Source organism: Fundulus heteroclitus, chromosome 11 (assembly GCF_011125445.2).
Source record: "Fundulus heteroclitus isolate FHET01 chromosome 11, MU-UCD_Fhet_4.1, whole genome shotgun sequence".
Taxonomy (NCBI): Eukaryota; Metazoa; Chordata; class Actinopteri; order Cyprinodontiformes; family Fundulidae; genus Fundulus; species Fundulus heteroclitus.
Window position 1 is genome coordinate 24062617 of NC_046371.1, and position 55923 is coordinate 24118539.

Here is a 55923-nt window from a genome sequence, read left to right on the forward strand (position 1 = left end):
ACACAAACGTAAATGTGCGTGTGCACACACAAATATCGGTTATGGAGCATAACAGCAATATTAAGATCGGATATCGATATCAGCCCAAATTTTCATATCGGTGCGTTCCTACCTTGAGCCCGTTTGCGAAGAGGAATGAGCAGAAAACCTCAGTCTCCTGTAGCTGTAAATACGGTGGAACTGGCTCCACGCTACAAACGACTGAATCACTGGAACTGAATACTACAAATACACGCTACATTCTTTTTTTTTCCCTTTTTTTTGGTGAACCATTTTACAAAATCATGTGTTGTTTTCCTTCAAATTCAGAACCGTTTTCTGCTTACTTTGGTCCATCACATAAAAACCAACAAAATACAAAAGAAGTTTGTTCGGGACAAACTGTGCAAAAAAATGTCACGGTGTATGAATATTACATACCTCTTCGTGCTTATTACACTAAGCACGGTAACTTCAGTCAGTACAAAATCATCCATGACCTTTACAGCCATTTACAGACGCTGAAAACAGAAATTCAGCTGTTGCGATCACCTGTCTACAGAACAGCACCAAATCAAACTGTAGCTTATGCTTGATCCCATAAGAAGAAGAAGAAAAAATTTGACTCTTTAACGCAATTCGTGGCAGCTATTTGCTTGACTCTGGGGTCAAGAGGAGAAAACGTAGCATAAAAGACCAAGAAATCCAGCAAGATACTTCATAAAAAAAAAAAAAACTGAAATGTCTTCTTCAGTGAAAGAGCGAATCATGTCTGTTTTTTCTTTGTCATGCTGTGAAATAACAGCACGGATTTCCAATCTGAACTGGCACTTGAAGAGTCTGTAGTTTTAGCTGAGAGGGATGCAAAAGTGGTCTCATGATGAACCCGTGGTCGCATCCGTCGTTTCATCAGGGTTAACAGCGGAGCTGAGGAATCACGCTGTCACGTTACGAGTCCACACACAGTCCAGGAACGGACTACGAGATGTATGAGACAATGCGATTGGACATGAACCGGTTGCTGACTGACATCATCTAAGGAGGAACTTTCTAATCCTGTCTCCTATTTCAGTCAGTCAGAGGCAGATCGTCATAGAGCAACGAGTCACCAAGTCCTCGCCCCGGGTAGAGGGGGGTCCTTAGTCCCTGGCAGTGCGGGTCCAGATATGGGCTGGGATGGAGAAATGGGCCGACGACTGCAGGCCGTCGTCAGCGTTTACTCCCCGTGTCAAAATGATGACATGTGTGTGGCCTTCAACGGGGGCAGGTCCAGCAGAGCCTGGACGGTCACGCCAACCTTTACCAGACCTCGCTCCTCTAAGATGTGATGCGGCAGACACAATTTGTCCTGAATTAAACAAGAGATCATTCATCGGTGTCACTAGGAATCTGGTTTTCTGTCGCTCTACAGTAGTAGTAATTTGTCTGACACATTTGTTAGAAAGACTTCCTTAAATGACATAATGTACAACGGGGGGAAGTACAAGTAGAGACTCGGCTACATGCAGCAGAACAAGTGCATCAAATAACTTCTAGGCCTCTGAAGTTATTTCAGCATCAGTCAACAGCATCATAATGTTGTAATTTATCTTCTACCGTCAATGACTAGTAATAACAATCAGTAAAAACATTTAAAAGTGGGAAAAAGTGGAAGTGTTTTACCTGTGGAACTCCAAGCTTCTTGCAAGCTTCCAGGAAGTTTTCAACATTTCTGCGGCACTTTGCCATGCTTAGCTTTGGCTGAAAGCCACAACATCAGTCATGTTAGTGTGTTCAACTAAGCATACAAGGATTTACAGAAGTGATGAGGCAAGACTTTTTAAATCAAAGAATGCATTTAAACCCCGTTTGAGAGTCAGTATACTTACTACTGCAGGAGACGGAACGTGTATGCTAGCGACGGATCGGGGACAAATGTGATTGGCCAAATGGCAAAGGACCACTCCGTCCATCAAAGCAGCTCCAACATCATCTGGGAGCAGGACCTTCAGTCGGGATTCGATGTTCTGCGCACACATTGAAAATAACACGATCGTGTCATTTCACATCCTAATGAGACTGTCGTCATCCATCCGTCTTGCTCGTTCATCGCCAGTGATTTTGGGAATGGCGAACTGGTCCCAAGATTTAAGGTTACGGCGTGTGAATGTCAGGTTTTCCTTTTTCTATTCAGGCCAGTGGTCCCATACTCCAGTCCTTTCAGGGCCGGTGTCCTGCAACATTCAGATGCATCTCTGCGTCAACAGACCTGACTCAGTATGAGTTCATCAGCAGGACTCTGCAGAGCTTGACTGCATGCTCGTGTGGTTGTTTAGCCATTTGATTCAGGTTTGTAGGGCCAGGGACACATCTGAAAGTTCCAGGACAACGACCCTCAAGGATATGAGTTTGAGACCTCTGGCTAATCTGATTACCCGTCAATTATCCGAAAATCTTTACAATGCCACCAAGAGCACATCCTTAGATAAAGGTCCACTGGTTCATATTTGAGAATGAAAGGAGTCTAAAAGTATAGACTAGAAGCAGGTTAGTCCTGTTATTCATCCTAATGGAGGAGCAGGAGGAAGTTAAGCGTGAACACCATGCAGTTTCCACAGAAAGCTTAACATTCAGCCTCAGTCCCTGCTAAGGAGAAGCCACTTTCACCAAATACCTTTTGTACCACTGAAGCGATCCAGGATGCTAAATTTCAAATACAAAACCTGGACACCCAGTCGGTCAAGGCAGCCTGGTTCTGCTGGAGGTTTTTCCTTCCCGTTAAAGGGGAGTTTTTCTTTCCACTGTCGCTTCATGCTTGCTTAGTATGAGGGATTGCTGCAAAGCCATGGACAATGCAAACGACTCTCCCTGTGGCTCTACGCTTCTTCAGGAGGAGTGAATGCTGCTTGGAGAGACTTGATGCAATCTGCTGGGTTTCCTTACATCGGAAACCTTTTTACCAATCTGTATAATCTGATTGAATTTGACTTTGGAAAGTGCCTTGAGATGACATGTTTCATGAATTGGCACTATATAAATAAAATAAAATTTAATTGAACTTTGAGTTATTTCTAATATTTTCATTGGCTAAATAATTCAATGTACTAGCACACCGCTTCAGCTGCTTCAGCTAGGAACCACTGATCAGGTCCGATAACCGGGTGTAGTGATGGACTCAGACCTGAACCTCCAAAAGCATTTAAAGACAATTACAAGGTCAGCTTTTTATCATCTGAAGAACATTTCCAGGATTAAAGGACTAATGTCTAGCGTCTTCACTAAGACCTCACTAAGACAAAGAAAGTAGAGCACATAACCCCAGTTCTAAAGTCATTACACTGGCTACCTATATCTCAGAGAATAGACTTTAAAATACTTCTGTTAGTCTATAAAACCCTTAATGGCTTAGCACCTAAATACATCACAGACTTGTTATCAGTGTATCAACCTTCCAGACCACTCAGGTCTTCTGGCTCCAGCCTGCTCTGCATACCTAGAACCAGAACCAAACACGGCATTTAGTTCCTATGCCCTAGTTCCTAAACTTCCAGAAAATTGTAAAAGTGCAGAAAGCCTGAGTTCCTTTAAATCAAGATTAAAAACACATCTGTTTAAAATTGCCTTTGAATGTTCTCGTTAAACTGTTTTACTGTTTTTAATGTTCTTCTTTGTTTCTACATTCTATCCCTACTTGCTTTTATTCCTATATTTTAATCATGTAAAGCACTTTGAATTGTCTCTGTACTGAATTGTGCTACATAAATAAATTAGCCTTGCCTTACTATATTGTAGAGTTATAATTGTCTTCAACATGCATCCACAATGTAGAAAGGAATAAAATATAAGGAAAGCCATTGAATGACAAAGGTGTTTCTACACGTTTGACTGGCAGTGTATATCTATGCAGTTTTCCTGATGATTTCCAACTAGCCCAAGACTGTGAAAGAGGTAAAACTTTGCAGCAAAGAAAATCCAAACAAAAATGATGTCAACACATTCATCTATTGTGATTTGGGGCCTTTTCAGAGAGGACTCATAGGCCAGATGAGGGTGGGGTGGCTTAAAAAGATTTTCTCCGAAAACACTCCTCTAACAGAACAAAATGTCCATGTAGACATATTGAGCAAGACCACTTTCAAAGAAAACAAGAAGCTCTGGGTCATTAACGGCCGCATTGGCAGAAACAACATCTCTAATTTTTCCTGTTGCCTACAATGCAACTAAAACTGAGAAAAATTCTTTCAAAGGGGCATTGTTGTGCTTATCGGACCAACAATGAAACAATTCATGCATGGTCCCATTTTTGAACTGCTTAGTGAGTCTGGACAATGTACTCTGCAGAAATCAACTGTTGTAAAAATGTAAAACTGTGGCTCGTGGTGCCTGCTTTCACTCTGAAGTCTGTCTGCGGCTGTTTGACCTCCAGTTCCCGGCAGCAACCTAACTTTTTCCCCTGGCACAAGAGTACAACGACATATCTTGGAAGCAATGACCATGATTTGATACAAAATGAAAAGCTTTGGAAAGAGAAACGATGAATCATCAGTGAGTAATACGCCAGACACTTTCAGGACTACTCTATATGGTCAACAACGTTTTCAAATACCAAAATTGGAGCATTTTCCTTGTTCTACTCATGGTATGCCACAGATTCTAAAGCAATAGGGGGCCGGTTGTGTGTACCATTTTTTCTGTCTTTTAATGTCATCGCTGCTGTGGTGAATGGCATGTTGGCTCCCGTATCTTCTTAGACGTCGTTATCTGTCATCATCTTATATCAGTGCAAAGCACAGCATGCAATTCTGGGTCCTTTCCCATGGCATAGATTCAAAAGTTTAAAAATATTCCTCAGAAACGTTGGTCCATTATGACATGATGATAGCATCACGCTGTTGCTGCAGTGTTGCCAGCTGCTCATCCATGATGTGAATCCCCCGTTCCACCATATCTCATCTGTTTGGTGGATGTGCAACAAGAGCCGCCCTGAGGCGATACAGGGGACAAGATGGCGGATGGTGCGGAGTCCGGCACGGGAGCTCCCTTCTGCAGTCGCACCCAAACTAAACCGCAGATCTACAAGACTACTGATGGAAAGCTTATAGTAGAGGATCAGTTTTTAAACTTTCTTGTGGTCAAAATCAAGACTGCATCAAACACATTTGATTTTGAGTGGATTGAGTCCTCTATAAAAGTCCTGTTTAAACTGTGTCCCAATTCTAAGCAGCGGTATGTGGCCTTCAAAGGAAATCAGAAAGCTGCAAATGTCATTAAAAGCTGTTTAAAAGTTCTGAATGAGTGCGGGGAAGCTATACCACACTTTGTCTCCCACTTCCTGGACAAGCGGCCGCGTGTGACGTTCAACAGCCTGGATGTCTCCAACTTGCGTAGCGAGGTTTGTGCCCTAAAGCATACAGTGTCACGCCAAGTGGACGTTGAGGAGAAGTTGCGTGAGGTTACCACTACCATTGACCGCAGGGTTGCGGCAATGGAACGACATTTGGTGCCCGTCGGAGGAGGATCCAGCAGTTCGGACACGCCTGCTCCAGGAATAGCCGACGGCAGTGACATGACATTGGCTGTGAACGTCTCTGAGGAGGTGGCGGCATGCATGGATTCTGTTCCAACAAACTGTGTTACCGCTGATAATGCGGCTTTGCCCATGAATGGGACCTACACCGACTATTCCAAGACCGTCGGCGAGTCTGTCGCGGCGAGTGATAACCGAAACTGTACTGTAGATGTGCCCACGGGTACACCCACATGGCACTTGGTGGTGAAACAAGGGCGGCGTATGAGAACCAAGAGCCATCCAGCTCCGTTAAAACGGCAAGCTAAACCGGAGCGTAAAAGACCAGCCCCTATTATTGGTACTGGCCCTCAAAGCACCATAAACGTGGTAAGAAGCTTGTAACTGTCTTTGCAACTAGATTTCTTCCAGATCTTGATGATGAGACACTAACGAACTATCTTAAAGGAAAACTTGGGTGTGCTGTTGAGTGCCGACGTATTGTCACTGGGAACACCAGATATAGTTCTTTTAAAGTCCATGTGGAGTGTGAGAACGTTGCAGAAGTGTATAACCCAGACGTCTGGTTGTGGATAGACTGTTGCAAAAATGTGATATCCTTTGTGCGCAAGAAACTTTTCTATCGAAACAGGATTTGGGAATTTTGAACTGTATTAATGATTGTTTCTGTGGAGCTGGTGAATCTACTGTGGATCTTTCTATGGGTATAGTGAGGGGTCGAATCGCAGAAGGAGTAACCATTCTATGGTCGCATGTTGTACGCCCAGGCAAACATTCTGGGGAGGAAATTTTAAATGTGCACTGATGAGGTAAAAATAAGCCTGTTTAAAGCTTCTTGTACATCCTTGCATACGGCTCCTTTGTGGTGTAACTTAAAAAAAAAACTAGCATGCAGAAGCTTAAGGTTGCTTATAATGACTCTTTGAGGATTTTGCTTAAGAAACCCAGGTTCAGCGGTGCAAGTGAAATGTTTTGTAATGCACATGTCAGAACATTCCAGGCACTCTGATATACAAGTTTATGTGTCGTTTGGGCAGCTCACTGAACAGTCTTATTGTAATGTTTTCACATCCCTCTAACAGTCGACTCTGTGGAAACATTGGTATGCAAGTCTTTTATAAGATTTATTTTGGTTTTTTTTTTCTTGTTTTTATGTCGTGTTGTTGTGTATCATCTCTTTCTGGACCACGAGTCTGTTGAATAAAGCAATCATTTTAAAGTCGCAATGTTGAATCAAGATCCGGTGACTGCGGCAGCCATTGAAGTACAGAAACTTTATTCTCACGATCAAAAAAACAGTTTCGGAGGATTCGAGCTTTGAAACGTTGAAATTATCCAGCTGGAATTAGCCATCAAAGGACGGGTACATTTTGGTCACATAACAATGATACAAATAAATACTAAATCAGACTGTGGCTTCTAAACATTCCTGAACTGGTATTAACGAGTCAAAGGTGTCAAGAAAATGTCTCCCAAATCATTGCCCCACCATCACCAGTACTTTACAAGGCAGGATGGATCCATGCTTTCATGTTTACATCAAAGTCTGACTCTACCATCTGAATGTCGCTGCTGAAATTGAGAGTCATCAGACCAGGCAACGTTTTTGTTATCTGGTTCTGTCCAGTTCTGGTGAGCTTGTGTGAACGGTAGCCTCAGATTCTTGTCTCTGAATGTCAGACATGCAGATTTTCCTTGTAAGGCTTAAGGTTTGACATGGTGTGCATTCAGACATGGCAGGAAGCATACCTTGTGGGCCTTCAACCATTTCAAACCTCTGAAATAAATAAAAAAAGGCATTCTTATCTACCCAGCTATTGCTCACTCAAATGTTTTCACACAACTGTGTATGAAAACCCCAGTAGATGAGCAGTTTCTGAACAAATCAGATCTGCCCAATGGGAACGATCATCTATCCTACTTTAAAAGTCCTGTCAAACCCTCTTTCCTCCTCATTCTGATGTTCAGTTTAATTTTCAGCAGGTTGTCCTGAAGCCTTTTTAACTACAACCTATAACTTCTAACATAGAAGTTCTTTCACATCCAAAAAAACTGTTCATTAGGGCACAATACTGTGACAGCTTTTTTACTTATTTGTCATAATTAAATTAGGGCTGGGCAACGATTAAAATAATTAATCGCGATTAATCGCCCTGATTAATCGCGATTAATCGCGATTAATCGCATTGTATTTACAAACTCCAAGAATGAATTCAAAAGTAGTGTAAAGAGCACTTTTATTTTAATGTTCTGCTGCCATATGAACAAAAGTGTTGTAACATTTGTAGCACTTATTTTATACTGGATATTTTCAACCCATCTATTGAATTTAGTGCACTAGTTGATCTTTTCTTCATAAGAGAACAGCAAGCACTGCAGCCAAAATATGGCCTTTTTTGACCTGCTGTATATTAGCCAGTCCCTAAGCTTGATGTATCATGAAACTGTTGACCTTTTGGGTTTTGTGGTTTTTATTTTATTATTACAATTAAATAATAATAATAATAATAATAATAATAATAATAATAATAATAATAATAATAATAATAATAATAATAATGTTCAGTGTTTTTTCGCTAATCCACCTCATATATTTCAATCCTTATGTAATTTTGTCTGTGTTGTGTGCACCTGCCTGTTGCTTTAATCCTATAAATTTCCCCGTCGTGGGATAAAAAAAGGATTAGCTAATGTTATCTTATCTTAAATAACACTTTTTAATATATGTACTGGGTTCTTTCAAGGTCTTAATTACATGTTATGTGTGGGCTCCAGTAACATCCATCCATCCATTCATCCACTGATCTACCTGGATGTTCCCTGGAGGACTGAAACGCCTCAGTCAGAGACATCAGTCTGTGGGTCTGTCGGGGCAGTGAGAGAAGTTTCGTCTCCTCTCTCCGTTTCTGTGGCTCGACGTTTTCATGTTTTTTCACGTGCTTAGAGAAATTTGTTGTGTTTCCACGGAAATGAACCGGCTTTTTACAAAACATACAGCTTGATTTCATTTACGGTATTAAAATAAAGCCAAACGGTGCTACTTCCTCTGTTCATGTTTTTTCGCTGCTGCGGTCTCTCTCAGCTGTTTCTTTGCTAAGTTTGTGTGAGAGCTGAGCGGGCGGGCCAGGCTGAGCCTGCGTGCTGATTGGCTGGCGCCGCTGAGCCATGTACGAGAGGGGAGGGGGAGCGGGAGAGTGCTGCTGCAGTCAGCGCGCTGCAGTCAGCACGCGCGCTGCAGTCAGCGCGTTAATGCGCGATAAAATAAATATCGCCGTTAATAGTCTAATGAATTAACGCGAAATTAACGCGTTAACTTGCCCAGCCCTAAATTAAATATTTCAGATCATTGAATCAATTTTAATATGATAGAAACATAATGTGAGTGAATACACTGCTCACAAAACAGGAAAGGAACACTTTTCAATCAGAGTATAACATCAAGTCGATTAAACTTCTGGATCATTGATCGGGTCAGGTCAATAGAGGGGGTTGTTGTTCAGTGTTGACCATTTTAGTGTTTATGAAATTTACGATAGGTCCACCAAAGGGGCGACAATGAGATGACCCCAAAAACAGGAGGTTTTGCAGGTTGAGGCCACAGACTTGTTTCTCCTCCTTTGTTTTCTATGTCTGCCAGTAGTTTTGCATCTGATCAGGGTCAGCATCACTACTGGTAGATTGAGGCGATATCTGGACCCTACAGAGGTTGCAGAAGCAGTCCAACGTCCTCTATCAGGCCCTCTGCTCACTCCCCGGCAGCGTGAAGCCATTTGCCAGAGAAGACCGGAACTGGCAGGTTTAACACTGTCGTCCTGTTTTTCCCACATATGAGATCAGGTTCATTCTGAGCTCGTGTGACAGACGGTGAAAGGCTCTGGAGAAGCTGTGGCGAACGTTATGCTGCCTGCAACATTGTTCTGCACGATTAGTTTAGTAGTAGGTCGGTGTTGGTCTGGGGAGGCATCTCCATGGAGGAACCCACAGACCTGTACAGGATAAACAACGTCACCCTGACTACCATTAGGTGATGGGATGAAGTCCATAGACCCAATGTTAGACCCTCCGCTGGTGCAGTGGGTACTGGATTCATCCTCGTCCATGAAAATGTTGGGCTTCATGTGGCAAGGGTATGCAGGCGGTTCCTGGAGGATGAAGGGAGCATTGACCGGCCTCCATACTCCCCTGAACTAAAACCAACAGAACATCTCTGGGACATCGTAGATCCATCCAACGCCACCAAGTTGCTCCTCCAACTATCCAGGAGCTCAGTGATGCCCTAGTCAATGTCGCCACAGAGGGAAACCATCCGTCATCTCATAAGGAGCATGTCCCGACATTTTCAGGATTTTTAAAAATATTTTTGATCATACTCACATTTAATTACTTTTAAACCTCATTCAATATTTCAATTATTTGTTCTACCGAGACTTATGAAATCAATTAAGTGCTGTTTGAATGCTAATTTTATCAAGTCAAATGAGGAAAGAAAACCAGGTTATATGCATTCGAACCACATGCGAGGAATGCTGGTCGATTCGGGTGTTTTTTCATTTAAGAACCGTTGCAAAATTTAAGGCTGTAATTTTAATGTTGACTTGCAAATGTTGACTCACACTTTTATCTCCTCTTACACGGATGACTTGAGTTCCTTTTTTATGTGCCTCATTAGAAGTGTTATGGTCTGATAATCCAGAATGTAATTAAAGCATTTTGAAAAGGTTCCTGCAGGCACTCCAGTGAAACACACCTTTGTTGATTCCTTGCCACTGACTACCTGTTCACCAGAGGACCCAGTTCAAGGTTCTGGTGGGGACTTTTAAGGCTCTTGACAGTAATGCTCGTGCTTACATAACGCAGCTTTCAAAGTCATTTGTTTCTACCAGCACTCTCCGGTCGACTGATCTGGGATTGCTAACGGTCCCTGATAGATGTAAAGTCCTGATATCATATATTCCTCTTGGAGATAACCACTGATAACTTTAGAAAATGATTTCAGCACATGTCTGCTTATGACATGACAAAAGCAATTTGCTTTATCACATAAAATCCAAATAAAATACCCGTAGTTCATGCTTGTGGTGTGTGGGCTGGTATTACATTTCCATAGTACCTGTAGTAAAAATACCATAGTTTAACAGCATCTGCGGTATTAACACAAACAATTAAAAAGAAAATGCAAAACGGGATCTAATTACGTTTAAAACAAAAAAATAAATTCACTGTGACACCGCTGCTGATAAACTTATACTGAATATTACACACAAAATAATAATAGGGCAGTTATTTGTGGTTGGGAACACAGCTGAAGTTATTGACAGTTGTGTCATATACCCAAAGTTAAAAGTAGCTGTCTTGCTATCACAATGTTGTGGGTTCGTTTCCAGCTTCCTCGTTTGTCATATGCTGATGTGCCCCTGGGCAAGACACCTAACCACAAGCTGCAGACGAATCTGTGTAACGATGTATGAATCTGTACACGTTTGTGCGTGCGACTGGGTGAATGTAGTTCTACTACGGGGGTCTGCAACCTTCACAATACAAAGAGCAACGCCCTCAGTCCAGCTAAATAAAACTTGTAGTTTTGTACCGAAAAAATATCCTGAAAACCGTTTAATAACTTCGAGAACAAGGTACACTGCAAAAACGGAACTTAAAATAAGTAAATGTTCTTAAAATGTGTGTATTTGTCCTTGATTTGAGCAGGTAAATAAGATGATTTGCCAATGGAGCAAGATTTTTGCACTTAAAACAGGAACAACTCATCTCCATCATCTTATTTCAAGTGCAGGATGTCTAATTATCTTATTTTAGGGGTCAAAATTCTCATTCCATTGGCAGATAATCTTATTTACCTGCTCAAATCAAGGACAAATACACTAACTTTAAGAACATTTTACTTATTTTTAGATCAGTTTTTGCAATATAAACTTTGAATATTCATGTATCAAAAGTGTTCAAATTAAGTTTAAATATGAAATATCGCGCATTTTTCCACCGATTATGGTATTTCGCGTTTGAGTGCTGCCTCCATTTACGATCGGCCAGTGTGACGTAAGTTCAAGAACACCGAGAACGCGCGAATCGAACTTGCATAGAAACACACATTGTTTACATTGTACAACCGGTACGGCGAACCAGGATATATATGCATGTTTTCATCTTCTTTCACACACCAAATCTGCTGATCCACGTCTACTTTGAGCAAGCGCTTAGAAAAAATATCGCCAAACTAATTACAAGATAAAATGCCTTCTAGGTGCGCAGTTGGTGGCTGTAGTGCAGACCGCGGTGAAGTTGGTTTGATATTGAACAGCGGGATCTAGCTCACGGTTGAAAGACTTTGGCCAGCGTCTCTCAGCTTCTCCCTTCTCCCATACGCGGTGGGACCGTCAACAAATCTGATTTGATTTTTGTTTATCAAGAGTGCTCCGCTGACTCCGTGAAGCTTGAATGGCCAATGTGAAACCAACTTCACCGCGGTTTAGTGCAGGCCAGAAAGTAGCGCTACATACTTGGCCGGTGGATCAAAAGGTCCGCGAAAGAAATGGGATAAATTCATAAAAGAAACGCGAAAGGACTGGATTGCCGGCAGTGACAAAAGTGTTTTATGCAATTCACACTTCACGAGCGAGGAAAGTCGTAGTGTTAGCAGACAGTGTTATTGCCAGATGTGCGGTACTCGTCCTGTGTGTGACGTCACATACCGGATCGGTCAATTGAGGAATGTTCGGGCTCATTCGCATATACAGCAAGTTTTACCGAAATTACTTCCAAACGGCGCACATAATTTACATATAATATACATTTCTTTACTCTGGTGACTATTTGAATGCATCTGCGTTAAAATACATTTTACGTGCGACTTAGACTTTAAAACCCCATATGTTACAAGATCTTTGGGGAAAAGGGCAACTTATAATAAATAGAAAATCTACTATAGGAAGCTTGTTGATATTTTTTAAAGAAACGCCAAAATAAAGAAATTAGCTACATATATTTTTAGGTAACTTCAAAAATCAGGATGCATACACTTTCCTCTATGGGATATTGATATTTGTGGAAGATGTAAAAAGGAAATGCTATGGATACTTTTACTGTCATTTTGTTTGAAATTCAGTGGAACGTTAGAACATACACAGGACCTGGCAGGCTTAACTGTTTGTATGAGTCATTGACTGGGTGAGAATAGAGAGGCATAATAAACCAGACATGAAGCCGAGGCGTCTAACCTGTCGTAAAAGTCCGATCTGCTCCAGCTCCTCTCGCAAATGTTCCATCTTCCTCCTCATGGTGAAACTGGGATCTGTCGAGCTGATGTCCTGACGGGCTCCTCGAGTGAAAGCTGAGACAAGACATAAGGAGTGCCACTCTGAGTGAGATGAACGCAGATACAGTAAGCTGCAGCAGGCCATGCCCTCCAACTCAATGTTTGCATTCGCACTTCATACATGTGAAAATGCTTGCAAACAGATGGACGATGGTACAACAATACTTGAGTCAGATCCAAATGGACACAGGGCTGTCAGTAGTCTATTCAACATCAGGGACCATAACTATGCAGACGACACACAGCTCTACATCCACATGTCACCAGGTGACTATGAGCCATTCAAGCGTTGAGTAAATGCTGAGAAGAAATCAATGCATGGATGTGCCAAATTTTTATTTCATTGAATAAAACCAAAACATAAGTCAATATTTTTGGACCAATAGACGAGCGATGAAAAGTTAGTGCAAAGCTTCATTTGCTTCAGCTAGGAACCACTGATCAGGCCCGAAATCTGGGTGTAGTGATGGACTCAGACCCGAACCTCCAAAAGCATCTAAACATAATTATTAAGTCAGCCTTCTATCACTTAAAGATAATTTCCAGGATTAAAGCACTACTGTCTCAGCAGGATCTTGAAAAACTAATCGATGCATTTATTTTTAGTAGAATTGATTTCTGCATCGGTGTTTTTGCAGGTCTGCCAAAACAATCGTTCAGACAGCTGCAGCTGATCCAGAACGCTGCTGCCTGTGTCCTCACTATGACTAAAGTCATTACACTGGCTCCCTGTATCTCAGAGAATAGACTTTAAAATACTTCTGTTAGTCTATAAATCCCTGAATGGCTTAGCACCTAAATACATCACAGACTTGTTATCAGCGTATAAATCCTCCAGACCATTAAGGTCTTCTGGCTCCAACCTACTCTGCATACCTAGAGCCAGAACCAAACATGGAGAAGCAGCATTTAGTTTCTGTGCTCCACTTATCTGGAACAAACTCTCAGAAGGCTGTAAAAGTGTTAAAACCACGAGTTCCTTTAAATCTATGATAAAAACATATTAACATCACCTGTTTGTTTAGAGTTGCCTTTAAACGTTAATGTTGAAGTTTATAGTTCAACTTGTCTTATACTGTATCTAACCTACTGCTTTTATTCCAATGCAATGTGCTTGCCTCTGTAATATTATCCCTCTGTTTTTTTGTTTTGTTCATGTACAGCACTTTGATTCCTCTTGTTACTAAAGAGTGCTCTGTAAATAAACTTGCCTTGCCTGTTGTTAGTGTTAGCTTGTGCTAAATGACGGATCATGATTATGCCCGACAATAGGGCTGGGCAAAATATCGAGATTTTAAATATATTGGAAAAAAAAACTTTTAAAAGAAATATAAGATGTGACAGAATTACTTATATTGAGATGGAATATGTTGTGTTAGAATTATACTTAAGAATTATACTTAAGTTATTTTTCAGCCCTTTTTCATACAGCTGTTTTTTTTAAATGTGCATGTGAGACGTTTATAAAATGTCTTTAATTCATCTTTGATTCATTAGATGCCTTTTTATAAGTACTTAATGAAAACATATCAAGAAAAATATTGTATATTAGCATTCAGCCTAAAAATATTGAGATATTATTTTTGGTCCATATCACCTGGGGTGGCCAGGTAATGTAATAATCACCTCAAACTTGCCAGATTGTGCCTGATAAGACCACCGGAGCTGCCTGGGAAATGAATCATCTCTGACTGCACAACTCTTTGAAAGCAAGTTAAACTGCTTGTTATGTTATGGATGCCTCATGGTTTTAGATAACAAACAAGATAGTCTAGGTGTGTTTGGTTACTCATCAAAGGACACTGCGAATAAGATAACACCTTTAATGTTTTCCTTCAAACTGCTTTCCACTAAAAGAAAATACTTGACAGCATTAGTGTTATGTTAGACTAAGACCCAGACCCAGAAAAGGTCTCTTAGAAGCATTTCAGAAACACTTACATTTGCGTACGATCATGAACCAGACCAGGTTGGGACAGTATGGAAGCCATTCTTTACAGACGGATAAAACTCAAAAACTTTTTATCTTCAGCTGCAGCTGGCTCCGAAACCATTGCATCATGCTCGCATGTAAAAGGTTGATAAAGGGACACAGGAGAGAAAAGAGTTTAGAAAAGGTTTGGCTCGGAGGAAATCTTATCCTCACTATGTTGGTATATAACAGATGACTTGTGTTCCAGATAACAGATAAAACGAAGCATTTGCGTCATTATCTGTAACAAGTACAGAAGCATGACTGCAGGGGATAGATAATCAGATGGTGAAGTTTTACAGAAATATGACCTGTACAGACATGTGATCGCAGGAAGAATGTGTCACCTTCGGAAACACTTCCTCCGCCGGTATCAACACAGGAACGTGTTTTTAAAACGGACATGGACTTTGACATTTCTTAAGTTGTATCAATACAATGTTCGAAACCAAGAGAGCCGAAACCTGTTGGTCAGCAAATAAAGTTTCCTAGTGCCTCAAGCCTGGCTGGAGTCTTCAGATACCACTTATAAAGTTGGTAAATTGTTTTTATTTTTATTTTGGAAATTTGTCCAATAGTTGTAGATGCACTGATCAGGCCTATCCTGGCCGATATTGTTTTCAGGTTTTATTTGAGGCCTGACTTACTGATTAAAAGTTTTTTATTCGTTTTTCTCAAGGCTAAAACACAAGTAAAAACAAAATCTTGTGCAGACTCTTTAAATACGACATAAAGTGAAGGAATTTCAAGACAAACCCAATTTAAGCACTCTTGAAATATTTTATACCCCCAGCAGATTTATATTTAACACAATAAGTTATTTTTTCTGACAGGCAATCAGACAGGCACCTCTCAAATGATAATAAGACTGTGTAAAAAAGCATCAAATTAGTATTTGTATACATTTTATTACAAAATGGTATACTAAAAATCATCTACATGTATCCCGAACAATCAATGGAGAAATCCATATTAGCAGTAGAGCAATCAAACCTTTCTTATTGCTGACCAGACTTTTTCAAGCTTAATCTTCAACCCTAATCTTTAGCTCCTTCAACAGATCCTCCATCAGATTGAAGACCCTGGCTGGGCCATTTCAAAATGTTGATGTAACACCCAGTCAGAAACATGCTGGTAAAATTAAAAGATCACTTTAAACCTCAATATGCCCGGCCTGTCACCAATTTTGAGTTTAACCGTTGAGATATATATTACTGGATAGGACGTTTTGTAACTACGGCATGACACACAGGTGTCATTGCTGAGTCAGGACCGCTGCCAAGGCAGGAGCAGCATGAAGTACAAAAAAAACTGTTTCCTTTTTACAGGCGAATAAACTTTTACGAGCGGAGTGACACGCTGCTTTGACAGTCTGACTCCAATGTTACATAATTTAAATTGACATAAAATGTAAATTGCGAGAAATTACAGGGAACACAGGTATGCTATGAAAAGTGGCACAGCGTTGAAAACACTAAAACGAAACGTGTTAGCTGGTTAAATAAAGGTTGAATAAAACAATACAATACAAGGATGTCACCATTCATTTAGAGGAATGTACTAATGGAGTATATGAAGGGTAACCTGAATGGGAATTTCTGGACATTTTTGCATCACACAAATATGTTTTAAGCTAGCGGCGCAGGACAGGCTATGCTAGCTTTCCGACTTAACGACACTGGTGCTTATGTCATACTTGCTCCATTACGAACAAATCTAAATTTACAGCTGACCAGAGATTTTTTTTTTATCCTCTCCTTCTCTGCTCCTCCTTTTTGTTTGCTTATTTTGTTTTTGTTCAAATCGAGCAGAATCTGATCCGAGCATTTTTGGTTTCACCCCTAGCAATAGCTTAGCGGGCTAGGTCATCGAGGGCACCGGGAAAACATCGAGAAACGTCCCAATGGCCAGCCCATCCCTTTTATTTATCTTTTATTAGTCTATATCAGTTCAGAAATTTAAGCTTCGAGGCCAGAAACCAACAAACTGCGATACAATAACGAAGATTGAGCAGTTAGAAAATAAATTGACAGCATGGTAGTCTTTATAGTACAGTAGGTTTATTTGTCTATACTACAATCGCACAGTCCCTGCACTGCTTGTGGGTTTGTGTTAAGGGAGAATATACAGTTCTATATAGGGCAACATTGACAAATTTCTTAACTTTAATTTGAGCCTTATATGAGTGCTGCAACCGTTTTGTTTTTTTTCGACATACAGTATGTGCTCTTTCCGCATCAGAGCAACATGGTTTTGTTGATTAGACTCAATGCATAGCAGACGTCACTGTCTATAGAGGTGAATAGGGGATGTCCTGTCCAGTAATACATATCAATGGGTGGATCAGAATACCTGCTGTTGGTTGATGTGTTTATAGACAAAACATTAAAATTGATTGGAAGTTCTTAGTTTTGATCAATTTAATGAACAGGGAGGGGAATGAAAAAAAAAATTTTTTCAGTATTCAATCAGCTGATTACTGATCTGAGACGATCAAGAGGAAAATGAGCCAATTCCAGTCTCTGGCTGGTTTGGTGGTTAATTTTTACCAATCCTTAGACAAGACACGGCATTTGATGATATAAAATATCAGTGTCACTGAGGGAACTGTGATGAATATGACAGCTCACTTTACGGCCAGAAGCTAATTTTATGGAGAGCGCTTTGCCCCTCTTGTATACTCAGATGATACGTAGCATCTCTTGTGAGTTGCATGATCAACACCTCCTGTCTGTTTTCTCATGCTGCCAAAAGATCTGTGGACTTTTGATTTGTGTACAATCATGATTCATGCGCTGTATGTGCTTGTTCCACCATCTAGTGAATGTCAAATCGACATCAGTGACATTAAGCCCTTTCACAGCAGTAAATTAAAATGAAATGACGCAATGACTAGATTCACCTGTCATCAGTTTATTTATGTCTCTGAGCTGTGGTTTTCTGCAGAGGTCTGAGTTGTGATTTAGGAGTTTTTGAGCTTTTGTGGTAGCAAATTTGCTCGTACAAATAAGAGGAACAAATATTTTGATAGCAGACATGTATGACTCATCGCAGCACTTCAGATGGGAACTGATTTGCTGTCTGATATTCAAAGCATGACTAAAATGCAGCTAATCGGGCGCTATTCCTCAGAAAAACTTTCCCAACTTCCAGAGAAAAAAAAAAAAAATCTGGCGTCAGGTACAGATCAAATTAAGCCGAGTCTTCGCTCGAACAACTCCACCCTGCACTTATCGTTTAGCTGAGGGGGGAAAAAAAAAAAGTCTCTTTTACATTCGTTCTCATTCCTTGCCAGGTATGATGGCTGAAAAATGAAAAAGTGTGGATATGTACAGACAAGCTTTGATACAAACCATTCGTTCGCAGCTCTGTCTGTATGTTTAAGGATTTTTTTTTTTTTTGCTAGTATTTATTCATAATTTTTTTCTAGTATTTAACTTGAATCCCTTGAACTCTGACCAGTCTCCCTGGCACTGTGAAGGAGCAGCTTCCACACATGGTCTGTAGCTTGGGTTGAAAGCTTGGGAAGTTGTGACCTAACCCCTACATTGACTTCTACACAACTTTCTCCCTGGCCTGTCTGCTGTTCCTTGATGTTCATGGTGCTGTTTGTTCACTAATGTTCTTCAACAAACCTCTGAGGCCTTCATGGAGTGGCTGGATGTGTTCTGAGATTAATTTTTGCTGAGATTCATTTTACAGAGGTGAGCTCTATGCACTGATTGGGATGATTTTGAAGTTTGTGTGTGGTTTCATTTGTAAGAAAAAAAAAAGGTTGAAAACCAGGTGACATCTTCGTCTACCTCACAGTTATGCATGACTTTGTGTTGGTCTATCACTTAAAATCCTAATAAAACACACAGAAGTTGGTGGTTGTAACGTATCTAAAGCCTGGACCTAGCTATGAGCTCCTATTCTTATATTTACATGACTATATTTACATTAAACTTTCTAAACCCTTTCTACGTCTAATTATAAACTACACAGAGTCCCAAGTGCAGTAAAAAAAAAAAGACCCACAAGCTAAACCCAAGACTGTGACGCTTGTGTCTTACCTGATCGTGGTTTGAGTCCAAACACTGTCAACGTGGTGCTGAAATCAACGTTGCGCAGTGATGTCTCCTAAGGACACAAACATTCGTTATTCTCTGCATAGGGAAGCTTTAAGTTGGATGTTCAGATTCTCAAACCCACCTCGCAGTCTTCGGCCCCGCTGGAACTTTTACGAGCACTCTGACACTTGTGCTGTTAGGAAAAGAAAAAGGGTTTTTTTTTTTACTATTCTCTTTATGGTGTTTTTTTCCACTGCTGGATTTGCCTGTGCCCACATTAGTTATTGGAACCACGGGGGGAAATGTGTCGTATAAGACTTCAAATAAATTCAGCTTGTATTGCAGTAACATCATCCCAGGCTGTAAAATGTAGAAAACGATCACCTTTACTTTGGGTTCACAAATTGAATCTAGCCCCTGCCGTCCTGTCTCGCTCCCACCTCTTTTGTGCTCCCCTGTTCTCACCACAGACGTGTAAAAATCCAGTAGTACACCATTCCCTTCAAATCTGGTCTCAGTTCTGAAAACATTATGGACTAGTCTTCATGTCAATTTACTCCTCTGTCACAGACAACCACTTGTTTTCAACTTCTCTTCTAGATAATGCCTTCACTCAAAAGACTAATGGGGTTCTTAATATTAAGATGTTATACAGGGATGTCATTTTCATGCGTTTTGATCAGGTCAGAGAAGAATTGTCTTTACCCCCACATAACTTTTTTTCAGATATTTACAAGTAAGGCATTTCATAAAGAATCGGTTTGTTTAGTTTCCCCTGATACCATCAAAGTCACCACTTGATTTTATTCTTGAATCTCCACCTGTGGCGAAAGGAACACTATAACAGCTGCATACTAAAATATTTTAAATGGAGGGCCCCTCATTATCGACAATGAAAGATCACTGGGAAAAAGATATTGATATAAATATAGCTGACGAACAATGGTCTGACAAACTTCAAAGGATTCACTCTTCCTCCGTCTGTGCCAAGCCAAGCATAAGCTTCATCAATTTAGGTTTGTACATCTTAAAAACTGTCAAAAGTCTTTTCTGATTTTCTGATTTGTGATAAGAATAAACAAGCACTTGTTACTACCACACAGTTTGGTTGCATCATAGCCTAACAGCATTCTGGTCTTCAATTTTTAAAGTTTATTCATCAGTTTCTGGGCTGCACAGTGGTGCAGTGGGTAGCACTGTTGCCTTGCAGCAAGAAGGTCCTGGGTTCAAATTCAAACATGGGTCTTTCTGCATGGAGTTTGCATGTTCTCCCTGTGCATTTGTGGGTTCTCTCCAGGTACTCCGGCTTCCTCCCACAGTCCAAAAACATGACTGTTAGGTTGATTGGCTTCTCTAAATTGTCCTTAGATGTGAGTGTGTGCGTTAATGGTTGTCCTGTCTGTCTCTGTGTTGCCCTGCGACAGACTGGGCAACCTGTCCAGGGTGTACCCTGCCTCTCACCGATTGAATGCTGGAGATAGACACCAGCACCCCTCGTGACCCCAACAGGGATAGACGTGATGGAAAACGGATGGATGGGCCTACTCCTCCATTCTGGTACGTCGGCTTGTTCTTTGTAATTGGAAAAAAAACGACCGCCTCCTTCATTTGGAAGATGGATATGTGATGTGATGTTATGTTTGAAACATCAAACATAACATCTTATGTTTGATTTGACATGGCGTCCATTTATCTCCCATGTAGAACAACCAACTATGCATTTTGACTCTGAATAAGATTTATTTTCTTCTTGAAGGTCTTTTGGATAACCACTGTGGACTTTTGTGGTTTTGTTTCCCTTTTATTTAGCTTTGTGTGACTATAAGTATGTTTTTGCCTTGTCACCCCGATAATTTGTTTTTTTGTTTTCCTCTTTGTGTTATTTCCTGTTTTTGAGGGTTTGCTGTCTTGTTTCTGTTAACAAAAAAAAAAAAAAAAACTCAATAAATAGCCTATACTGTGCCGAAAAATAGAAGGGAATAAAGACTGGAAATAGAAACATTTAGACTCTTATTTTCTTTTCCATACGTATCCAGAACTGGATAATATTGAAATCAAGACTGCAATGTCCAATGCAATGTACGGTCTACTACAACTAAAGGTAGGATCTTATTTTTTTTATTTTCAGTTTGACGTTGTGCTAACTGCAATAAAAAAAAAATAAACAACTTTAAGGCTTCTTACACATCTTTACACGTTTCTGGAAACTGATTGTGAAGATGTGCAGTGCATGCCACATGGCAGCGAACGGTTGAAAAAAAAATGCAACTGAACATGAACGGTAGCAGTAATTAAACTGATACAATTACAAACCATTAATAAATACTTCAAACATCTTTTGCTATCAGCACTCATAGAAAAAGTACACATAATTACAGGATGCTGTTACGCCCGTACCTTTAGGTAGTCCTTTCTCAGATACTTGTTCCGCCTGCGATCCTCGTTCTGGTTGAGAACAGGAGGAACTTCGGGCCACTTTGGGTCGCAGTCTGATTGTTCTGACTTCAAGCTTCCATCGAAAGAGCAGGACGAGGAAGGCTACAAACCCAGAAAGTTAACATTAAAACAAGTCCGGTCTTTAGAATGGGGAGGCAAAAGACAGGCAGTTTTGGTATAATTGAGTATAAAATGCCTCTGTACCTGCCCACTCAGCACTGATGCTCCACTGCTTCCTTCATCCAGAGACGCACTGGAAACGAGACAAAAATGACATAAGAAAACTTAATCACTCCTGGAATGAGGACCCCATTCAACAGAGCAGACAATGCTGTCATAGAGACAGGCCATGACTGATGTTACCGTCAGAGGATTCACAACAGATTGCTACAGACCTGATAGACCAGTGATTAATTCAATCAAAGCTTCGATAGACAATTAAAACATGAATACAGTAGCTTATAAATTAGCCCTGCAAGTAGCCTTGAATGGTAATTCACGGGAATTTCAGCTTGTAAATACAAGTATGGCACTTTTTATGCAAGCTATTTTTGGCTTTTCTTAGTTTTTGCTGTAATATTTCGTCTCCTTTATATCTGCGTTTGGCAACGGGACTAACTTCTGGAGCTGCTTGCGATGGAACAAAACGCCACCACACCTGTTTCCTTTTATCTCAGTGAACTTCATTCTGCAGGATTGCATCATGCATTAGTTGCTTTTATGATCGATTAGCATCCGTACCTTCGAGCAGCCTGAGGCGGCGGCCTCGGCTTGCTGCTGGAGCTCCCCGAGTGACTCAGAAATCTGCGGAGAAAAACAGGAGCACCCATACTTATACCTTACTTAACAAATAAACTGGTAAAACAGCCACACCTCTTCTGGAGTGCTGCGTACACACGGTTTGGCAACGGTACAGCACCTTTTCCCAGTGGCCTAATGGAAACTGACAGATATTCTTTGGAAAATTGAGCAACATCACCTAGACTGACAGCAATAATGCTCCTTTGTGGAAATTTCCCTTTAACAATGGCCCTGACTCCCGGTTGACAGGTTGACAAACTCGCCTGTGTCTACAGCATTTGTGTCCGTTCAAAAACAATCTGTACACAAATGACAGTCCCTCCAAATCAACTACAAAAGCTTAGAGAAAATACAAGCAGTTAAGCTCCTCCTGCTGCTGCTGTCTCCATATTTTACCCACACTTTTTATTAAGAAGGTTTTCCCTGCCACAGCCTCTGATTTGATTCTAATAGATCGTCGTTATTGCAAAATTACAGCCCCATTTCAAATCATCCATTTATCAGTAAGGCAGGCATGTCCAAAGTGCGGCCCGGGGGCCATTTGTGGCCCCTGGACTGATTCTGTGTGGCCCCCCCAACTGCATTTGGTCTACTGGAAAAATTTGGCTGATGGAGATGGAAACATTTTATTTCTATTAGGCTAAAATTAATGCAGACAGATTTTCATCTTACAACTGAAAACATCTGGTACAACACAATATATTCATGTTTTAATAACCACACTTTTTACATTCTATTTAATTTAAATATTAAATATTTAAATAGTAAATATGACCTCATCTGTCTGAGGACTTTAACTCAGAGGCAAATTTTTGTCCATTTAACGCTTTTTTTCCATCAATTTTTTATTAAAATTAGCTAAATACAGTGTTTTAAAATAAATACCGACCCAAATCCAGTTCTCATATTGCGAGACCAAAAATAATTCAGGTTTCTTTTATTTTCAGTTGAGTCTAACATAATTAGCAAACTGCTTGACCATCTTTTAATAAAGCAAATGTGCAAAACCCGTTTTTAGCTTTGGATCTACAGTGATTTAACATCCTTTTCCTTCAGAAACTCAGAATAATTTGTTTAATTGAAATCATCATATTTTGTGAAGCAGGTAAAATAATAACATAATTTCTGGGTTATTTTTATCGTTATTATTATCCATTTTTTGGCCCTCGAGTACTTTTGACTTCAGAATTTCGGCCCACATGCCAAAAAGTTTGGACACCTCTGCAGTAAGGTTATTGGAAAAAGTTGTGCTTTAACAGTGAAGTGCCGTCTTAACAATGAGCGTCCGCTGTGACGCTTTCCAGTCAGGTTTCCATATTCACAACAGTACTGAGACTGCCCTGGTCAAGATGATCGATGACATACATATAAATGCAGCCTTTAGAAGAACCACAGTGCTGCTATTATTGGACCCCCAGCAGAGTAGCCGATACTTTAGACCACGGTATATTACAGGAGCGGCTGGAGAACTGAGCTGGACCTTCTGGTACAGAGCTTGAGTGCTTTGAGTCGTACTTGAAGGGCAGGGACGTCTTCAACTTTACGTCGAAGTTAACAAAAATCACAAACGGGGTTCCCCAAGGTTCCCTTCATATTTAGTATATGCACGCTCCCAGTAGCTCAGATTAGAAAAGCAACATAAGTTACGACAACTGTAAAGATTGCACACAGCTCTACATTACAGTGTCACCAGGTGACTATGAACCCTTTCAAGTCTTGAGTAGATGCATAAAATCAAGGCGTGGATGAGCCATAACAACAACTGAGGTAATTGTTTGTTGGAACAAAGGAGGAGAAATCAGGAATCAGCACACAGCTTCAGATGTTACGGCTAGAAACGACTGTTTAGGTCAGTAGGTTGGGTGTAGCGATGGACTCAGACCTAAACCTTCAGAGGCGCATAAAGACAAGTTCTAAGTCGGCCTTCTGTCACATTAATAACATTTCCTGAATTAACAGACTAATGTTTCAGCATTATTACTTATTACTGTTACATTTATTACTGCAACGGTGTTTTCACAGGCCTGCCAAAAAAGTCGATCAGACAACAGCAGCTGATCCAGAATGCTACTGCCTGCGTCCTCACTAAGACTAAGAACGTAGAGAACATCACCCCCGTTGTAAAGTCCTGACACCTACTTCCTGTATCTCAGAGGACAAGCTCTAAAATACTTCTGTTAGTCTATAAATCCCTGAATAGCTTAGCACCAAAATACATCAAAGACTCGATATTGCTCTATCAAGCTTCCAGACCTCTCAGATCTTCTGGTATGAGTCTACTCCGCATCCCCAGAATCAGAACCAAACACAGAGAAGCAGTATACAATTTTTATGCTGCTCTTCTGGAGCAAACATGCAGAAAAAATGGCAAAAATGCTGAAACTCTTAGCTCCTTTAAATCAGAGTCGAACCCCTACTTGTTTAGCGTTTGCTCTCACGGTTCTAACAAACAACTAACTGAAATTATTCATTTCGGATCAACGTTCCTTTCCATTATCATGCGTCTGTAATATACTTGTGTTTTCATCGTGTGAACAACCTTCATTTGTCTTAGTTATTGTCTCGTTTTATCTGTCTGTGAATGTTTCAGAGTAAAAACCTGGGTACCTGTGCGCCCTGCCGGTCACTCTCCGTCGGTGGATTAGACTCTCTGCTCTGCAAATTAAGGACCGTCGTCTAAATGGCACATCAGACAAGCCGAGGCAGAGAGGGAGGAGAGAGGCAGAGAATCATCAGGAGTAAGCAGAGAGCAACTACAGCACAGCTGAAAACAATTTGAAGAGACAAAGGAAGAAGAAAGGAGCAATGCAGCAATATTTGGGAAAACAAGGATAAATATCGGCCAGAATGATTAGAAACAGAACACCACCATACTACATGAGCTTTGCCCTATTTCGGCATGTTCAAGCCACAAACTTCAATGTATTTTATTGCTATTTTATGCTATACATACCAATACAAAGTATTGCATTATTTTTTGAAGGGGAAGGGCTATGAAGCGTGGTTTAGAATATTTTAGAGGGTATCTCTCTAAACATCTGAATACAGAGATCCTTTTTTTAATTATTATTTAAAAGAATTGGAGATCCCTTTGGATCTGGCTTTTGACTGGACCCATCTAACACATTGATTGTCTGTACGTTTATAGAGTACTTCTCCTGCTGGAAGCTCAACCTCTCCGTTTCAAGCATTCTGAAGCTGCTAACGGGGTTTCTTTCCACCCTACAAGGAGTTTTGCATGAAAGCTGAAAAGATCAGTTTGGGTCTCAACAGAGAACCTTTTTTTTATACATGTGAATGTGAACAGGACTTCTTATTCTTTTTTTCCAACATTGGCTTTCCTCGTGCTTCTAATGCATTACGGTCAGATTTGTAGAGTGCACCACTAATAGCTGTCGTGTTAAAGGTATACTATGCAACCGGGGTTGATTTTCCAGCGAGGCTCCCCCCAGAGGGCGAAAGTAAAAGTGCACTGTCGTAAAGATGCTCAGCTGTTCTGGATTCTCCGTCAAGCCAGGCGCGGTTGTTTTGAGCTTAGCAGACAGGCGAATGCAATGAAAAGTCAAAAAAACGGCAGTACAAACAATGACTAACACAGTGAAAGTATGAACATCAGGGTTTCCCGCAGCGCTATCTTGGCGAGGCGGCCGCCAAACTCACGCTACCGCCTCGGCAACATTCAAAAAAAAAAATTTAATAATAATAATAATAATAAAACTCGATATGCTTGCAAGTTTATTTGACGTTAACACGCGGTTCTTTGTTGTTGCTTTCGCGCGTGCATATAGTGAATAGCAGGGCAAAAACACATGGAGTTCTCACTGTGTAAAGCGAGACCGACTCTCGCGGTCTTGCACGAGACTTCTGAGCCTGTGGGTGCGGGCAGTGGTGTCAAAAGTACACACATTTGTTACTTAAGTAGAAGTATAGATACTGCAGTTTAAAAACACTCTGGTAAAAGTTGAAGTATCAACTTGACTTTTTTACTCAAGTAAAAGTGAAAAAGTATGTGCTCCAAAAACTACTTAAAGTATAAAAGTATAAAGTAACCTTTAAAAAAATGCCACTATATGAACTGAAAGCTTAATTTAAACACTGATTAGTTCTACATGTGGCCCAAGACACAACATAATCATTAACCCATTAGTCAAAGACACTCAAGGAGCATGTTCTCTCTCAAATCTTATTGGAATTCAATTCCAAACAGAGGTAATATTCAAGCCTGCAGAACTGCCAGAACATAAATGTGTGAGTTCCATCAAATACCTAAGGTAAACTATACCCTTTGGTGCAAAAACATTCTATGTAGTTTGTGTGTGGAGGGAGGGAGAGAGAGAGAGAGAGAGAGAGAGAGAGAGAGAGAGAGAGAGAGAGAGAGAGAGAGAGAGAGAGAGAGAGAAAGAGAAAGAAAGAGAGAGAGAGATAAAAAGAGAATAGACCAGTTCATTGTTATTGTTTTGATCCGGGTTTTTCGCGCATGCGCGCCGGACTGGTTGGCAAAAGGCGAACACAATGGCGGACGCAAACAGAGAAACTGACGAGTTCTCCACGTATTTTTCTTCTTTAGATAACGTACTACAAGATCGTTTTAAGAATAAGTTGATGGTTGATGGTATCAGATTGCCAGATCCACACAGCAAAAGCCTGAATGGACGGAGCGAGTCTGTGAAATGCTGACCAAGGGTTTCGTACCGCGACATATGCAGCTGCCTTATAAACACGGCAGGCCAGTACACACGAGAGAGCACGACATGAAACCACTGGACGGCTACAATTATTTTATATCGGGAAAAAGGCTCCAGCAACGCCCGCGACGCCATGAGGGATTAAGCGGTCAGAAAATGGATGGATGGATGGATGTTGTTCACACGTTTGTGCAACAGCAGAAAGTGGCGTCGGACACAGGCCGCGTCTCAGCAGAGGAAGACCCGCCCGGTAGGATTAAAAAAACATTGTTTACTACGGATTATTTTGGTGTTTTTGTCTTGTTAAAATGGGTGGAGGTGTCGGCTACATTGCAGCGTAAACACAGAAGTACTAGCGCCCGTGAACGGGGGCGTAATGGAGTAGCAGCAGCCGCCGCCGCGCGCTGTCTGCTGCTTCAGACAGCGGCGGCTGCTGCGGCGGCTGCTGTAACGATCGCTACACGGGCCGCTTCTCCGGCCCGTGTAGCGATCTGTGTACCCTCCGCCGCTATTTAAGCAAAACAATGACTAGAGCAGAATTAAGTTGTATTTACCGGAGATGAAGGGTAGACTGCAAATTCTGTTGTAGAATGATGGCTCCCACAGTCCATTGGGAGTGTCTGCCTGCGCCCTTTTCATTGAAAATATCCATTTCTTTCTTCGTCCTTCCTCCTTCGGTAAACAACAGAAACGTACATCCAACGATTTGGAATGCCTCTGTGTGCAACCGGGAGCGCAACAAGTCGTAGGCATTGTTTAGATTCCAAAAATAAACTAACTAAAAGTACGCTCTAAATCTACCCGTTTTGTCATGTAGGAGACGAGAGCAGCTTTGTTTTTTGCCAACCACCGTGCCCGGATGTAGCGCTGACGTCACGTGTGAACTACTAACCAATGAGTGTTTGCATTACATGACTCATCCCCTAGACTCTCCGGCCAGTGTAACGATCACCACCTCCCCTCCGCCCGTTCACGGGCGCTAGTACTTCTGTGTTTACGCTGCAATGTCGCCGACACCTCCACCCATTTTAAAAAGACAAAAACACCAAAATAATCCGTAGTGAGTGATGTTTTTTTAACCTACCGGGCGGGTCTTCCTCTCTGCTTTGTGCTGTTACACAAACATGTCTGAACATCCATCCATCCATTTTCTGACCCTCTTAATCCCTCATGGCGTCGCGGGCGTTTGCTGGAGCCTTTTTCCTGATATAAAATAATTGCAGCCGTCCAGTGGTTTCATGGCTTTCATGCTCTCTTGTCCGTACTGGCCTGCGTGTTTATAAAGCAGCTGTGTCGCGGTATGAAACCATTGGCCAGCATTTCACAGACTCGCTCCGTCCCTTCAGGCTTTTGCTGTGTGGATCTGGCAATCTGATACCATCAACCATCAACTTACTCTTAAAACGATCTTGTGATACGTTATCTAAAGAAGAAAAATACCTGGAGAACTCGTCATTTTGTCAAATGGCGTGCCAACCAATATGGCCGCCACGCAAGGGGTTCTGGGTAACGGAGTCACGTGGTTGCAAGGGGTCTAGTTCTCACTAGGTGTGGATGGCGCCAATGATCTGCATTGGATGGCGCACATTACGTGAAATAAATATTTATAAATTTTAAACTGAAGCCAAGAGTAACGAGTAACGTTTGTTTTAAAAATGTAAGGAATAGAAAGTACAGATACTTGTGTGAAAATGTAATGAGTAGAAGTCAGAAGTAGGAAGAAAAATAAGTAATGGAGTAAAGTATAGATACCTAAAAAGTGTACTTAAGTACAGTAACGAAGTATTTGTACTTCGTTACTTGACACCTCTGGGTGCGGGCCGAGGGCTCTTGCAATTGCAAGTACGATATTTCCCCCACAGACCACCAGGGCGGCCGAGAAAACCTTTGTTCGACCTGAAATGACTCATTTAATCATCCAAAACGGTATGGAACACATTAATTAACTGAAAAATGTTGCATAGTATGCCTTTAACTGATTCTACCAGCTGAGCTGGGGAGGTCTACAGCTCCTCCAGAGGTACCATTGGCCTTTTGACTTCTGAAGGAAATTGGTTACACTTCATTTCATTTAGAGGTATCACAGTAAAGGAGGCTGGAAACCAATAACAGACAACAAGTTTCACATTTTGTTTTTGCAGAAAACGTTATTAACCATGTATAATTTTCCTTCAACTCCACAATTATACACTACTACTTTATGGCTTTATTACATAAAATCCTAATAAAAAGTGTGGTTGTGACATGCCAATATGTTAAAAGGCTATTACTCTGACCTCATCCAGAAAGCATAGGCTGGCAACATGAAGTAGGGCAGAGAGCAAGGAAGGCAATAGAACATATAGGTTTAAGAAGTTTCCATGCAAGGCTTATCAGCTATGTACGTCGCTGCGGTGCCCGGCCATGTGAGATGTGAGCCGCACCGACCTGTTCTGCTGTTCCTGCTGCAGAAGCTGCACGGCAATCTTCCTCAGATCCAGCACTTCTTTCAGTTCATCATCCTCTTCCTCAGCAAGCTGGTCCTTATCAGAACTGTAAGAAGATGAGGATCAAGTGTACATTTAAGTCTTAATTTATCACAAACATTTTATGTCACACATGATATGGGCCCGAATGAAACAAACTACTCTAGCACTGAGCCTATATTATATGTATATACTCAGTGACATGTATCATAAGACAGAAATCCACATGACCGTCTAGCTATGCACTCTATAGGTTAATCTCAACAACAGATGTGCCTGTGTTTACATAAAGGGCGCCAAACCCACAACGCAATTAAACTGCCAGCCATTGATATCCATCAGCACGCAGTCTATATTTCAATCCATCAAATGAATAGGCACTTATTTTTTTCTGATTAACTGACCTCGCCGGGGTGGTCACCACCCACCTTGTGAACTAGAGGATCATTGCTCATATATTTCAGATTGCTAAAGGGCTTAGAAACATCATGATATAGAATGAGAATTTAAACTTTTGAAAAACAAATCACGACTACCTACAACTGCACTGTGTCTCTGTTTAATCTCATTACCACAGTCCTGTTGCCACAGAAGTTAGGCAAAAATATTTAAAAAATCCAGATTGTGCTGCTTCAAAGATAATTTAACTAGATCATTATATATATATATATATATATATATATATATATATATATATATATATATATATATATTTGTATTTTATTTTATTTTTTTTACATTTATGTGGAGGTAAGCTGTGTGCTAGTACTCCGTTCTTTCAGGAGCAAAAGGTTAAGAGCTTCCAATGTGGAATTTACTGTTTATGAAGGCTCTTACCGAACATGGGTAATGTGGTACCATTTTTTTGAGAAAAGGGACCAGAGAGTTTGCTCCAGTTAGCGAGGGTTCATTCATCTCAGCCTCCCTTGGAAAGCTTACTCCGGGGTGCTGGAGAGAAAGGCTCCGGCACTTTACCTTTAAGGAATTGCTGAGGAGGTCATCTCCAGTCTACGTGTGTTTGTGAATACTTTTTTTTGGATTGCGTCCAAAAAATTGGGTTCATTAAAAGGCTAGACCTGCATTAAAACTGCTAGACCATCAACACCCATGCCAGGAAAAGAAAACCGCCAGTACCTCCCTGGAGAGACAAACCTTGAAGCCCCTCTCAGAACGTGTTGGACGGTGAAAGTCAGATATTAAAAAAAAAAATAATAATAATAATCAAAAACGATTTGTGTAGATTGTGAGTTTAATTTTCCTCATCTGCCCAGGGAATTTTCCACCACCATCATCACCGCTGTTTACATTCCCCCAGTGCTAACACCAGAGAAGCGCTGAGTGAGCTCTACCACTCCATCAGTGAGGGTGCTTTCATTACAGAGGGACTTTAATCAGGCCAACATGAAGACAGTTCTCCCACATTTTTATCAGCATGTAAACGTTGCAACCAGAGGCTCAAACACACTAGACAGGGCCTAAACAAACCATAAGGCAAAACTGGCTCAGCAGACCATCTCTCAACAAAGGAGAAGGTTTTCTGCTTGCAAATATTAAGTGCTCAGCAGATATCCGCACCACATGCCTTATTATTATTATTATTATTATTATTATTATTATTCAGATCCATGACAATATCACTGACTTCTTGTGTCGAAACCGTCACATCTTCATGTTTATCTATGTTGTCCATCACAAATGAATTGCTTTTAGCACAACTAAACAGTTCACAATAATGTTTCTGCCACGCCCGAGTAATTTCATCTGGTCCGTTTGCACAATCAATATTAGTTGGCAAAGATGTTTTTACAGTGTTCACTTTTTTTCTGTCTTTACAAAATTCAGTAGGACCATTCTGTTGTAATTTCCTTGCACGTGACTCAGATTTCAAATTATTTCCATTGCTCTTAATCAATGGTAGAGCATATTTATAAAATTAGCATTTGCTCGTTTCTTATAGTCAAATACGGGGCTGTGTTTAGGTTTGCCTGCTTCAGCCCAGAGTTTAAAAGCCCTTCTGGCCTCGGCATGAAGCTCTTCTGCATACTCACTCCACCCTGGCTTGGCTTTGAACTTATTTGGTTTTATACAAAAACCTACTGGAGATAATAAGGGATTCTGTAGTTTTCTCATACAGTGAGCACAGCTCTGCACCATGTTAAACATTTTTACTATATTATGTCAAAACTGCGCTTTTTGGCAACTCAGTATTACTCAACAACGTTTCAGACTGAATCCAGTACAGATTAAAATCCTGCTCAGTCAGACCGTCCCAATTTATTTCCCAACTTATATTTATAAAATGTCATTTTTTTGTCCTCTGTTTTTATATGTGGAGCCTTGCAACAACATGTAGCTCAAATGTACACTGTGAATGTGCGGCTTGATGACAATAACGTCTGTCTAAGGCTCGGTAGATTTCATGTTTGTATCCTTGCTTGTTCATTATCTAACAATTGTACTGGTGTGGTTAATAATTGTTTAAGTATTGAGTATTTTTGTGACCAATACAGTCATTCAATTCACATTTAGTGTTAGCTATCATTCTGCAACTAAACATATTTGCACAATATTTGTCTCTCACTCCATTCTTGAGGAGTACAATTTAGGTCCCCTGGACTTTTGATAGATTTGAGACTGATAAAAAAAACAATTTAATTAAATTAAATTAGACGTATTGAGACTTTAATATATACTGACGCTACCAATGAATCGTGTACGCTTTAGTAGCTATACACTGATAAACTAATCTCATTTGTCTAAATATGTGTTCTGAATTTGAAGGAACTGGTTAAAAAAAACGGTCTCTTTTCCGAAACAATTTTGCTTCTAGTAAGAACAGGAAATGTTTAGTCTGATTTAACAGACAGACTGGAAGATAAATACTTAAAGAGTCTGTATACATATCAGGTTTCAACTCTGTTTCAGGTCCAATAATACTGAGAGACATCAGAGCCAAAAAAAAAACTCCCATTGAACCGACTTCTCATTCTGGGAAGGCCTTCTTCGTCCTATCACGATAATGTGAAACCACTTTCTCTACCTGACGACTTATGGGCTTGCTGCCAGAAAAAAAAAAATCCCTTTCTGTCCAACCCTGACAAATCTGAACATGTAGAGTTGGCTGAACTGTACTTTGACTTTAACTGTGCTTTGGTCAGATTAGTTGAAGATTAAGCTTTGCTGGGACAACCCCTTGCGAGGGCATTTCCACTTGTAAGACAGGATCGAAATAAGCCAAAGCAACTCATGTCCACAGTGGTGGACAAGCCATGCTATGCGCCAGTTTCTGAGGGACTTTCTGAGGGCCTTCGGTGGGTCTTTCTACCGAATAACTAACCAAATTTTCAAATCATCACAGAAATGATCGACCTTCTTCTATGGCCGTCTCACTCCCCAAGACATAAATCCTGTGGGAAACCAGTGGGAGTGCGTAAGGGAGGACCCAGAACTCTGGTCGATCTAGCCAAGACAAGTTTATCTGTGTATCACATTTCAGCAACAGGACAATTCAAAGTCCTTTCTAGCGAGATTGTGCATAGAGGGATGGTGTTGATGGAGGAACCGTATATCTGTACAGTCCAACCTTGGAAAATGTTATAGGAGTGCTGTCTAGCTGAAGGACGTTGTACAAAGTGTTGACATCAAGCTTGCCAACAATCCTGGCTTCAGGGATTTTGTAAAAACAAGTGTTGCCTAACAGGAGTACTACCCCCCCCCCCCCCCCCCCCCCCCCCCGTGTGCTTTTAAGGTTGGCTTTTTTCGTAATTTTGCAGTGTGAAATCAAGCAGCTGCCATAGAAAAAAAAAATGTTCATTTACACCTCTTTAAAGGCTATTGTACACAAACCCATCTTCTAGGCGTGCAGACACAGAGGAGAGCATCTGCTGTGGTTTTGGAAACAAGCTGATTTCTATAAAATGAAAAAATGTTTGGCTCCTCAACAGTCCACATCGTTTTGACGTATCATCTGCCAAATGTAATGGGTTCATGCTGCAGGGTGCCTGGTTGAGCGCACACTTAGAAGGGGGGGGTCATCTCGTTGTAACGTGCGGAAAGTGGTTGATACTTTAAATTCTGAAGGCCTTCCCAGAATGATTCAACATCTGGAATGGGAGCGATTTAGGCCCTGAAATCTGTCAGCATTACCGGAGCTACATACGCACCGACACATCGAACATCACGGTGACACTGTTCGCGTGATAAAAAGTGTCTTTTGGGGATTCTCCTAAGCAGATTTGTGTAAACGGAACTTTGTCATATATCGCAGAAGTTTGTGTGTCACCAATTTCTTTCTAACGTGTTCGTTCATATTTCCATTCAAACAGTGAGGCGGTTTTTAGCGCGGTTGCCTTGGGCCAACGTGTGCATGTTCTCCCGGTGCATGCATGGGTTCTCTCTGGGTACTCTCTCAACTGAACGCTCTAAATGGCCCTCAGAGGTGAATGTGCTCCTGCATATTGCGTGTTTATGTGTTGCCCTGTGATAGACCTGCAGTCTATGCAGGCGTGCCCCCGCCCTTTCATCTAATCAGCGCTGCAGACAGGCACCAGCATCCCTGTGGAAATAAGCGGGCTCAGAAAATGGATAAATACAAGCAATGGCCCGCTACAGGGGGGAGAAAAGGACCCTGCTCTGATGTTTTACTGGACCACTTCCAGCTTTGGTTCGGTAAGCATTTAGCCATGCATTGTTTAGATGGGCCTCAAGCGTACAGTGTCAAAACAAGCAAGTAAGTCTGGAGTTGGACACGTTCCGTTCACCGGCATCTCGTACACCCCGATCCTTCTTACTTTAAGAGGTGTTGACATCTGGACATTGTGTTGAAAGGACGGGGGAAACTGATGTTCATTCCTTCCTGAACGACCATTTCCCCCTCGTCAGGTTGGGATTAATGATTTCTCCGCGGCCGGTTGCTTATTTCTACAACGGGGAGACATTTCCGCTATCGGACGGGGCTCGTTTTGTTTTCACGCGCGAAGGCTTTGATGGAGCTTTTTTTTGCAGAAACAGGATTTTACAAACAACTTTCGTCGGGGATGAGTCGGAAAGAACCGAGTGTTTACGGCATGTCAAAACACCAGCTGCACAGCATCTGTACGCACTAGGCTTGTTGGAATAGCATTACGAGTCGCAGTGCTTCAATAACACTGAACTTTTTTTTTTTTACACGTTTTGTAACAGCCACCCTGAACACATCCTCCACAACAACACTGCAGCAGCAGCATCATCGTGCTTTTCCTCAGCGGGGAAGCTGGTCAGAGCGGGAACTAAACACAGAGCAATCCTGGAAGAAAACCTCTTAAACGTTGCAACAACTGTAAGACCGGGGCCGACGTTTGACTTTTGTGCCGTAGAGTGCACTGCAAAAAGAGAACAAAAAGTAAGTAACATTTTCTTGAAATGAGGGTATTTGTCCTTCATTTGAGCAGGTAAATAAGATTATCTGCCAGTGGAATTAGGTTTTCTGACCCCTAAAATAAGATAATTAGATAATCTTCACTTGGAATAAGATGACGGAGATTACTTGTTTCTATTTTAAGTGCAAAAATCTTATTCTATTGGCAGATCATCTTATTTATCTGCTCAGATCAAGGACAGATACACTTATTTTAAGAAAATTTTACTTACTTTTAGTTCGTTTTTGCAGTGTGACCCTGTGCAGGCATCCGCTGTTACAACGATTTGATTTAGATCAAAGCATAAGCGCGTGGTAGAATGACCGGACCTAAATCCAACTGAGCATCTACAGCAAGACCTTAAAATAGATGTCCACAGGTCTTTAATGAGTTTTGTTCTGTTTCTGCTTTTCACCTTTTAGTATTTTTCACTTCCTGCCTGTCATTAATTGCTCTGTTCTAGTTTCTCTTGTTCCCATTGGATCCTTACTTCTCTGCCTAAGCCTTCATTTCTGTTAAAGTGACTTTATTTGGTCTTGGTCTGTCCATTCACCATGGCTTTGTATCATTAGGTCCAGCTCTCCTCCTGTCGCTGTCAGATCCTTGCTCTCTCTCTCTCTCTCTCTCTTTCTCTCTCTCTCCCTCAGTTTAATAAACATCACACCTTTCTCCTGTGCTGATTGCTTCACCTGTCTCCTCTATCCATTTAGCCAGTCCGTTCATTGTCGGGTCCTCCGTGATGCCGCCCTCTGTTCTGGTCAGTTTCCCTGTCGTGTTCCCGATTCCTGTTTTCGTCTGCCTTTGTAAGTTTTGTTACTTTATTTACTTAATAAATCACCTGGGACTTCATCGTGTGACCCCCACGCTCTCGTCTGCATTTTGGTCCACAAACAACCACCGAACAACTCATGACACACAGATGCTCAACCTCAAAGCTGACTTGAGCTTGAGCTGTTTTTGCAAACGAGAGTATGCATCAAAACGCAAGGCCGCGCTTTTGTTCTCGTGAAAAATCTTCCTTAAACGATGTATTGCTTTTCGTTCCCATCACAGTTGTGCGTTACTGTGTTGGTCTGTTCGACAGAATCCCAAACGAAAATACAGGGAAGCTTGGGGTTGTAACGTTACGAAAAAAGAATGGTCATGGGATTTGAATATTTTCGCCCAGCAGAGTAATTCAAGATAACAAAGAACAGATGTTGTGCCATCCTGTAAACTCTGCATCCCCAGACAGTGACTCACTGATGTATCATTGCATCTCTTGTTTCCACAGAGCCCTACGTGTCAGACTTAACGCAAAAGTGCCGCATGTCAGCTTATAGGTGCTGTGACAACTAAGACAGGTAAAGTGAAGTGACACGGGGCGTTCGTTCATCTGCTTACACGGAAGTTCACACTCACCCAGACTCCTCTTTCCAGCTGTCTTTATCTTTACATTGTTGGGACATGTTTAGCACTTTCTCCAGTTCCTGAAACAAAGCCAAAGCAACACTGGATGTTGATCAGCAGAACACTAAAAGGGTTCTTTCCCCCGTTTCGCCCCCCTACCTCACACATTTCCTTTCAAATCTCACAGAAAGCGACAGACAGAAACATAAGAGGTACCTTTATACAAGACACATGGCTGCTTTGCTGCCCGTCAGTCTCTGACAGAGCAGGATCCTCTTCGGGGTTGGGCTCTATAAAGTCATACAGATCCTGATCTGATAGAAGGAGGAAGCATCCGCGTTCGTCACACAACTTGTCACATTTCAGGCACTTCATTCTACAACCCCATGTGTCTCTGTTATTGCTTTGAAAGGGAATGTGCGATACTTATTTTGGGTGACCTTTGCAGGAGTCCAATTTGGAGAGTAGGGACAGGGCGTCCGCGCGGGCTGTCTCTGAGACCTGTGAGTGGAGGCTGACGGTGTCGTCGTCTGACGGCTGCAATTAGAGACAATCTGATTAGAAACTACTTCTTTTTTTTCTTTTGTTTTTGGGCAGCATCAGAACCTGAAGTGTTAGCATAGACTCATAAAGATCTGCCAGCGTTCTCAATCTGACTAATTGCTTCTAGGTGGTCTCCAGAACCACCTAGACTCAAACCCGTAGAGCAATCCAGTCTGACCAGACATAAACGACACCAGAACATGCATTAAGGCGGAAGCGATACAAACAAAAATATCGTGTAGCACAAACTCCCAAGACTTCCTTGTGTTCCTGTGGGAAAACATTCAAATGGTAGTTAAATCACTTTAAGACATTCGTGTTAACCTGCCTCTGTGTGAGTAACGGCACGTTTCATGTTTCTTGGCTCGGAGACAGAAGCATAGACGTTGACAGCAGGTGAATTTAAATAGCATTATCTGCCAATGGAAATAGTAATTTTACCCCTAAAATAAGGTAATTACATATAATGCACTTGAAATAAGATGATGGAGATGAGTTCTTCCTATTTTAAGTGCAAAAATCTTATTCCATTGGCAGATTATCTTATTTACCTGCTCAAATAAAGGTCAAATACACTAATTTCAAGTAGATTTTAACCTATTTTAGTTCTGTTTTTGCAGTGTAGGTATGCGCTGCCGTCAGCTCTGACTGATGGCTGGCGTGTGGAGTATAGTAGCTCAGCAGATATTCTCGTCCCACCGCCTGCGCTGCCTTTGCTCCACGCACCGTTGCAGTCAGATAAATATTGCGTGATTGATGTAAATGAGTCCCCCGTTCTTTCATTTTTAACCTGTGGCGTCTCTTTTAACGACAGCCTCCCATCTTGAACTTTTACTGCGCCTGCTGGTTTTATCTTTGCAGGCTCTGAGCCAGATCGACGGCTTAACGACGTCTAAGTTTTCTTTTTCTCTTCAACTCTGACTGATGATGAGTCATTGCCTGCAAGTTATTTTTTTATGATCACGTATAAATTTACCAACCCCCTTTTTTACCTTTTGTTTTATTGGGATTTTCATGTGAAATACCAAAATAGTGCATAATTATCAAGTGGAAGGAAATGAAGATATATTTTTCAAAATTTTCACAAATAAAAATCTGCAAAATGAGATGTATTCATTTGTATTTGCAAACTGCAAGCCCTGTTTGCAGTTTGCCCCAAGCCATTTAGGGGGGCACAGCACACATGTGGATGGAGGTGCTCTGCTCAGAGCTTAAGAGATGGACCGCAGAAAACTGACATACCCTAAACGTACCATCCAGCAGGATTCTGCTGTTGAGATGCCGTTCCTTAGTACAGACAGGGAAGCTGGTCAGAGTTGATGGGAAGACGGATGGAGCTGAATACAGTAGGGTAAGCACAACTGGCAAAACCTGGGCCCAGGTTATTTAAAACGTTTAGCTCCTAAATATGCAAAGCTGGTTGTGACATGCCTTAAAACATATTTTATCTACCAAGAAAAAATTATTTTATAAAGCACTAACTCATCGGGGGTGAATATAAATGCTTGCTGCAATTTTCACATGTTATTTACTAACGAATGTTGAAAAGCATGTATAATTTTTCTTCCAGTTTACAGTTATGGTCTACTTTTGTGTTGCTCTAGCACAGAAAATGCTAAAAAAAAAAATTAGATGTGGTTATAAAATGAGAAAATATAAAAACCTCTAAGAGGGAGTGAATACTTTGACATGGTATCTGTAAGCTTTCGTATTTTTTTGTTAATAATAAGAAGCCATCCCTTACAATCATGGTTTTCTGAGGGTCCATCAAGGAATTTGGTTGGAATTAAGCAGCTATTTCATTCGTTTTTTACCAATCAATCAACCAGTGATAGAACTTAGCCATTTTTTATTTTCATTTTTGCTAATTCTACTTAATTTAAAAAAATATTTTATTAATCCCAAAAGGAAAATAAATGCCGTGACTCATGACATGCAGGTTTCTTCAACAAGTTCTTGAGAAGCCTCTGACTGAAGACACTCTGTTGTCGTATGACAATGTGATAACGAGGATGCTCAGGGTTATCCGTAACGTCCTTATTTTATGAAGAATCCTTCTTTGCACAGTCACCCTTAGAGGTTGTAGAGGAGCCACTTAACTACTTTTAACGTCTAGCCTTTATTCCAATCCTCTCCACAGTACACACGTGGTCAGGTACAGAGAGTGGTCAGAAAACGAGTGCTAAAGCAGCTGAAGACCAAAGAAAATTTCTGAAAGACCTTGAAAAAAAGCCTGAAAAAAATCAAGGCCTCTATAACGCAATAGTTGGGCCCCTTACAACCAAAGTATAAAGACATTAAGGGATGTTTGAAACTGCTACACGCTACAGTACACCTGTTTTCATCTTATAACTGTAATGTTCATTAGCCAGCGATGTGTCTGAAATCTGACCTCTGTTGTAGACAGCCTCTTGTCGCCATTGTCACTACCAATTCCAGAGTCAGGCCCATGATTCTTAGTGGGATAGAAATCTTCCATGCTGTGGAATATGCAAAACAAGTCGTGGATGTTAAAATGAACAAACGAGCAATTAGCTTTGGATTCGTAAAGCATGTGACAAACCTATCAGTGAGGGGCTGCGGGAGACAGCGTTTGCTGAGAGTCGGGAGGTCCAGGGTGTCTGGTTTCTTGTCCGTTCTGCAAGCCTGGATGTTCAAGTACTTGAAGATGTGCACCTTGCCTTTCAAGCAAATCTGAAATGCATAGAGACTCGATTCAACGTCAAGCTGCTGAGCCGCCGCTGCAGAGAGAATGACAGGCTTCATCCACTAGATGGTGCACTCGTATCAGCTTTGTTACGTTCTCGTTTTTCTCACATTCACACATCAGGCCTAAACCGTGCAAAGAAATCCACTAAATGAGTTCTTAAAGCACGTCTTCCTTCATGCAGCGGCACAAACACGGCCTTGAGGTGAATGCACACACCTGCGCGGGAGGAGACTGCATAGGATTGTTGTCCAGGATGATGTACTCCAGTTGCCTGAGTTTCCTGAAAGCTGGAGGAATCTCTGTGATCTTATTGCAGGAGAAGTCGAGTCGGATGAGAGGCAGATCTGCCAGCTCTAAAAAAAAAAAAAAAAAAAAGGAATGTTGGGGTGAATGTACACGGTGTCGTGCTGAGGTCCACATCAAATGAAACAGCAGAATGTATAGATGTGGTTGAAACCTCATCACTGTAATTGTATACAAAATACATTGGGGGTATTTCCAAGGATACATGGAAAAGTTGAGGTGATATCAAATAAAAACAACAGAATTGCTTGTTTCTTTTGAAAAGAAAAAAGACCAATACCACAGGAATGTGGGTGACAAAAGTATATGAATCCTTACTTTCCATGTTTGGTTTGATGTTTATTAGCCGGACTAGCAGGGATGTAATGTTCACAGGGATCGTTAATCTGTCCTAAACATCAGGTTGGGGGAGTTTAAAGATTACTACTTTTAAAACACAGTTCTATATCTAATATCAGTGGGTTACATGTAATTAATGCTTACTTTACAAACAACATTGCTTAGGTTGTAAAAAGTTTTGTTCTCAAAAATATTTACATCTCACCAAATGAAGGTACAATATTATAATGCTGATATCTTATTAGGTCGCGTCACGCAAAGTAAACAAGACAAAACCATTACTGCAGGTCTTAAAGAGCATTAAATGCTTTGGTTGCATCCGATCTTTATGTCATGTTTCACAGCTTGTATTTAGTAGCACTTTGAATTCTGGTCAACTCCCAGATGAAATTCTTGACATAAAAGCAAGTTTGTAAAATGATTTCCTTCATTTATTTTTGTGAAACGAAAAGCAAGGGGGTGGGAAATACCAATTAATCGGATTTGGTATAATAAAAAGATTTTATTTTGAAGCTATATCAAACCCAGCCCTAGGGAAATCGATATGTTGCAGGAAGGTGAAATCAATCCCTCAACTCTTTGGATTGTAATTTAATCACTGAGCATCCGACATCCAGCTAATGATAGGGGCCAAACCTGCTTAAATACACATCTTTCTAAGAATATTTATGTTTTACCCCCTAAAGAAACCATTTCTAGCGGCGGTCGCCAACATCTTAGTCCTTGTAGATTTCTGTTACACTTAAATCCTCAGCCAGAAGCTATAGAAAAAGCAATGAACTAATGACATTTAAGACTGGACTCCTGGTATAGTAAATGTGATCATATTTAAAATGCTAAAAATCTTAAAACCAAGAATAATAAATGGAAGACTTTTTAAAGACCTGCCAGAAATCTTGCTAAAGGTACTGCTTATCAGGGAAGGAAGCTCAGCTGCTGTTTTCTGCTGTTCAGCAGGAATATTCTATAGTGCCACCACTTTAGCACTATAAAAACAAGTTAGATCAAGAGGATTTCTTAAAGAGGCGTTAGGGTCTGGAGTGCAGAAGCTGTAAGAACAGCTGTAAGAACAGTAACAGCTATAAACGCGGTTTGATGCCATTGTGACAACCAGTTCCCGTGTCCTGCTAATTTTGACGTCTTTCTTTCTGACAGCTCCTCATAACTGAACTTGTCTATAAACACATCAACCACCTCGTAATTTTCTTCCAACGAAATCCGTGACTGTCAGCCATTTGATTTATTGTCCAATCGATCACATCCTCACTGAGCTGTAATGCAAAACTATTTTAACGGGTTTCACTCTGGAAGATGCGTGAATCAATGTCACACAAATCAAACGTTGACTGATCGCAAACACTATTCGTTGCACATCAAGAAACCACCGGCTTTTAGCGAACGACGGATAACGTGCGTAAAAAAAAAACACAAAAGCAATCGTCCCGGGCCAAGTTTTCTATGGCTGTGCCACCTTTGCCAAAACCCACAACCTGAGGCTGTTAAAGGCGCAGAGCGAGGGGGCCGATCCCTAACTGACCCTCAGGCAGCATGTGGAGACAGTTCTTCCTGACGTTGAGTTCCCGTAAGGCCAGGAGCCTCCCCACCTGAGCCGGCAGGATCTGGATCTCATTGCAGCTCACGTCCTGCAAAGCGGAGGAAAAAGTGTGGGAAAGCACAGGGTTACTGCATCACGTAAAGGTCACGTAAGGTCACGTAAGGTCACGTGCCCCGGCCCCAGCTCACCAGTTCCATCAACTCTTTGGCCTTGCCGATCTCCTCGGGGATGGATACCAGTTTGTTGTTGCTCACCAGCAGGACTTTGAGGGGGAGATTAAACAGGTATTTTGGCAGCACCGACAGGAGATTTCGGCTGTGGAGGAGGGGGGGAGATGAAACGTTGACCTACATTATCAAAACTGCGCACAGAGGTACCGGGAATCGAGTTTCAGCAAAGAAAGAGGAAACGCGTCCCGTCCGTGTGCACAGAAAGCAGAACAAGCAGCTCCACAGAGACATGAAGAAGCAAAAAAACATTAACTTTCGCTTTGACTGAATGCATCAATAGAAGCCAACGGGGGGGTGTTCTCAGCGGTCGCTCACCTGATGTCGAGATACGTCAGCATCTGCAGGTTGATAATGGCTTCGGGGATGGATTTGATGCAGTTGTGGTAGAGGCTGAGCGACTCGAGCGGGGCGAACAGACACACCTCCGCCGGGATCTCTGCGAGATGGTTCTTGGATAGGTCTGCAGACGGCAAACAGTACAAATGTTTACTTCACAAACGTACGGTGGTAGCATACCAGTAAAAGCCCATTCTACTGTCCAGACATCAGCCCCGGTGTTTGATGTAAACCCGAGAGGCTGCAAGCTGGAAAGACGGATCAATGCGTGCCAGCGACAGAGCAGCGGCTAACATGTCTCCTTCATCGAACCACGGTCTGAAATTACACGGGAGTCTGAAGCTCTGACTGTCTGAGTGCTGCTGCTGCTGCTGCTGTCAGTGGATCCATCGTTGACCAGGGAGAGGCACAGTAATAGCCCTGGATCTGCAAGGAGGCTAGGGGACGAAAAACTGAACCTGTGTCTTTTTCGTTGCAGAAATGCAGCAGGCCTAAAGGGCCTTTAAAAAAACATTTTTAGTTTTATTATCCCATAGTGAGATCAATACAGGGTTTATCCTGTTGCATTATAGATTGCCACGTGTTCATTTTTAAATGATTCATTTCCCATCCCCCTTTTTTTTACTATTTTAATTCAACTGTCTCAGCTGTTACACGAAAAGGTTATTTCGCTGCGAAACTCTTTTAACGCTGCTGTCCCTGCTCCATGTTGCTCTACTTGTTTCGATGAACTAAGTTATCGTAAAACTACAGAGGTGCTAAAAACAGATTTTGTTGTAACGTATGCTAATATGTAACACAATGCAAAGACGGTAAAGTAATATGAGCATTTTACACGGTTCTGGTTTAAAGTTTTAGTGTTTTGTCTTCCCTCACTGTCATGCTAAATAAGAGAAGTCACTGTACTTTTTACATTTCCACCTGCCAATAGTCTAAGTAAAAGAGACACATTCTCTACCACAGGTAGTAAAGGGGTTTATAATAAATATAACAAAAAACATGTGTACAAATACGCTTTAGAAATCAAAGCTCAAAATACTTCAAATAAAAATGATAAGTAGCATAGATTTCGTAATTTATAGCACCTTTTACAACGACAGCATAAAAATTAGACCACGATTAAACTAAACTTTGATTGAAATGTAAAAACAACAATACAATTATGCAGATAATAAACAATAGGGTCATATTTTAAAGGATGTGAAGGAAAGGCTTGTTTTAACGAGAATGTCTTCATCTGCTTTTAACTGAGTCCAGACCGTGACAACAACGTAAACACAAAGGAAGCTCGTTTCACAGACTAACACAGGAGGTAGCTTGTACTGTGAAGGGGGTTGTATATATAATTAGGTATTTATATGAATGCCCATTAAAAGGAATTTACATACTTATTGGTTAAGAGTGTTATTTTACTTTTCAGGCTGTAATTATACATTTAAACCATATTTTTATCAGGATAAAAATTATGATACAACAGCATCCAGTTGTAACCAAGTATCAACCATTAAGCTATTGATTTGAAGTAAAGTTGAATAATTTGATTGTAGTTTTCCTTACTTATTATTCTGTTCCCTTTGTTTAAAGAGCCTGAACCAAAGACAGTAAAACAGTTCTCCCATGATCCTACCGACAACGTGCTTGACAGTTTTCTTAAAACTGAAAATCTCACCTTGACTCCTTCAGAGATATTCAACTAGTCATCGTGTCAACACAAAAAAAAGGATTAATCATTGTGTTGTTTCAACCAAAAAACTATTTTTCCAGAAGGGATTTGGCTTGCCCGTGTAGGCAGCTGCTCATCCCAGTGTGAAAAAGGTCAGGTTTTCAGTTTGAAGGTGTCTATATTGAAGTAGGAGGTTCTTTCTAGGTTAGTAGCCGTGATGTCCATGGAAATGTGAAATTCTCTCTGCTGTGGTGAGCATCAATGGGTTTACACCAATTTTTATTTCATGGAGAGCTGAGCCTTGGTGGTCAGACCCCACAGTTTGTGTCAAATGGTTGAAATCTGGACACAGGAACACTTATCCAAACAGATTCAACAATGGATGAAGTGGGCCAACATTAATCTTCTGGGATAGCCCAACGTGCAGCTTTTGAAAACGTATACACTGTATTTAAAAACCAGAAAACAAAAAAAGTCAAACAAGCTTGTCACGGGGGAACCAATGCCTTCAGATAGGTATCCTGAACACAGTATAGACAAGCAATGAGTACAGTAAATTGTTTTTTTTTTGTTTTGTTTTTTTTAGGGGGGGGTGAATTACATCTGGCTGGCTTACAGAACTGTTATTATGAAGCATTGCCAGGTACTATGTTTCGTCTTCCCTTCAGGTGTTTTTCCAGGGCAGAATGTCAAACCAGAGCAGGAGGCCTTCGAAGCTTTATACAGATAACCAGATTTAGGCTGTTCCATTTGTGATGCACTGCCTCGGGATGTTGGCGTGTGCCAAACCATTTTTTTAAAAACGAACTGGTGCATACATATGTACCCAAAATGTTGAATTCCATCATGGCTGCATTCATGGATCTAAGCACTGATTACTATTATGTGTGTTTTGAGTGGTTTTAGTTATGCTCTAGTGATTGAAGTCCAATTAACGGTGGTTTGTCTGGTAAAGTAAGGTAGGTTTATTTATAAAGCACTTTTCAGTAACAAGACATTTAAAGTGCTGTACAAGAACAATTACTCCAGTATAGAGCCTGGAGTAGAAGCTGCAGTTTTGAGCCTCAATAGCCACAGAGTTGTCTGTTTTATAACCATTCTGCTCTGAAAAAAAAGCATGGTCCAAAATAATGCATTGGTACCAGTGCAGAGCATATGCAAAGCTCTGATCCACAGCATAATACTAATGGCTGCAAAGCAAAGCAGTGCTGAGCTGAAAGGTCTACATTATATAATTGAACCACCTTTGCAACACTTTAAAGAATGGCCTAATGGGCCGCTGTTGCACATCCGCATTGCATTTGTGGACTGAGGTTGAGTCGCTGCTGTTACCTATGATGCTGCAAATTGAGGTAGTTGGTCTATAAGACTTACAGACCACAAAGGATCGTGTCAAACGCCCTGGTCAGATCTGACAGGGCAGAGTGAAGAATATGCTGCCTTTAAAGGGTACATATCATGCAAAATCCACTTTGTTAGCCTTTAAATACATTTTGTTCTGTCCGAGTTTCTAGGAGTGCAGGAAAACTTGAATGTAGTCTGTCCAGGTGCTGCAACTACACTATATTGCCAAAGATATTCGCTCATCTGCCTTGACTCACATATGAGCCTAAGTGACATCCCATTCCTAATCCATAGGGGTTCAACATGACGTCAGCCCACCCTTTGCAGCTAGAACAGCTTCAACTCTTCTGGGAAGGCTGCCCACAAGGTTTAGGAGTGTGTTCATGGGTATTTTTGACCATTCTGCCAGAAGTGCATTTGCGAGGTCGTACACTGATGTTGGACGAGAAGGCATGGCTCATCCAACTTATAATATTCATCCCAAAGGTGTTCTGTCAACTGTGCAGGCCAGTCAAGTTCACCCACACCAGACTCTGCCATCCATGTCTTTGGCACCTCAGATATTACTTGGACAGTTGTGTTGAGCAATTCCTTTTCTAAACTTTTTTGCCCCAATCTTTAAAATAACCAAGGTGGTTTATCAGAACGAGTTCAAAAACAAAGGATTTTGAAACAATGACTTATCGTAATATTTTAAAAGGACTAGCCATGATAGCAATTATTTTAAGGTGAACCAGTGATTTAAACAAAGATGAAACTAACTAAGCACCGTAATAATTAATGTGTTAAATTATTTTGGCAACAGATGCAATAATTGTTGCTTTTTCTATTTGATTTTTATTAATTTTTTTTGTGTCTTTGGCAATAAGAACTGTTGTCCTAATGCCAAAAAGATCCCAACAGATTCACAAGCAGAGCCTTACCGCTTTCGCCATAGTGCTCCGCTTGATTTATACATGCAAGAAGCTTCATTATAATTTAGGCAGGGAATATTTCATGTTAAACGGACACTGAAACAAGAAGGTAGAAGAGGGGGGGAAAAAATGAGAAAAGGTGAGAGAAAAAGAGGAGAGAAAAGGGAGAGAATGATACAAGATCTTCAGTCTGCTTCTTCACCTGCAAAGAGAGATGCAAAAAGAGCAGCAAAACCAGCCGATAAAGAATTACAGGTACAAACAAGCAACGCCTCGATAGCATCACTGAAGAATATACAGTATTATTTAATACGGAATGTATAATGTGGCAGCTGAAGATAATAATAGGGGTTTTCTGTATAGAAGTGAATCTGTAAATACCTGGATCCAAGAACCTGTTGCTTTTCTATTTTAAATAAAGGAAATTGTACTATATCACACATTTGGGTCTCATCTCTTGTAAACATTTTAGTGGCGTTCATCAGTCAAAGAAAGTATTTCAAATGTTTTATCACAGGTAGACAAATCGGAGAGACTGCTGAATGAGACGGTGGAGGGACGGGGTGCATCCTGAGTCCACACCAGCCCAATTGACTTCTTTCAATGTGATTTCAATCAGTTGCTCAGGCAGGTTAGCTATCTGCAAGAATAACCAGCCTGCAGTCTGCTGCCGAACAGACATGGGGCCCACGGTGTGTTTGGGTTCTTTCAGAACAACCAAATTTCTCCTTATCTTTAGAGAGAGAAAAGCGCATCAACCTTCACTCAGCCAGCTGACCAGCTCTGTGCAGAAACAGGTTGTAGAGGGGAACCAGTATGGTTACTCCAAACCTTTGGCCTTATTTCTAAAGGAATCTGAACCATGGGAATGACGTGAAAAGAAATATTAGCAATTTTGCAACTGTAATTAAAAACAAAAAATTTAAAGCATAGCATTGTGATGGGGTGATATGCAAAGAACCCGATATCACAGCCACCCGTGGTGTTTGCGTTTAAAAGGTTTATTTATAAAAATGAAAAAGCCCTGGTGCTGACAAAATGCTGACAGTGCTATAGGAGCATACAGGCAACACTGGCCAGATGAGGATGAATGCTGGTGGATTGACACTATCTGGCGGAAACTGGCTGTGGGAGGCTAGGTATATATGGGCAAAGATGCAGGGGGAATTAGTGCAGGTGAGTAGGGATAATAAAAGGTGCAGCTGCTCACTCAACCGGCTGAGTAGAGCGGATCCGAGCAGGAAGCGCTCTGCGTCTTTTTTTTTTACCGGAAGAGCAAAGACGTCGTCTTAAGAGGCAATTACAAGTAGCAACCACTCTTTATTAAACAAGCAGGCTGCATCGGCCGAGAAAGCAACCACTCACTGACCTGCTGCCGTGCTGAGTGATTAGGATGAACGCTCGGGATTCATTTTGTTCTTAACACGAGTTGACAAATATAGAATCCCTCACCATTTCCGCCTGATGTTACGAGAATGATAAACGGCCAAAATAAAATAGATAATAAAAACAGATCTAAGTCAAGAGGTAAAGGGAGACCGAAATCACCACAGGGGGGGGGGGGGCACCAAATGTGAGGTCATGGGGTACGCTCGCTCTCCGTTAGGAGTGACTGCAGCCTCTCCCTGCGGCTTTGATTCTGATGGTGTGACCCAGCTGTACAGAGACAATTCCCACACCGCCCCCCGCCCCCCGCTCCCGCCTCACAACTGGGGATTCCTGCTTAGCACTGGAATCATGAGGGTTGATGATCGTGGGATACGGGAGGGAGGGGTTCAGGGGGTCTTCACGCCCGTCTCTCTCTCGCTGCCTTTTTTTGTCTCCCCCCCACTTTTCCAGACCGTGCACCATCTGCAGGCCACGGCGGGTCTTTAATCCACCTGCTGGTTAGCTCTGAGCTCCCCCAGGACGAGGCCTGCAAGGCAGAGGAGCACTCCATCAACGGATCCACTCCGCCGCGCCTTTTTACGCTGCGTCGGCAATCTATTAATTTGAGTCGGAAGCGCAGATGACGCCCCTTTCGTCCTGTGACACAGCAGAACCTCCACTAACAGATATCCTTACCAAGGTTCAAAGCAAACTAAAAGACCACAAGCCTTACGAGTTTTTTTTTTGTTTGTTTTTTTACGCAGCTAAAAAAAAAATGCTGAGACAAGGTAGCAATTAAATCTAAAAAGAAACACCTGGCATACAGTACCAGAGACTTTGAGCACTGAAGGCACAGAGTGGATGTTCAGAGTGGATCTAATGGGTTTGATTTAATTAAAATCGGAGAAGACGCACAATGCAAACACAGTAACCCGGGGTTATTTGTCAGCGCCCTGCTGCAGAGGTGACCACTCCGCCTCTCTGACGAGCAGGAGCTGTTTTTCTTTATGCTGAAACGGCTCTTTGTCCTGGGTGTCACTGTGTCGGGGGGCGGCACGAGTGCACAGAAAACGGTTGAACTCTGAGCAAGTTACGCATTATCTGCATAATGTAGAAGAGGGGTTCCCATGTATTGTGCACACTCTAAGCATGGTTAGCACTGAAATAAAATAAACCTGCCCATCTCAGCTGGCTAATGAGACTGGTTGGAGATGCTGAATCGGTACTCAGAGCAAAAGCTTGGAGCTACTGCATCTGACCATTATTCTATCCTCAACATCTATAACAAAATAGACTTTATTCATTGTTTTTTGGTATCAAAAGAACCCCAGATTAAGAGAAGAAAACCATAAACTATACAGTAGATTAGTTAAAACTGGACTGCTTACACTACACTGATTCCGGGTTGTTTAAAGCAAATCTAGGGCTCTACTATGTAGTTTTCTCAAGATAAAAGTTTATTTCTCTTTCCTTTTTCTCCAGCATAGAGGGGCAGCATTCATGCAAAACCAGCCATACCCTGAATACCATACCATGATCTACTCGTACTGTTCTGTGTGATGAGTGGCCTCAGGGACCAGCTACGTATCTTTGCTTCCCTTTTTTATAGCCGTTTTGTCTGTTGAGTGTTTGTTATCTCAGTTAGACATTAACTTTGTTCACGTCTAGATTCAAGTCAAATTTAGTAACCTTTTCACCCCATTTCGGCAATCTTATCTTTTCTCCAATCCGGACCAGTGCGCAAGCGTTCAAACAGCTTGAGAGCAAAAAAACATGAAATTGTGCAGACTAGGAGCACCGACTTCACACGTTTCCGAATCAAACCCCATTCAGAAGGAACATTTGTCAGATTTTTACTATTCCTCAATCAAAATGCTTCACTAAAATCCCAACTTAACCAAAACTTCAAAAGAACAGATCCAGTTACTTGTGGATCGGCAGAGTTACAGCTTTTAAGCACAAGAGCTGGACAAAATATTGCAAATATATATTGTCTTTGCACTGTTAGTGTTAACATTATAAATATTCATTCATTTATTACCTGCACCTACTTATTCTTATGCTGGTGCCTCTGTTGAGCTGACACTGTGCGAGCGCAGAGAACACCCTGGACACGCTGGAAAGAACAGCTTGCGAGGCACTGACTGTCGACTGGTTTATTGTGAAGGACATGGTGCACATTTTAGTCGGCCGACAAGGTATTCAGCCTTTTGGATGGAGTCTCACTACAGTGTTCAAACACAACACAGATCTCAGTTTTCTAGATGCTAAAGGTCAGAATATTGAAAGCACACATTAGACAGATTATAGGGGGAACTGATTCTGCCAATGCAATATTAATCACTAATAAAATAGTTGGATCTTTGTTCACATCCTGCAGCCCCTACCACAGACAAAACAAACCGCACCTTATAAGGATCTGTGTGGATTCTGGTCACTTCATTTTTATATACACAGAAAAAGAAAAATTGCATAAATGTTCTTAACATTTATGTTTTAAAGGAAATAAATGCTAATATCTTCCTATATATCTATGGATTGGTTATTTTCTTCATTTTTGTTTTAGAATAATAAATGTATTACATTGCTGGTGTTTCTAAGCATGTCCCTTTATTTGGGGGCAAAACGTCGACTGGCCATTTATCATAAAAATCACAGATTAAAAAGCTGAAAAACATGGCACACACCCCAAAAACATGTTAGGTAAAGAGACTTATTCTTTTACTCTCACGTGTTTTTCAGCGATGGTTATCACTCATCGGTGTCGGGTCATTTTAAAAACAAATACTGGTTTGTACACCAGCTTAGCTTTGCTGTTAATCGCCATGACCTCATCACGCCGCTCCTTTGACTGTTGTCGGGACAACAGGATCAATGGGGACCGCTGTAACCTGAGGGGCTGTTCCAGCAATGTTAAACAAAGGCCTATAACCAAGACATGTTTTCTCCTTCAGCAACCTCTTCAAACGTGATTATTCTGCCTCATCTGGAAGCTTTTTTTTTTTTTTCCAAAAGAGTTGTAAAAAACAAAAAACAAATATAGAACCGCTGCTGGCTGACGGAGCACACTCAGCAACATTTAGATTTTTTGCTTTACTTTATGTCACATCAGAATATGTTTAGTTCTTCAACCCCTGAAGAAAACATTAACGCCTTATCAAGGTAAAAGTACATTCCTTCAGCTCACGTTTATTTCTTTACAGGTTTCATTTTTATTTGGTTTCTTATAAGCAAATAACTGATTTGAGAGCTCTTTATACCCCTCAATAGGAGCCAGCTGTTCTACAGCCGTCAGCTGGGAGCATGCAAGAGACAATTAGGCGATTGAAGTATTACAGTAATTATGAAAGCATACTTCTGCTGCTGTGTGCAAAATGCAACTTTACAATTTAGGATGAACAACTACACTGAACGATTTACCAATTCACTCTCTTGACAGACTGTTGCACACCTTCAGAAAATAATTACTTATCTACCAAAAGATAAGTTAAGCTCTTGAAACAGCGACTGGCGAAATAGGGCAGTGGAAATGATAACTCTAAGAAGGCAAAACAAACCACGGGCTGTATCCTGTTGTGCTTTTAGAAGCCAGGCCTCCTGGAGCCCTGTGGAATGCTTTTTTTTTTTGTTTTTTTTTACACATCAGTGGCCCTCGCAGTGTTTGCACGGGTTGATTATTAAATCAAGGAATCCCAGCCCGGTTCTTGACCTTGTGCGGAGACCGTCCTTAAAGAATGTGATGACGACACAGTGTGGGGTTTACTTCGTTCCCTCACACCACAATTAAAAGTATACAAGCTACGTACATGTGAAACCTCTAGAGCAAGCTCCCCCCTTTGGTGATAGATATTCATAGTCCTTTTAGGTTTTTCCAATCCTGTGCCATTCGTTTCACCATGTTCTTATGTCACAATCACAAACCTCAAGGTTTTATTGGGGTTCTTGCTAACATATTACAAATGTGCATTTGGATTCAGCGCCTTTTTGCTCCGATACTGCTCCACAAATTAGTCCTAAACTGTGCACTACACAAATCTGGTTGGCGTTAATGGCAACCTGTTAGATGCTGCAAAAGATTTGAGAGTTGGCTACAGGCTCAACCTTCCAGCAGGACAACAATCCTAGACTTACAACCAGAGCTGCAATGCAATGGTTTAGATTAAAGCATATTCATGTGCTGGAACGGTCTAGTCAAAGTTCAGAACTAAATCAAATTCAGAATCTGTGGGAAAGACCTGAAAACCGATGTTAATAGATGCTCCGCATCCAAACTGACTAGGCTAGGGTTGTTTCGCAAAGACAAACAGGCACAATTTCTTGTCTTTAAACGGCTGATAAGAGACGCAGCCCCAAAAGAGTTGTTGCTGTAATCTCACTATCGACTCGTAGGGGCTGAATAAAAACCATGGCAGCACAAAATTAGGAATCCATATAAATACAATACTGTGGCTGAATATTGTGACAAATATATCTATTCCGATTAATTTTCCTTCTTCACGTGTCCCCAACAATCCTTGTTTTGGTGAGTTTTTGTTGTTATAAGCTCATTGTTTCTGACCTTTAGCATCTAGGCCACCTAAATATGTACCAAGTGTGGCTATCGGCCAACCAAATATACTGTCTGGCATGCATCCTTCTTAACTGTAATTCATCAAGGCAGCGTGTGCGTTCTCTGTTAGCCCAAATGTTTGACCAGGTGGGGTGAGTTGCCGTCCTGCACCAATGCACAGGGTGAGGCCAGCGTCGCAGAGAGCTGTGGCCTTTTTTCTCACGGGAAAACAAACCTGAGTGGAGACAAACTGCCAGTAGCTCGCTGCCAACAGACACCTTTGTGTGAGGGAGCCTCTCTGCTCCAGCTGACGCGCTGTCACCTGGAGGTCACTTGTTAGACGCTAAAGGAGCCACGATTTAAAGTACAAATAACACCTCATGATAGGGCGCGTTCAGCAGACACGTGGCTCGTTCACTGCGAGGGGACCCGGCGGAAATAAAAGCACCGCGTTCTCCGAACAAATCCGAATGAGCTTCTTCCATCAGCCTGAAAAGCGGGCATGTAAACGCCTCTTTTGTGGCCGTCGATGTCTCTGCGTACAGCTGAAAGTGTGACTTCCCTTCATCCAGAGTACTGGCATGCAGACATGAAAGGAAAGTGAAAACACAGCAGTTCTCTCTCTCTCTGTCACTGGATTAGCCTCTATGGTGAAAGCGACGTCTGTTTATGTCGCTGCCTTTCGCACATGGGATATACCGTGCCCTGGGGATAGCAGATGACAATCTCACGTCTCAGTTTGCATAGAGATGGGCTGATCGTTAGCACGGCATGATTCCCGATAAAACAAAACATCCAGCCTGTCAGGTAAAATGCTTCTAGCTGTGCAACCTTTTTAAAAGTGTCTTTGGTCATTAAAGTGTCAATCAGAGCAGAAAATGAAAGGCTTAACAGTTTAAAGGACCATATAACTAAGTCTTTAAGCTAATATATTTTCATCAGATGCTCAGTATTTTTTTTTTTTTATGTAACTGACTAAAATGTGTTGCTTTCATTTACACTCTGCCTCCATGAACTCCCTAGGGCTGAGGGGTCTGACGCAGGCCAGGGAGCTTGATGATAAAGTGGCGCCATATGGCAGGTGGACACCATCAGAGGACGAGACTTTGTGAGATTCAGCATCTTCTAGATAACGACGGTAAAGACTGGCTGTGGTTTGTAGCAGACAGTTCCATACCCATTCATTTAAAAAAAAAAAAAAACGGTTTTAAAAAGATGGTTGTTTTAAACATATCAAAAAAAGGAAAGTATTTTAATGAGCTCACAGTAATTGCCAGAGTGAGCTAACTTTTCTCCGACAGAAGGAAGCAAGAAGTAATGCGGTGACGCCCCTCCCCTACATGTTGCTGAGCACTGCTTTGATCTGCTGGTTGGATCAAAGAAGGCGTCTGTGCTTCCCCCTTGCTGGCAAGAAAGAAAGTTCAAGTGTTTGGAAATATTTCCTGCGCGCCATGATTATTAGGATAATGTTGATTTAAAGCAGCAGCGTGTGAGATGTGGATGGAAATTCTGTTATCGGAGTAGATATGGCCCAAAGCCAGTCCCTGGTCTTTATCTTATTTTTATCTAACTCAAAATAAAGTGTGTCAAAGTAGATTCTTCTGGTGAATATGTTGGTGGACAATAAAGGAGAAAGGTATTATTTGTCTTCATTTATTTAACAAAGAGACTCTTTTTTAAATTTGGGGTATTGCTTCAGTATATATTGCCGATAAAAGTTATGTTAAGGCATTGTAAAGCGTAATAACCTAACCCTTCTTCCTGCACTTTTCAGTTCCAATTTATGTCAATACTTTTAAACCTTACTTCCGTTTGCAAATGTTATTACCGACAACAAAAATCAATCAATCAATCAAGTGCATCAGGAGAAAAGCGGCCAATTCCAACTTCCAGCCAATAGATCGCTCCATCTGCTGTAAGTTCTGCCTCTTTGTCTGCAAACCGAGGCGATCCAATCGTGTCATCCAAATTGTTTCTAATCTTTACCGTGAAATCAGTGCGTTTTCACTCAAGGTTATCGCCCCTCGAGAATCAGCCAGGCCTTAATGTGTCAACCTGTACAAGCCCGGAGTAAAACCCAGGATGCCAAGCGAAACTTAGTATGTACGGCAGGGCTCAGGAGAGAGAACGTGACTGACCTACTGACTGACCCGATTGCAGCTAAAGGTCACCTTTTGGACAGAACCCATCAAAAATACACAGAGAAGCTGAAGAGAAACCGGCCTCCCTTCTTTCTGTTTGACAGATTCTAAAATATATGGGCATACATCAGCACAGGCATGCAGGGGGTGAGGCTCCGAGTACCCTTCATCTTTTGTCTGCCCAAAAAAAAAAGAAAAAAAAACACACTCCATGCGCCTCATGCTCGCCACAAAGGATGCGGAGCGTGCAAGGAATATGTACTACTTGGTTCATTCATAATTTGCTTCCTGGTGCAAAAAAAAAAAAAAAAAAAAAAAATGAAACTGGAACCAAGCCGCTGCACAGCACAGCGCCGGCTTGTTGGGTGCGTCTGCCGTTTTATTCATGTGTCTCCGGGGGAGATATAATGAAAGCTGCTGGCCTCGGAAAAGAAAAAAAAAACACCCCGACACACAGCAGAGGAGCAGAGGTGTGATTTATGACCCACTGGAGGATGAATACACCCAGGATATTATGGTTCCAGGCTCGTCCCTTTCTACAGGCTGCGCCCCTATCCAAGAATAAAAAAAAAAAAAAGAGCAGAAATCCGCGCACAATGCGAGCATGCTGCGTTCACGAACCTCCCACCGCTGCCACTTTCATCTCTCTTGTTTCTCCCACCACCCACCCGAAAAAACAGGAACGGCGACTCACCTGCTTGTGTCGTATCGGTCAGATCGTAGTTGATCCCCGGGTACTCCCTCAGCTTCCTGCCGCTGAGGTTCAGGATCCCTGAGCTCACGGCATCCTCCAGAGCCCGCTCCATGCTGCGGGCAGTGTGGTGCTGCTGCTGCTGCTGCTGCTGCTGGTACTGGCTGATACCCGGGCTCCACTGGGGTCCGCTCGGGTAGTCATGGCTTTGTGGAGCTGTGACAGCTCCTACACTTCCCTGACTAGACGCCATTTTCGTTTAAAAAAAAAAAAAAAGGAGAAATTACCCGTAGAATAACAAGAGCGCACAGCGGCAGTTTTTCCGCCCATGCGCATGCAGGGTGCGATCCCCGGACCGACGCTAGGGGATGGGCTTGGGAGGCGATGCTGCTGCTGCTGGTGGTGGTGGTGATGATGATGAGGAGGATGAGGAGAAGGAGGCGGAGGAGGAGGGTATGGGAGCCATTTTAGGCTTTAACCCCCTTTTTGCCACCTGGTTTTGGGAAAGTATCCACTTCGGCAGGCAGGAATCAGTCTTGTAATCCCAATTATTTCTCATATTTCTCCCAACGCTTTGACCACAATTGGTGATAATATTATGTGATAATTACATTATTATTATTATTATTATTATTATTATTATTATTATTATTATTATTATTATTATTATTATTATTATTATTATTATTATTATTATTATTATTATTATTATTATTATTACTAATATATATTTTTTACATTATACAACAAGAATGGATGAAGATATTTGAAAATACTCCTGATCAGAGCGTGGCTCATTAAATAAAACAAAAATCCTGCTTTTTATTTTCACTTTACTTACTTTACTCATACCGCAACCGGAAACGTTCATCTATTCTACTGTGATTTTATCTAAGAGAAAATAACAGTAAGTGTTCTGTCTTTTGTAAGTGAAAAGAAACAGTTCTCTGTTAGATGTCCAAAGCTTTGGACATTGTTTTATAACCTAACCCTGCTCTGCAACCATGTGCTTTTGGGTATTGATTTATTGACTGTGATCTGCTCTATGATCTGTGATCAGCTCTGCTGAACAGTGAGGCAGCGTCACCTGCGCTGATCTCATTATCTCATCATCAGTTGCACCTGCCGCGCTGCCATTATAAGCCCGCTTCTCACAGCCAGTCTCTGCCAGGTTCTTGAGAGCCATCATGTGAATAGACCTTCCAGGGTTCCTTGTTTGCCTTGCCAAG

The 55923-nt window shown here is 41.4% G+C and overlaps 1 protein-coding gene and 1 long non-coding RNA gene across 2 annotated transcripts; one reads left to right on the forward strand and one right to left on the reverse strand.

Annotated features, from left to right (window-relative positions):
* Positions 1-255: 255 nt before the first annotated feature.
* lrch2 (leucine-rich repeats and calponin homology (CH) domain containing 2) lies at positions 256-55057 on the reverse strand. The gene is made up of 21 exons (XM_021312103.2): positions 54698-55057; positions 42004-42148; positions 41647-41773; positions 41441-41546; positions 39478-39614; positions 39115-39245; positions 38944-39031; positions 36449-36545; positions 36225-36322; positions 36021-36088; positions 29186-29290; positions 24681-24749; positions 22014-22076; positions 21477-21525; positions 21234-21374; positions 18979-19029; positions 18840-18906; positions 12715-12827; positions 1848-1985; positions 1642-1719; positions 256-1327 (listed from the first exon to the last, which is right to left on the reverse strand). Exons 1-21 carry the CDS (start codon positions 54945-54947, stop codon positions 1208-1210), a joined length of 2241 nt encoding a protein of 746 aa, XP_021167778.2. The 5' UTR covers positions 54948-55057; the 3' UTR covers positions 256-1207.
* Positions 52525-53461, forward strand: LOC118564563. The gene is made up of 3 exons (XR_004931932.1): positions 52525-52669; positions 52886-53000; positions 53164-53461. It is a non-coding gene; the product is annotated as an uncharacterized LOC118564563 (long non-coding RNA).
* Positions 55058-55923: the final 866 nt, after the last annotated feature.

What these genes read in the sequence shown, in the direction of transcription:
- lrch2 (XM_021312103.2), bottom strand. Translation starts at nt 54,947, where the DNA reads ATGGCGTCTAGTCAGGGAAGTGTAGGAGCTGTCACAGCTCCACAAAGC. An exon ending in AGCTGGAAAGAGGAGTCTGG is followed by an intron (nt 29,291 to 36,020) that starts GTGAGTGTGAAC and finishes ATCTTCTTACAG; the next exon opens with TTCTGATAAGGACCAGCTTG. An exon ending in GCGGGGCCGAAGACTGCGAG is followed by an intron (nt 18,907 to 18,978) that starts GTGGGTTTGAGA and finishes TTGTGTCCTTAG; the next exon opens with GAGACATCACTGCGCAACGT.